We start from the raw sequence: 71295 nt of genomic DNA, 5'->3' as shown, positions 1-71295 counted from the left end.
AAGTGGAAAAAGTGCGGGAAAATTTGGGGAGATTTGGGGAAAATTTGGGGGAAATTTGGGAAAAATTTGGGAAATATTTGGGAAAATTTGGGAAATATTTGAGGAAATTTTGGAAAAATTTGGGAAAATTTGGGAAAAAAATGGAAAAAGTGGGGGAAAGTTGGGAAAAATTTGGGGAAAATTTGGGAAAAAATGAGGAAAAAATGAAAAAAGTGGGGGAATTTGGGGGAAATCTGGGAAAATTTGGGAAATATTTGGAGAAATTTTGGGAAAAATTTGGGAAAAAATGGAAAATTTGGGGGAAATCTGGGAAAATTTAGGGAAACTTTGGGGAAATTTCGGGAAAATTTGGGGAAAATTTGGGAAAAAAATGGAAAAAGTGGGGGAAATTTGGGAAAATTTGGGAAAAATTTGGGGAAAATGTAGGGAAATTTGGGGAAAATTTGGAAAAATTTTGGGAAAAATTATGGAAAAAGTGGGGAAATTTTGTGGAAATTTGGGTAATTTGGGGAAAATTTTGGGAAAATGTGGGGAAATTTGGGGGAAATTTGGGAAATTTTTGGGGGGAAAATGTAAAATTTGGGGGAAAAAAATGAAAACTTTGGGGAAAATCTGGGAAAATTTGGGAAATATTTGGGAAAAAAATGGAAAAAGTGGGGGAAATTTGGGAAATATTTGAGGAAAATGGGGAAAATTTGGGAAAAATTTGGGGAAAGTTTGGGGAAAATGGGGAAATTTGGGGAAAAGTGGAAAAAGTGCGGGAAAATTTGGGGAGATTTGGGGAAAAGTGGGAAAAATTGGGGAAATATTTGGGAAACATTTGGAAAAGTGGGGAAAATTTGGGAAAAAAAATGGAAAAAGTGGGGGAAATTTGGGGAAAGTCTTGAAAATTTGGGAAGATTTGGGGAATATTTGGGGAAAATTTGGGGAAAATTTGGGGAAAATTTGGGGAAAATTTGGGAAAAAATGGAAAAAGAGGGGGAAAATTTGGGGGAAATTTGGGAAAATTTAAAAAAATTTGGGGAAAATCTGGGGAAATTTGGAAAAAGTGGGGAAAATTTGGGGGAAAATTTGGGGAAAATCTGGGGAAATTTTGGGGAAATTTGGGAAAATTTGGGGAAACTTTGGGAAAAGTGGGGAAAATTTGGAAAAATTTGGGGAAAATCTGAGGAAATTTAGGAAATATTTGGGGAAATTTGGGGAAATTTGGGAAAATTTGAGAAAATTTGGGGAAAAATTTAGAAAATTGGGGGAAATTTGGGAAAGTTTGGGGAAATTTGGGAAAATCTGGGAAAATATGGGAAATCTGGGAAAAATTTGGGAAAAGTGGGAAAATTTGGAAAAATTTGGGGAAAATCTGAGGAAATTTAGGGAATATTTGGGGAAATTTGGGAAATTTGGGGAAATTTGGGGATAATGGGGAAAATGGAAAAGGTAGGGGGAAATTTTGTGGAAAATTCAGGGAAAATTGGGAAAAAACAGGGAAATTTGGGGAAAATGGGGAATATTTGGGAATATTTGGAGAAAGTTTGGAGAAATTTGGGGAAAATGGGAAAGTCTGGGAAAATTTGAAAAATCTGGGGAAATCTGGGGAAAATTTGAGAAAAGTGGGGAAAATTTGGGAAAATTTAGGAAAATTTGGGGAAAACTTGGGAAAAAATGGGGGAATATTTGGGGAAATTTGGAAAAATTTGGGAAAAATGTGGGAAATTTCGGGAAAATTCGGGGAAAAGTGGAAAAAGTGGGGGGAAATTTGGTGAAATTTGGGGAAATTTTGGAGAAATTTGGGAAAAATAGGGAAATTTGGGGAAAAGTGGGGAAAATTTGTGGAAATTTGGAAACTCTGGGAAAATTTGGTGGAAGATTTGGGGAATATTTGGGGAAAACTTGGGGAAAAAATTGAAAAAGAGGAAAATTTGGGGGAAATGGGGAAAAATGGAAAATTTTGGGGGAAATTTGGGAAAAATTTGGGGAAATCTGGGGAAATGTGGGGAAAATGTTGGAAAAATCTGGGGAAATTTGGGAAAAATTGAGAAAATCTGGGGAAATTTGGGAAAATCTGGGAAAATATGGGGAAATCTGGGAAAAATTTGGGAAAAGTGGGGAAAATTTTGGGAAAATTTGGAAAATTTTGGAAAAATCTGAGGAAATTTAGGGAATATTTGGGGAAAATTTGGGGGAAAATTTTGGAAAATTTGGGGAAATTTGGGAAAATAGGGAAATTTGGGGAAAATGGGAAAAAAAGGGGAAAATCTGGGGAAATTTAGGGAATATTTGGGGAAATTTGGGAGAATTTGGGGAAAGTTTGGGGAAATTTAGGGAAAGTTTGGAAAAAATTTGGGGGAAATTTGGGAAAAATAGGGAAAATTTGGGGAAAATTGGAAAAAATGGGGGAATATTAGGAATATTTGGGGAAATTTGGAAAGATTTGGGAAAATTTTGGGGAAATTTGGGGGAAAATGGGGAAATTTGGGGAAATTTGGGAAAATTTGGGGAAAGTTTGGGGAAAAATTTTAGAAAATTGGGGGAAATTTGGGGAAAGTTTGGGGAAATTTGGGAAAATCTGGGAAAATATGGGGAAATCTGGGAAAAATTTGGGAAAAGTGGGGAAAATTTGGAAAAATTTGGGGAAAATCTGAGGAAATTTAGGGAATATTTGGGGAAATTTGGGAAATTTGGGGAAATTTGGGGATAATGGGGAAAATGGAAAAGGTAGGGGGAAAATTTGGGGAAAATTCAGGGAAAATTGGGAAAAACAGGGAAATTTGGGGAAAATGGGGGAATATTTGGGAATATTTGGAGAAAGTTTGGAGAAATTTGGGGGAAAATGGGAAAGTCTGGGAAAATTTGGAAAAATCTGGGGAAATCTGGGGAAAATTGAGAAAAGTGGGGAAAATTTGGGAAAATTTAGGAAAATTTGGGAAAACTTGGGAAAAAATGGGGGAATATTTGGGGAAATTTGGAAAAATTTGGGAAAAATGTGGGAAATTTCGGGAAAATTCGGGGAAAAGTGGAAAAAGTGGGGGGGAAATTTGGTGAAATTTGGGGAAATTTTGGAGAAATTTGGGAAAAATAGGGAAATTTGGGGAAAAGTGGGGAAAATTTGTGGAAATTTGGAAACTCTGGGAAAATTTGGTGGAAGATTTGGGGAATATTTGGGGAAAACTTGGGGAAAAAATTGAAAAAGAGGAAAATTTGGGGGAAATGGGGAAAAATGGAAAATTTTGGGGGAAATTTGGGAAAAATTTGGGGAAATCTGGGGAAATGTGGGGAAAATGTTGGAAAAATCTGGGGAAATTTGGGAAAAATTGAGAAAATCTGGGGAAATTTGGGAAAATCTGGGAAAATATGGGGAAATCTGGGAAAAATTTGGGAAAAGTGGGGAAAATTTGGGAAAATTTGGAAAAATTTTGGAAAAATCTGAGGAAATTTAGGGAATATTTGGGGAAAATTTGGGGAAAATTTTGGAAAATTTGGGGAAATTTGGGAAAATAGGGAAATTTGGGGAAAATGGGAAAAAAAGGGGAAAAATCTGGGGAAATTTAGGGAATATTTGGGGAAATTTGGGAGAATTTGGGGAAAGTTTGGGGAAATTTAGGGAAAGTTTGGAAAAATTTGGGGGAAATTTGGGAAAAATAGGGAAATTTGGGGAAAATTGGAAAAAATGGGGGAATATTAGGGAATATTTGGGGAAATTTGGAAAGATTTGGGAAAATTTTGGGGAAATTTGGGGAAAATGGGGAAATTTGGGGAAATTTGGGAAAATTTGGGGAAAGTTTGGGGAAAAATGGGGAAATTTGGGGAAAGTTTGGGGAAAAATGGAAGAAGTAGGGGAAAATTTGGGGAAAAATTTGGGAAAATTTGGGGGGAAATATGGAGAAATTTGCAAAAAATAGGGAAATTTGGGGAAAATGGGGAAAATGGGGGAATATTAGGGAATATTTGGGGAAATTTGGAAAGATTTGGGAAAAGTTTGGGGAAAATCTGGGGAAATTTAAGGAATATTTGGGGAAATTTGGGGAAATTTGGGGAAGTTCGGGGCCGGGAGCTCTCACCTCCTGCGGCTGCGGGGCAGGAAAATCGGGAAGAGCCCGGCCGGGCACGGGGAGCCTGGAAAAAACGGGAATGGGGAAAATTGGGAGAAATTCGGGAAAATCCAGAAAATCTGGGGAAAAAAAGGGGAAATCCTGGGAAAATCTGGGAAAAAATGGGGGAAATCTGGGAAAAAAACAGGGAAAAACTGGGGGAAAACCAGGGAAAATCTGGGAAAATCTGGAAAAAAACAGGGGAAATCTGGGAAAATCCAGGAAAATTGGGAAAATCTGGAAAAAAATGGGCGAAATCTGGGAATATCTGGGAAAAAAACAGGGAAAATCTGGGGATATTCAGGAAAATCCCAGAAAAATCCAGGATCTGGGAAAATCTTGGAAAATCCAGGAAAATTGGGAAAATCTGGGGAAAAAAAACAGGGGAAATCCAGGAAAATCTTGGAAAATCCAGGAAAATATGGAAAAAAAGGGGGGAAATCTGGGAAAATCCAGGAAAATCTGAGAAAAACCCGAGGAAATCTGGGAAAACCCAGGAAATTGGGAAAATCTGGAAAAAAAACTGGGGGAAATCTGGGAAAATCTGGGAAAAAAACAGAGAAAATCTGGGGAAATTCAGGAAAATCCCAGAAAAATCCGGGAAAATCCAGGAAAATTGGGAAAAAAAGGGGGAAATCTGGGAAAAACCAGGAAAATCCAGGAAAATCTGGAAAAAAACCGGGGAAATGTGGGAAAATCTGTGAAAATCCGGGAAAAACTGGAAAAAAAACAGGGAAAATCTGGGAAAATCTGAGAAAAAACCAGGGGAAATCTGGGAAAATCCAGGAAAATTGGGAAAATTTGGGAAAAATGGGGGAAATTTTGGGAAATCCGGGAAAATTGGGGAAATCTGGAAAAAAAACTGGGGGAAATCTGGGAAAATCCGGGAAAACCTGGAAAAAAAACAGGGAAAATCTGGGAAAATCCGAGAAAAAACCAGGGGAAATCTTGGAAAATCCAGGAAAATTGGGAAAATTTGGGGAAAATGGGGGAAATTTTGGGAAAATCCGGGAAAATTGAGAATATCTGGAAAAAAAACCGGGGAAAATCTCGAAAATCTGGGAAAACCTGGGGAAAAAACTGGGTGAAATCTGGGAAAATCCTGGAAAATCCGGGAAAATCTGAGAAAAAACCAGGGGAAATCCAGGAAAATTGGGAAAATCTGGAAAAAAAACTGTGGGAAATCTGGGAAAATCTGGGAAAAAAAACAGAGAAAATCTGGGGAAATTCAGGAAAATCCCAGAAAAATCCGGGAAAATCCAGGAAAATTGGGAAAAAAAAGGGGGAAATCTGGGAAAATCCGGGAAAATCCAGGAAAATCTGGAAAAAAAACCGGGGAAATGTGGGAAAATCTGTGAAAATCCGGGAAAAACTGGAAAAAAAAACAGGGAAAATCTGGGAAAATCTGAGAAAAAACCAGGGGGAATCTTGGAAAATCCAGGAAAATTGGGAAAATTTGGGGAAAAAAGGGGGAAATTTTGGGAAAATCCAGGAAAATTGGGAAATCTGGAAAAAAAACTGGGGGAAATCTGGGAAAAACCCAGGAAAATCTGGGAAAATTCAGGAAATCCCAGGAAAATCCAGGAAAATCTGGAAAAAAATCAGGAAAAATCTCGAAAATCTGGGAAAACCTGGGAAAAAAACTGGGGGAAATCTGGGAAAATCCGGGAAAATTGGGAAAATCTGGAAAAAAAACAGGGGAAATCCAGGAAAATCCAGGAAAATCCGGGAAAATCTGGAAAAAAACCAGGGGAAATCCAGGAAAATTGGGAAAATCTGGAAAAAAAACTGGGGGAAATCTGGGAAAATCTGGGAAAAAAACAGAGAAAATCTGGGGAAAATTCAGGAAAATCCCAGAAAAATCCGGGAAAATCCAGGAAAATTGGAAAAAAAAGGGGGAAATCTGGGAAAATCCGGGAAAAAACCAGGGGAAATCTTGGAAAATCCAGGAAAAATTGGGAAAATTTGGGAAAAAAAAGGGGGGAAATTTTGGGAAAGTCCTGGAAAATTTGGGAAAATCAGGGAAAAAAAAAACAGGGGAAATCCTGGAAAATCCTGGAAAATCCAGGAAAAATGGGAAAATATGGAAAAAATGGGGAAATCTGGGAAAATCCAGGAAAATCTGGAAAAAAACAGGGGAAATCTGGGAAAATCCGGGAAAATTGGGAAAATCTGGAAAAAAACCAGGGAAAATCTGGGGAAATTTGGGAAAACCTGGGAAAAAAACACAGGGAAAATCTGGGAAAATCAGGGAAAAAACCTGGAAGAATTCAGAAAAACTGGGAAAATCCTAGAAAAACCTGGGAAAAAATTGGGAAAATCCCAGAAAAAATGGGGAAAATCCGGGGAAAACCTGGAAAAAATTGGGCAAAATTGGGAAAATCCCAGAAAAAATGGGGAAAAAACCTGGAAAAAATTGGGAAAATCTGGAAAAAAATTGGGAAAATCGGGGGAAAACCCGGAAAAAATTGGGAAAATCTGGGAAAGTCCTGGAAAAAATTTGGAGAAAATTGGGAAAATCCGGGAAAAATTGGGAAAATCTGGGAAAATCCCAGAAAAAAAAAAGGGAAAATCCAAGGAAATCCGGGGAAAAATTGGGAAAATCCGGGGAAAATTGGGAAAAAATTGGGAAAAAATTGGGGAAAAATTGGGGAAATCTGGGGGAAAATTGAGAAAATCAGGGAAAAACCTGGAAAAAAATTGGGAAAATCCGGGAAAATTTGGGAATATCCAGGAAAATCCTGGAAAAAATTGGGAAGATCCTGGAAAAAATTGGGAAAATCCTGGAAAAAATTGGGAAAATCTTGGAAAAAATGGGGAAAATCCTGGGAAAACCCGGAAAAAATTGGGAGAAAACTGGGAAAATCCGGGGGGAAAATGGGAAAAAATCCCAGAAAAAAATGGGGAAAATCCAGGGAAAACTCAGGAAAACATTGGGAAAATTCAGGAAGAAATTGGGAAAATCCAGGGAAAATCCCGGAAAAAATTGGGAAAGTCCTGGGAAAATTGGGAAAAAATTGGGAAAAATTGGGAAAAAATTGGGGAAATCAAGGGGAAATCAGGGGGAAAATCAGGGAAAAAACCTGGAAAAAATTGGGAAAATCCTGGAAAATTTGGGAATATCCAGGAAAATCCTGGAAAAAAATTGGGAAAATCCTGGAAAAAAATGGGAAAATCCTGGGAAAACCCGGAAAAAACTGGGAAAATCTGGGAAAGTCCTGGAAAAAATTGGGAGAAAATTGGGAAAATCCGGGGGAAAACCTGGAAAAATTCAGAAAATAATTGGAAAAACCTGGAAAAAATCGGGAAAATCCGGGAAAAATTGAAAAAATTGGGAAAATCTGGGAAAAAACCTGAGAAAAAATCAGAAAATCCTGGAAAAATTGGGAATATCCAGGAAAAACCTGGAAAAAATTGGGAAAATCCGGGAAAAAATTGGGAAAATCCGGGAAAAAAATGGGAAAATCCGTGAAAACCTGGAAAAAAATTCCGGAAAAATTGGGAAAGTCCTGGAAAAAATGGGGAAAATCCGGGGAAAACTCAGGAAAACATTGGGAAAATTCAGGAAGAAATTGGGAAAATCCAGGGAAAATCCCGGAAAAAATTGGGAAAAAATTGGGAAAATCAAGGAGAAAATTGAGAAAATCAGGGAAAAAACCTGGAAAAAATTGGGAAGATCCTGGAATTCCCTGAAATTCCCGGAATTCCCGAGGTTTTCCCGACTCACCCGGCTCCCGCGGCGGCGCCGGCGAAGGCGGCGGAATTCCGGAGGATTCCTGGGGAAAACAGGGAATTCCGGGAATTCCGGGAATTCCGGGAATTCCAAGGGAAACTGAGCAAAGTTCCCAAAAGTTCCCACGGAAATTCCCAGAAATCCCCAAGAAATTCCCAAAAAACCCCAGGAAATTCCCAAAAAACCCCAGGAAATTCCCAAAATTCCCGAAATTCCCCAAAATTCCCAAGGAAATTCCCAGAAATCCCCACAAATTCCCAAAAATCCCCTGAAATTCCCCCAAATTCCCAAGAATTTCCCCAACATTCCCAAAGAAATTCCCTAAAATTCCCAAGGAAATTCCCAAAAATCCCCACAAATTCCCCAAAATCTCCCGAAATTCCCCAAATTTCCCAGAATTTCCCCAAAATTCCCCAAAAAATTCCCTAAAATTCCCCAAAATTCCCCTGAAAATTCCCAGAAATCCCCTGAAATTCCCCCAAAATTCCATTAAAATTCCTGAAAATTCCCCCAAATTTCCCCAAAAATCCCCAAAAATTCCCAAGGAATTTCCCCAAAATTTCCCCAAAATCCCATTAAAATTCCCAGGAAATCCCCAAAATTCCCAAAGAATTCCCAAAAATTCCCAAAATTCCCCAAAAATCCATCAAAATTCCCAAAGAATTCCCAAAAATTCCCCAAATTCCCCAAAATTCCCCAAAAATTCCCAAAGAAATTCCCCAAAATTCCATTAAAATTCCCAGGAAATTCCCAGAATTCCCCAAAATTCCCAAGGAAATTCCCAGAAATCCCCAAAAATTCCCAGGAAGTTCCCAAAATTCCCAGAGAATTCCCAAAAAATTCCCCAAAAAACTGTCAAAATTCCCAAGGAAATTCCCAAAATTCTCCAAAACTCCCTGAAAATTCCCAAAATTCCCAAAAATTCCATAAAAATTCCCAAAGAAGTCCCCAGAATTTCCCCAAAATCCCATTAAAATTCCCAAGGAAATTCCCAAAATTCCCAGGAAATTCCCAGAATTTCCTCAAAATTCCCAAAGAAATTCCCAAAATTCCCGAAAAATCCCATTAAAATTCCCAGAAAATTCCCAGAATTTCCCCAAAATTCCCAAGGAAATTCCCAAAATTCCCAGAGAATTTCCAAAAATCCCCACAAATTTCCCAAAAATTCTTCAAAATTCCCAAGGAAATTCCCAAAATTCTCCAAAATCCCATTAAAATTCCCAGAATTTCCCCAAAATTCCCAAGGAAATTCCTTGAAAATTCCCAGGATTTCCCCAAAATTCCCAAAGAAATTCCCTGAAATTCCCAAAATTCCCCAGAATTTCCAAAAATTCCCTGGAAACGCCCAGAATTTCCCAAAAAATGTTCCAAAATTCCCAAAATCCCGTTAAAATTCCCAAGGAAATTCCCAGGAAATTCCCAGAATTTCCCCAAAATTCCCATTAAAATTCCCAAGGAAATTCCCAAAGAAATTCCCCAAAATCCCCAAAAATTCCATTAAAATTCCCAGAAATTCCCAAAATTCCCAGAGAATTCCCAAAAATTCCCCAAAATTCCATTAAAATTCCCAAGGACATTCCCAGAATTTCCCCAAAATTCTTGGAAAATTCCCAAAGTTCCCAGAAAATTCCCAGAATTTCCCCAAAATTCCATTAAAATTCCCAAGGACATTCTCAAAATCCCTGAAATTCCATCAAAATCTCATTAAAATTCCCAAGAAAATTCCCAAAATTCCAAGAGAATTCCCAAAAATCCCCACAAATTCCCCAAAAATCCCATTAAAATTCCCAGAGAAATTCCCCGAATTCCCCAAATTCCCGGAATTCCGGAATTCTGACCTGCGTGCCGCGGGGGCCGCTCGCTGCCTCGGTTTCCCGGCGGCTCCGGGGGCATTTTCCGGGCGTTTCCCGCCGTTTTCCGGGAATTCGCGCCGCTGCGGAAGAAGGCGGAGCCGGGCGGGAGCCGCGGGCGTGGCCACGCCCCCGACAGCAGCAGCCGCCGCCCGCAATTCCCGGAATTCCCGGAATTCCCGGAGATCCCGGAGTTCTCGATGCCGGAAATCCCGGAATTCTCCCTCTTGGAATTCCCAATCCTGGAAATCCCGGAATTCTCGATCCCGGAAATCTGGGAATTCTCCATCTTGGAATTCCCAATCCTGGAAATCCCGGAATTCTCGATCCCAGAAATCCCGGAATTCCCAGTCCGGGAAATCCCAGAATTCTCAATGCCAGAAAACCTAGAATTCTCCATCTTGGAATTCCCGATCCCGGAAATTTGGAAATTCTCTATCCCAAAAATCCCGGAATTCTCGATGCCAGAAATCCCGGAATTCTCCATCTTGGAATTCCCAATCCCAGAAATCCGGGAATTCTCAATGCCGGAAGTCCCGGAATTCCCCATCTTGGAATTCCCAATCCCGGAAATCCGGGAATTCTCAGTGTTGGAAATCTGGGAATTCTCGATCTCGGAATTCCCGGAATTCCCAATGGCAGAAATCTGGGAATTTTCCAGCCTGGAAACTTGGGAATTCCCAGGGTTGGAAATCCTGGAATTCCCGATGCCAGAAATCCTGGAATTCCCGATCCCAGAATTCCCCAGGCCGGAGATCCTGGAATTCTCGATCCCGGAATTCCGGGAATTCAGAATCCTGGAATTCTGGGAATTCCCAATTCCAGAAATCCGGGAATTCCCAGTCCCGGAATTCCAGGAATTCCCAGTCCTGGATTTTTTGGAATTCCCGATCCCGGATTTCCGGGAATTCCCCATCCCGGATTTCCGGGAATTCCCCATCCCGGATTTCCCGCGCCGGGAATTCCGGGAATTCCGGCTGCTCCTGCCCTTGCTGCCTCCGCTGCAGCCGGAATTCCCGCGTTTCCCGCCGGAATTCCGGGAGCTGCCGAGGTTTTCCGGGTTTTCCCGGCGTTTCCTCTCCAGCGGATCCGGGTAACGGCGCTTCCCGTAGAACAGCCCGGCGGAAATCCCGGAACGGCCGACGGCCCCCGGTCCCGGAATTCCCGGATTTCCTGCCGCCATTCCCGGATTTCCCGTCCCAATTCCCGGATTTCCCGTCCCAATTCCCAGATTTCCCGCCACAATTCCCGGATTTTTCGCCCCAATTCCCGGATTTCCCACCGCAATTCCCGGATTTCCCGCCGCAATTCCCGGATTTCCCGCCGCCATTCCCGGATTTCCCATCGCAATTCCCGGATTTCCCACCGCAATTCCCGGATTTCCCGCCCCAATTCCCGGAATTCCCCCCGCAATTCCCGGAATTACCCCCACAATTCCCGGATTTCCCGCCCCAATTCCCAGATTTCCCGTCGCAATTCCTGGAATTCCCGCCCCAATTCCCGGATTTCCCGCCCCGGGAATTCCCGGATTTCCTGCCGCCATTCCCGGATTTCCCGCCGCAATTCCCAGATTTTCCGCCACAATTCCCGGATTTTCCGCCCCAATTCCCGGATTTCCTGGCGGGATTCCCGAATTTCCTTGCAGAATTCCTGAATTTCCCAGTGGAATTCCCGAGTTCTCTGGCAGAATTCCCGAATTTCCTTGCAGAATTCCTGGATTTCCCTGCGGAATTCCTGAATTTCCCTGCGGAATTCCCGGATTTCCTTGCGGAATTCCCAGATTTCCTTGCAGAATTCCCGGATTTCCCGGCAGAATTCCCGGATTTCCTTGCAGAATTCCCGAATTTCCCGGCGGAATTCCCGGATTTCCCGGCAGAATTCCCGGATTTCCCGGCAGAATTCCCGAATTTCCCGCGGGGATCTGCAGTCTCCGGGCCGGCGCCGCTTTCTCCGGGATTTCCCGCTCGGGGCCGGGGGAATTCCGGGAATTCCGGGCCTCGGCAGCCGCTCGGGGCCGTTTGCTGCGCGGCGTCCGGAATTCCGAGCTGGAAAAAAAACCGGGAATGACCCGGGGGAATTCCCGGAATTCCCGAATCCCGACATTCCCAGATCCCGGAATTCCCAAATCCCGGGATTGAGAATTCCAGGAATTCCTGAATCCCCAAATTTCCCAATTCCCACAAATCCCAAAATTCCCAAATTCTCAGAATTTCCCAAATTCCCAGAATTCCAAATCCCAAAATTCCCAAATCCCCAATTCCCAGAATTCCCAAATCCCAGAATTCCCAAATTCCCAAACTCCTGGAATTCCCCAAAGTCCCAGAATTCCCAAACCCCAAAATTCCCAGAATTTCCCCATTCCCAGAATTCCAAATCCCAAAATTCCCAAATTTCCAGAATCCCCAAATCCCAAAATTCCCGAATCCAAAAATTCCCAAATTTCCCAATTCCCAAATCCCCAAATCCTGGAATTCCCAAATCCCCAAATCCCAAAATTCCCAAATTTCCAAAATCCCGGAAATCCCAAATCCCAGAATTCCCAAATCCCAAAATCCTGGAATTCCCAAATTTCCCAATTCCCAACCTTCCAAAACCCCGGAATTCCAAATATCCCAAAGTTCCTAAATCCCAGAATTCCCAAATTTCCCAAATCCCAAAATTCCCAAATCCCCAAATTCCCGGAATTCCCAAATCCCAAAATCCCGGAATTCCCAGAATTTCCGAATTCCCAGAATTCCCAAATCCCAAAATTCCAAATTTCCTAAATTTCCCAATTCCCAGATTTCCCAAATCCCAGAATTCCCAAATTCCCAGAATTCCAAATATCCCAAATTTTCCAATTCCCAGATTTCCCAATTCCCGGAATTCCCAAATCCCAGAATTCCCAAATTTCCCAATTCCCAAACTCCCAAACTCCTGGAATTCCCCAAATTCCCAAAATTCCCAAATTTCCCCAAAATCCCAATTCCCAGAATTCCCAAATTCCCAGAATTCCCAAACCCCAAAATTCCCAGAATTTCCCCATTCCCAGAATCCCAAAATTCCAAATATCCCAAATTTCCTAATTCCCGGATTTCCCAAATCCCAGAATCCCCAAATCCCAAAATCCTGGAATTCCCAAATTTCCCAATTCCCAAACTTCCAAAATCCCGGAATTCCAAATATCCCAAAGTTCCCAAATCCCGGAATTCCCAAATTTCCCAAATCCCCAGAATTCCCAGATCCCAGAATTCCCAAATTTCCAAATTCCCAGAATTGCTAAATCCCAAATTCCCGGAATTCCCAAATCCCAAATTTCCAAAATCCCACAATTCCCAAATCCCAAATTTCCCAAATCCCAAATTTCCCAAATTCCCGGAATTCCCAAATCCCAAAATTCCCAGATCCCAGAATTCCCAAATATCCAAATTCCCAGAATTCCCAAATCCCAAATTTCCCAAATCCCTGAATTCCAAATATCCCAAAAATTCCCAAATCCCAGAATTCCCAAATTTCCAAATCCCAGAATTCCCAGATTTCCAAATTCCCAGAATTCCCAAATCCCAGAATTCCCACATCCCAAATTCCCGGAATTCCCAAATCCCAAAATTCCCAGATCCCGGGGTTTGGGATTTGGGGAATTTTTGGGATTTCTGGGATTTTTGGAATTTGGGTTTTTGGGATTTTTTTGGGATTTGGGGAAATTTTGGGATTTGGGGATTTCTGGGATTTCAGGAATTTTTGGGATTTAGGGATTTGGGGATTTGTGGAATTTTGGGATTTCTGGGATTTGGGGATTTTTGGGATTTAGGGAATTTGGGGAAATTTGGGAATTTTGGGATTTAGGGAATTTTGCAATTAAAGAATTTTTGGGATTTTTGGGATTTAGGGAATTTGGGGATTCAGGGAATTTTGGGAAATTTTGGAATTTGAGGATTTTTGGGATTGAGGGAATTTTTGGGATTTGGAATTTTTTGGCATTTCAGGAATTTTTGGGATTTAGGGATTTTTGGGATCTGGGGATTTCTGGAATTTGGGGATTTTGGGAAATTTTTGGGATTTCTGGGATTTTTGGGATTTAGGGAATTTGGGGAAATTTGGGAATTTTTGCAATTAAGGAATTTTTGGGATTTCTGGGATTCGGGGATTTTTGGAATTTGGGGATTTTTGGGATTTTAGGAATTTTTGGGATTTGGGGAATTTCTGGGATTTGGGGATTTTGGGAAATTTTGGAATTTGGGGAATTTTGGGATTTGGGAATTTTTGGGATTTGGGAATTTTTGGGATTTGGGAATTTTTGGCATTTCAGGAATTTTTGGGATTTAAGGAATTTTGGGATTTGGGAATTTCCGGGATTTGAGAATTTTCGGGATTTGGGGAATTTTGGGTTTTGTGGACTTTTGGGATTTAGGGAATTTCTGGGGATCTGGGAGATTTGTGGGGGATTTTTGGGGGAATTTTTGGGGGATTTTTTGGGGAATTTTTAAGGGATTCGGGGGGGATTTTTTGGGGATTTTTGGAGGGTTTTTTGAGGAAGATTTTGGGAGATTTCTGGGGGATTTTGGGGGAATTTTTAGGAGATTTTTGGGGGAAATTTTGGGGGAATTTTTGGGGGAATTTTGGGAATTTCCTGGGGTTTTTTGGAGGGTTTTTTGAGGGAAAATTTGGGAGATTTTTGGGAGATTTCTGGGGGATTTTTGGGGGAATTTTTGGGTTTTTTGGGGGGAATTTTGGGGAATTTTTGGGGGGAATTTTTGGGGGGAATTTTTGGGGGAATTTTTGGGAATTTTGGGGTTTGAGGCTCTCACCTGTCGGGGTCCCGGCTCCGTTTCCGGGGCGTTCCGGAGCTGCTGCAAATCCAAGAGAGACCCGGGATGGGAGGGGACCCAGGGGAACCCAAACCCCAAAACCCCAAAATCACAGAATCCCAAAATCCCAGAATCCCAAACCCCAAAGTCCCAGAATCCCAGAATCCCCAAAACCCCAAACCCCAAAATTCCCTAAATCCCAAACTCCAAAATCCCAAAATTCCCAAACCCCAAAATCCCAGAATCCCTAAACCCCAAATTCCCTAAATCCACAAAATCCCCAAACCCCAAAGTCCCCAAACCCCAAAACCCCAAAATTCCCAAAAATCCCAAACCCCCAAATCCCAAATTCCCCAAATCCCAAAACCCCAAAAAATCCCAAAACCCCAAAAATTCCCAAAACCCCAAAAATTCCCAAAACCCCAAAATGCCCAAAATTCCCAAAACCCCAAAATCCCAAACCACAAAATTCCCAAAACCACAAAATCTCAAACCTTAAAATCCCAAATTCCCTAAATCCACAAAATCCCAAAACCCCAAAATCCCCAAAATCCCAAACCCCGCAAAACCCAAAATCCCAAACCCCAAAATCCCAAAGCCCAAAATTCCCAACCCCCAAAATCCCAAACCCCAAATCCCAGAATCCCAAAATCCCAAAACCCCAAATCCCAAACCCCAAAATTCCCAAACCCCAAATCCCAGAAACCCAAAATCCCAAAACCCCAAATCCCAAACCCCAAAATTCCCAAACCCCAAAATCCTCAAACCCCAAAATGCCAAAATCCCTAAACCCCCAAAATTCCCAAAATCCCAAACCCCAAAATCTCGCAAAACCCCAAAACTCCAAATCCCCAAAACCCAAAATCCCCAAATCCAAACCCCCAAAATCCCAAATCCCAAAACCCCAAACCCCCAAAATCTCCCAAACCCCCAAACCCCCAAATCCCAAACCCCCAAAATCTCCCAAAACCCCAAAACCCCAAATCTGGAAATTCCAAAAACCCCAAAATCTCCAAAGGTCCCAAAATCCAAAACCCCCAAACCCCAAATCTCCAAACCCCAAAATCCCCAAATCCCAAAACCCCAAAATCCCCAAATCTCCCAAATCCCCGGATCTGGAAACCCCAAAATCCCCAAATCCTTTTGGGGTTTTTTCCCTGGACTCCCCAAATCTTTGGGGTTTTTTTTGGGGAGGTTCCCAAATTTTTGGGGTTTTTCTTTATGGGGTTCTCAAATTTTTGGGTTTTTTTTGGGGGGGTTCCCAAATTTTTGGGGTTTTTTTGGGGCAGTTCCCAAATTTTTGGGGTTTTTTTGGGAGGTTCCCAAATTTTTGGGGTTTTTTTTTTGGTAGTTCCCAAATCCTTGCGGGGGGAGGGGAATGGTGGGGGATCCCTTTAGGGGGGGTCCAACCCCTCGGGGCTCCCCAAAAAAACCCCCAAAAAACCCAAAAACGCCAAAAAACCCCCAAAAAACCCAAAAAACCCAAAACCACCAAAAAAACCCCAAAACCCCAAAAATCCCAAAGCCCAAAACCCCCCAAAAAATCCAAAACCCCTCAAAAACCCCAAACACCCGAACCCCAAACACCCCAAAAAACCCAAAAAACCACAAAAACCCCAAAAAAACCCCAAACCCCAAACACCCGAACCCCAAACACCCCAAAAAACCCCAAAAAACCCCAAAAAAACCCAAAAACCCCAAAAATCCCCAAGCCCGGCTGGGGCTCCTGGTTCCCCTCAGAGCCCAAATCCCAGCCCGGAGCCCTCGGAGCTCCACGGAGCTTCTGAGAGACGCTCGGAGCTCCACCAGAGAGAAACCCTCGGAGCTCCATCAGGGAGAGCCCCTCGGAGCTCCACCAGAGAGAAACCCTCGGAGCTCCACCAGAGCCCCTCGGAGCTCCACCAGAGAGAGACCCTCGGAGCTCCACCAGAGAGAGACCCTCGGAGCTCCACCAGAGAGAGACCCTCGGAGCTCCACCAGAGAGAGCCCCCTCGGAGCTCCACCAGAGAACCTCGGAGCTCCACCAGAGCCCCTCGGAGCTCCACCAGAGACCCTCAGAGCTCCACCAGAGACCCTCGGAGCTCCACCAGAGAGAGACCCTCGGAGCTCCACCAGAGAGAGCCCCTCGGAGCTCCACCAGAGAGAGCCCCTCGGAGCTCCACCAGAGAGAGCCCCTCGGAGCTCCACCAGAGAGAGACCCTCGGAGCTCCACCAGAGAGAGACCCTCGGAGCTCCACCAGAGACCCTCGGAGCTCCACCAGAAAGAGCCCCTCGGAGCTCCACCAGAGAGAGCCCCTCGGAGCTCCATCAGAGAGAGACCCTCAGAGCTCCACCAGAGACCCTCAGAGCTCCACCAGAGACCCTCGGAGCTCCACCAGAGACCCTCAGAGCTCCACCAGAGACCTTCGGAGCTCCACCAGAGACCCTCGGAGCTCCACCAGAGACCCTCGGAGCTCCACCAGAGAGAGACCCTCGGAGCTCCACCAGAGAGAGCCCCTCGGAGCTCCACCAGAGAGAGCCCCTCGGAGCTCCACCAGAGAGAGACCCTCGGAGCTCCACCAGAGAGAGACCCTCGGAGCTCCACCAGAGAGAGACCCTCGGAGCTCCACCAGAGAGAGACCCTCGGAGCTCCACCAGAGTCCCTCGGAGCTCCACCAGAGCCCCTCGGAGCTCCATCAGAGAGAGCCCCTCGGAGCTCCACCAGAGACCCTCGGAGCTCCACCAGAGATCCTCGGAGCTCCACCAGAGCCCCAGATGCCGGCCCGGAGCCCCTGGAGCTCCTTGGAGCTCCACGGAGTTCCTGAGAGCACCCTCAGCCCCCTCGGAGCTCCTCAGAACTCCTCTGAGCTCTCTCGGAGCTCCCTCCCAGATCCCTCCGAGCTCCATCAGGAACGGCTCAGAGCCCCAAATCGCTGCCCGGAGCCCCCTCGGAGCTCCTTGAAACTGCTCAGAGCTGCCCCGGAGCCCACCCAGAGCTCCATCAGAGCCCCCACGTAACCTCCTCACAGCTCCCGCGGAGCCCCTCAGAGCTCCTTCGGCGCCTCCTCCTCAGAGCTCCCTCAGAGCTGCCGTGGAGCTGCCCCAGAGCCCCCTCGGAGCTCCATCAGAGCTCCCTCAGAGCTCCATCAGAACTCCCTCAGAGCTGGCCCGGAGCCGCCGTGGAGCTCCCCCAGAGCCCCTTCAGAGCTGCCCCAGAGCTGCCTTGGAGCTGCCCCAGAGCCCCACTCGGAGCTGCCGCAGAGCCCCCTCGGAGCTCCACGAGAGCTCCCTCAGAGCTGCCCCAGAGCCCCCTCGGAGCTCCCTCAGAGCTGCGCCAGAGCTCCCCCAGAGCCCCCTCGGAGCTCCACGAGAGCTCCCTCAGAGCTGCCCCAGAGCCCCACTCAGAGCTCCCTCAGAGCCGCCTCGGAGCTCCCCCAGAGCCTCCTCGGAGCTCCACGAGAGCTCCCTCGGAGCCGCCTTGGAGCTGCCCCAGAGCCTCCTCGGAGCTGCCCCAGAGCCCCACTCAGAGCTCCCTCAGAGCCCCACTCAGAGCTCCCTCAGAGCCGCCTCGGAGCTCCCCCAGAGCCTCCTCGGAGCTCCACGAGAGCTCCCTCAGAGCCCACTCAGAGCCCCCTCGGAGCTGCCCCACAGCCACACTCAGAGCTCTCTCAGAGCCGCCTTGGAGCTGCCCCAGAGCCCCCTCGGAGCCGCCTTGGAGCTGCCCCACAGCCCCACTCAGAGCTGCCCCACAGCCCCACTCAGAGCTCTCCCAGAACTCCTTCAGAGCCGCCTTGGAGCTGCCCCAGAGCCCCCTCGGAGCTCCACGAGAGCTCCCTCAGACCTGCATCGGAGCTCCCTCAGAGCTGCCCCAGAGCCCCCTCGGAGCTGCCCCAGAGCCCCCTCGGAGCTGCCCCAGAGCCCCCTCGGAGCTTCACGAGAGCTCCCTCAGAGCCGCCTCGGAGCTGCCCCACAGCCCCACTCAGAGCTCCCTCGGAGCTCCCTCAGAGCCTCCTTTGAGCTGCCCCAGAGCCCCCTCGGAGCTGCCCCGGAGCCCCACTCGGAGCTCCTTCAGAGCTGCCCCAAAGCTCCCTCAGAGCCGCCTTGGAGCTGCTCCAGACCCCCACTCAGAGCTCCCTCAGAGCCTCCTCGGAGCTACGGCAGAGCCCGCTCAGAGCTCCCTCAGAGCTGCCCCAGAGCCCCCTCGGAGCTGCCTTGGAGCTGCCCCAGAGCCCCACTCAGAGCTCCCTCAGAGCTGCCTCGGAGCTGCCCCACAGCCCCCTCGGAGCTCCACGAGAGCTCCCTCAGAGCCTCCTCGGAGCTCCCTCAGAGCCTCCTCGGAGCTCCCTCAGAGCCTCCTCGGAGCTCCCCCAGAGCCTCCTCGGAGCTGCCCCACAGCCCCACTCAGAGCTCCATCAGAGCCCCCTCAGAGCCCCCTCGGAGCTGCCCCAGAGCCCCCTCGGAGCTGCCCCAGAGCCCCCTCAGAGCTCCCTCAGAGCCCCCTCGGAGCTCCATCACAGCCCCACTCAGAGCTCCCCCAGAGCCCCCTGGGCGCTCCCTCACAGCTCCCTCGGAGCTCCCCCAGAGCCCCCTCGGAGCTGCCCCGGAGCCCCACTCAGAGCTCCATCACAGCCCCACTCAGAGCTCCCCCAGAGCCTCCTCGGAGCTGCCCCGGAGCCCCACACGGAGCCCCCTCGGAGCCGCTCCCTCACCTCAGCGCCGCCTCCGCCATGGCCGCTTCCCGCCTTCAGCCGCGCGCCCTCGAACCGCCCGCCCTGCGCTCCCATTGGCCGAGCGCCACGCCAATCAGCCGCGGCCGCTCGCCATTGGCTAAACGGCCCGCGGCTCCTCGTTGGACCCGCCCCCGCTGCCTGGCGGCCAATCGCAGAGCGCGGCTGGCCGCGCGGGCCGGGCCCTGCACTGCAACTCCCAGCGTGCCCTGCGCGCGCCCGGCCGCGCGGGGGCTGACGGGAGCTGTAGGCCCGGCCGCGGGAGAGGCTGAGGGCCGAACGAGGCGCTAATTAAGGGCTGTGCTGTTAATTAGGGCACCGGGGAGCCCGTCACCGCCCCGGGGTGCTCCAAGCACCGGCGGCCAGACGGGGGAAAGCGGGAAAAAAAAAAAAACGGGGGGAAAAAAAAGGGGAACAGCGGGGGATAAAAGAGGAGAAAACGAGGCACCGGAAAGGGAAGGGGTGGGGAAAGGGAAAGGGAACAGGAAAAGGGGGAAAGCGGGGAGGAAAAGGGAAGGGGAAAGGTGAGGCAGTGAAGGAAAGAGGGGAAAAGGCAACGGAGGGGAAAGGGAAAAAAAAAAGAGACAGAAAACAGCCCCCGCGCATTGCGCATGCGCGGCTCCCCCTGCCGGGCACGCGCGTGGCCTCCTGCGCATGCGCACTGCCTTTTCCGTGCGCTGTCATGGCCGCCCTCGTCAGTCGCGGTTCTATTTTCCGTACGGTGTCATGGCCGCTCTGCGCACGCGCAGTGAGATCCGCGTGCCCGCCCCGCGCATGCGCAGCTCCATTTTCCGTACGCTGTCATGGCCGCGCTCTGACGCAGCAGTTCCTTTTCCGTACGGGGTCATGGCCGCTCTGCGCACGCGCGGTGCGAGCTGAGGGGGGAGGGGCCATCACGCCCTCCCGCGCATGCGCAGCGAGGGTTTCCGTACAGCGTCATGGCCGCCCGCAGAGCCGCACTCCATTTACCCTCCGCTGCTCTGCGCATGCGCCTTACCCGCACGCAGCCCTGACGTCAGCACGCACGGCCTCTTCCGGGCCGGGCCTTCCCTGAGGAGGAAGCGCAGGAGCCCCGGGACAGGCCCGGGAAAAACCGGGAAAAACCGGGAAAAAACCGGGAAAGACCGGGAAAAACGCGGGAAAGACCGGGAAAACCGCGGGAAAGACCGGAAAAAACGCGGGAAAGACGGGCTGAGCGCGGGGGAGCGGAGCCGCCGCCGCAGCCATGGTGTTCTACTTCACCTCCAACGGTGAGCGCGGGCCCCGGGCCGATCCCGCCGCTCCTGCCCAGAGCCCGCTGCTCCCGCCGCTTTCCCGCCAATTCCCCGGTCATTCCCGCCAATTCCCGCCATTTCCCCGGCCATTCCCGCTAATTCCCCGGTGATTCCCGCCAATTCCCGCCATTTCCCCGGCCATTCCCGCCGCTTTTCCGCCAATTCCCGCCAATTCCCCGGCCATTCCCGCCGATTCCCGCCAATTCCCCGGTCATTCCCGCCAATTCCCCGGCCATTCCCGCCATTTCCCCGGCCATTCCCGCCGATTCCCGCCAATTCCCCGGTCATTCCCGCCCAATTCCCGCCAATTCCCGCCATTTCCCCGGCCATTCCCGCCGCTTTCCCGCCAATTCCCCGGCCATTCCCGCCATTTCCCGCCAATTTCCCGCCGTTTTCCCGCCAATTCCCGGCCATTTCCCGCCAATTCCCGGCCGTTTCCCGCCATTTTCCGGTCTTTTCCCGCCAATTCCCGCCGTTTTCCCGCCAATTCCCGCCGTTTTCCCGCCCTTTCCTCCTTTTCCCGCCGCTTTTCCCTCGGGATTTTTGCCGCGGGAAAATTCCCGGCAAAAAACCGGGAACGGCCCCGAAAACCCGGAAAGGTCCCGCCATTTCCTCGGGAATTTTCCGGGATTTTTCCAGGAATTTCCTGGGATTTTTCTGGATTTTTTCTGGGATTTTCCCGGAATTTTCCCAGAATTTTCCCGGGAATTTCCTGGAATTTTTCTGGGATTTTCCTGGAATTTTTCTGGATTGTTCCTGGATTTTCCCAGGCTTTTCCTGGAATTTTCCCAGATTCTCCTGGGTTTTTCCTGGAATTTTTCTGGAATTTTCTCAGAATGTTTCCGGAATTTTCCTGGATTTTTCCTGGGATTTTCCCGGAATTTCCTGGAATTTTTCTGGAATTTTTCCAGAATTTTCCTGGAATTTCCCCGGATTTTCATGAGTTTTTCCAGGAATTTTCCCGGGATTTTCCTGGAATTTTCCCAGAATGTTTCAGGAATGTTCCCAGCATTTCCCAGGTTTTTCCCGGGATTTTCCGTGGAATTCCCTGGATTTTCGTGATTTCCATGGGATTTCCCCAGATTTTCCATGGAATTTTCCGGGATTTCCCATGGAATTTCCCAGATTCCCATGGAATTTCCCATGGAATTTTCCCGGATTTCCCCATGGAATTTTCCCGGATTTTTGTGTTTTCCCATGGAATTTCCCGGATTTCCCAAGGAATTTTCCATGGAATTTCCTGGATTTTTGTGTTTTCCCCTGAAATTTCCCGGATTTCCCGTGGATTTTCCTGGATTTCCCATGGAATTTCCCGGATTTCCCATGGAGTTTTCCCGGATTTCCCATGGAATTCCCCGGATTTCCCCATGGAATTTTCCCGGATTTTTGTGTTTTCCCATGGAATTTTCCTGGATTTCCCATGGAATTTCTTGGATTTCCCCTGGATTTTCCCAGATTCCCATGGAATTTTCCATGGGATTTTCCCGGATTTGCCATGGAATTTTCCCGGATTTTTGTGTTTTCCCCTGGATTTTCCTGGATTTCCCCCGGAATTCCCCAGATTTCCCATGGAATTTCCTGGATTTTTGTGTTTTCCCATGGAATTTCCCGGATTTCCTGTGGAATTTCCTGGATTTCCCATGGAATTTCCCATGGAATTTCTCGGATTTTTGTGTTTTCCCCCGGAATTCCCCGGATTTCCCCCGGATTCCCGTGGATTTCCCCGGAATTCCCATGGAATTTCCTGGATTTCCCCTGGATTTTCCCGGATTTCCCATGGAATTTTCCCGGGTTTCCCCTGGATTTCCCATGGAATTTCCCGGTTTTTTGTGTTTTCCTATGGAATTTCCTGGATTTGCCATGGAATTTCCCATGGAATTTCACGGATTTTTGTGTTTTCCCCTGGATTTTCCCGGATTTCCCCCGGAATTCCCCGGATTCCCGTGGATTTCCCCGGAATTCCCATGGATTTTCCCGGATTTCCCATGGAATTTCCCATGGAATTTCCGGGATTTTTGTGTTTTTCCCGGAATTCCCCGGATTCCCGTGGATTTCTCCGGAATTCCCGTGGAATTTCCTCGATTTCTCATGGAATTTCCCATGGAATTTCCCGGATTCCCATGGATTTCCCCGGAATTCCCGTGGAATTTCCTGGATTTCCCATGGAATTTCCCGGATTTTTGTGTTTTTCCCGGAATTCCCCGCATTCCCGTGGATTTCTCCGGAATTCCCGTGGAATTTCCTGGATTTCCCATGGAATTTCCCGGATTTTTGTGTTTTCCCCTGGATTTTCCCGGATTCCCCCATGGAATTCCCCAGATTCCCGTGGATTTCCCCGGAATTCCCGTGGAATTTCCTGGATTTCCCATGGAATTTTCCCAGATTTCCCATGGAATTTCTTGGATTTCCCCTGGATTTTCCCAGATTCCCATGGAATTTTCCATGGGATTTTCCCGGATTTCCCATGGAATTTCCCGGATTTTTGTGTTTTACCCCGGAATTCCCCGGATTTCCCGTGGAATTTCCTGGATTTGCCATGGAATTTTCCATGGAATTTCCCGGTTTTTTGTGTTTTCCTATGGAATTTCCTGGATTTTCCCATGGAATTTCCCGGATTTTTGTGTTTTGCCCCGGAATTCCCCGGATTCCCGTGGATTTCCCCGGAATTCCCGTGGCATTTCCTGGATTTCCCCTGGATTTCCCATGTTTTTTGTGTTTTCCCATGGAATTTCCCGGTTTTTTTGTGTTTTCCTATGGAATTTCCTGGATTTCCCATGGAATTTCCCATGGAATTTCCCGGATTTTTGTGTTTTTTCCCGGAATTCCCCGCATTCCCGTGGATTTCCCCGGATTCCCGTGGAATTTCCTGGATTTCCCATGGAATTTCCCATGGAATTTCCCGGATTTTTGTGTTTTTCCCGCAATTCCCCGCATTCCCGTGGATTTCCCCGGGATTCCCGTGGAATTTCCTGGATTTCCCATGGAATTTCCGGGATTTTTGTGTTTTTTCCCGGAATTCCCCGGATTCCCGTGGATTTCCCCGGATTCCCGTGGATTTCTCCGGAATTCCCGTGGATTTCTCCGGAATTCCCGTGGATTTCCCCGGATTCCTGTGGATTTCTCCGGAATTCCCGTGGATTTCTCCGGAATTCCCGTCGTCCCGTGCCGTCCCCGCAGCGGCGGCGGCCGCGTTCACCATCTACATGGGCAAGGACAAGCACGAGAGTGAGCGCTCCGGAACTCGGGGAATCCCGGGAATTTCGGGAATTTCGGGCAGCATTTCCGGCCCGTCGGGGATTTCCCGGGAATTCTGGCCGCTTCTGGGGGAAATTTGGGCGCTTTCGGCGGGAATTCCGGGGAATTTCTGGGGGTTTCGGGGGATTTTGGGGGACTCTTTGGTGACTCCGGGTGTTTCTTGGGAATTCTGGGGGATTTTCTGGGAATTCTGGGATTTTTTTCTGGGAATTCTGGGTCATTTATTGGAAACCTGAGCGATAATTCAGGGAATCGTTTTGGGAATTTCTGGGGATTATTCCGGGATTTTTGGGACTTTGGGAAGCGTTTTGGGGAATTTCAGGGATTTTTTGGGGGGAATTTCGTGGCCGGATTTGGGGCAGGAATTCCGGATTTGGGGCGGAATTCTGGGATTTGGGGCTGGATTTGGGATTTTGGGTGGGAATTCCGGGATTTGGGGCTGGAATTCCCAGATTTTGGGGCTGAATTCCGGGATTTTGGGCTGGAATTCCCAGATTTGGGGTGGGAATTCCAGGGTTTGGGTGGGAATTCCCGGATTTTGGGCTGAATTCCGGGATTTGGGGCTGGATTTGGGATTTCGGGTGGGAATTCCGGGATTTGGGCCTGGATTTCCCAGATTTTGGGCTGAATTCCCAGATTTGGGTGGGAATTCCGGGATTTGGGGTGGGAATTACGGGGTCTGGGGTGGGAATTCCGGGATTTGGGGCTGGATTTGGGATTTCGGGTTGGAATTTCGGGATTTGGGGCTGGAATTCCCAGATTTGGGGTGGGAATTCCGGGATTTGGGGTGGGAATTCAGGGATTTGGGGTGGGAATTCTGGGATTTGGATGGGAATTGCGGGATCTGGGGTGGGAATTCCGGGATCTGGGGTGGGAATTCCGGGATCTGGGGCGGGAATTTTCGGGATCCGGGGCGGGAATTCCGGGATCTGGGGCGGGAATTCTGGGATCTGGGGCTGGAATTCTGGGATTTGGGGTGGGAATTCCGGGGTCTGGGGTGGGAATTCCGGGGTTTGGGGCTGGATTTGGGGTTTCGGGTTGGAATTCCGGGATTTGGGGCTGGAATTCCCAGATTTGGGGTAGGAATTCTGGGATTTGGATGGGAATTCCCAGATTTTGGGCTGAATTCCGGGATTTGGGGCTGGATTTGGGTTGGGAATCCCAGGATTTGGGCTGGGGTTTGGGGCAGGAATTCCGTGGTTCTAGGGCGGGGTTTGGGGTGGGAATTCCGCGATCTGGGGTGGGAATTCCCGGGATTTGGGGTGGGAATTCCCGGGATTTGGGGTGGGAATTCCGGGATTTGGGGTGAGAATTCCGGGATTTGGGGTGGGAATTCTGGGATTTGGGGTGGGAATATTGGATTTTGGGGCTCGATTTGGGTGGGAATTTTGGGATTTGGGGTTGGAATTCCAGATTTGGGGCTGGCTTTGGGGTGAGAATTCCCAGACTTTGGGTGGGAATTTGGAATTGGGGTGAAAATTCCAGGATTTGGGGCTGGGTCGGGGCGGGAATTTGGGTTTCGGGGTGGGAATTCCGGGATTTGGGGCTGGAATCCTCGGATTTGCGGCAGGAATTTTGGGATTTGGGGTGGGAATCTGGGATCTGGGGTGGGAATCTGGGATCTGGGGCAGGAGTTTCGGGATCAGGGGTGGGAATTTAGGATTTGGGGTGGAAATTCGGGATTTTGGGGTGGGAATTCGGGATTTTGGGGTGGGAATTCGGGGATCCGGGGCGGGAATTTTGGGGATCCGGGGCGGGAATTCGGGATTTTGGGCGGGAATTCGGGATTTGGGGTTGGGAATTCGGGATTTTGGGGCAGGAATTCGGGGTTTTGGGCGGGAATTTCGGGGATCCGGGGTGGGAATTCGGGATTTGGGGCGGGAATTCGGGATTTTGGGCAGGAATTTCGGGGATCCGGGGCAGGAATTCGGGATTTTGGGCGGGAATTCGGGATTTTGGGGTGGAATTTTGGGGATCCGGGGTGGGAATTCGGGATTTTGGGTGGAAATTCGGGATTTTGGGCGGGAATTTTGGGGATCCGGGGCGGGAATTCGGGGTTTTGGGCGGGAATTTCGGGATTTGGGGCAGGAATTCGGGATTTGGGATTGGGAATTCGGGGTTTTGGGCGGGAATTTCGGGATTTGGGGCAGGAATTCGGGATTTGGGGTTGGGAATTTGGGGTTTTGGGCGGGAATTTCGGGATTTGGGGCAGGAATTCGGGATTTGGGGTTGGCAATTTGTGTTTTTGGGCGGGAATTTCGGGGATCCGTGGCGGGAATTCGGGATGCGTGGCGGGAATTTCGTGGATCCGTGGCGGGAATTTGGGGGGTCCGGGATCCGCGGCTGCCCGCGGGCGCCTGTCCCCGCAGACGAGGACCTGATCAAGTACGGGTGGCCCGAGGACGTCTGGTGAGCGCCGCAATTCCCGGAATTCCCGAAGATCGGGAGCGCGGCGGGACCCGGCGCCGTCGCGGACCCGGATCCCCCGTCCCATCCCGCTGCTTTCCCCGGCTTTTCCCCAAATCCCCGTGGATTCGGGATTGGGAATTCCCGGGATCCGTCCCAGATTCCCTGGGATTTGGGGTTGGGAATTCCCGGAAAACTCCCGGGATCCATCCCGGGAATTCTCCTGGATTTGGGGTTGGGAATTCCCAGGAAATCCCCAGGATCGATCCCAGGAAATTCCCAGGATTTGGGGTTGGAAATTCCCGGGATTTGGGGTTGGGAATTCCCAGGAAATTCCCAGGATTGGAGTGGGAATTCCCGGGATTTGGGGATGGAATTCCCCGGATTTGTGTGGGAATTCCTGGGATTGGGGTTGGAAATTCCCGGGATTTGGGGTTGGAAATTTCCCGGGATTCGGGGTTGGAATTCCCGGGAAATTCCCAGGATTTGGGGTTGGAAATTTCCGGGATTTGGGGTGGGAATTCCCGGGATTGGGGTGGGAATTTCTGGGATCGAGGTTGGAAATTCCCGGGATTTGGGGTTGGAAATTTCCCGGGATTCGGGGTTGGAATTCCCGGGAAATTCCCAGGATTTGGGGTTGGAAATTTCCGGGATTTGGGGTGGGAATTCCCGGGATTGGGGTGGGAATTTCTGGGATCGAGGTTGGAAATTCCCGGGATTTGGGGTTGGAATTCCCGGGATTCGGGGTTGGAATTCCCGGGAAATTCCCAGGATTTGGGGTTGGAATTCCTGGGATTTGGGGTTGGGAATTCCCGGGATTTGGGGTTGGAAATTCCCGGGATTTGGGGTTGGAAATTCCTGAGATGTGGGGTTGGAATTCCCAGGATTTGGGATTGGAAATTCCCAGGATTTGGGGTTGGAAATTCCTGAGATGTGGGGTTGGAATTCCCGGGATTTGGGATTGGAAATTCCCGGGATGTGGGATTGGAAATTCCCAGGATTGGGGTTGGAATTCCCGGGATTTGGGGTTTGAAATTCCCAGGATTAGGGGTTGGATATTCCCGAGATGTGGGGTTGGAATTCCTGGGATTTGGGGTTGGGAATTCCCAGGAAATTCCCAGGATTGGAGTGGGAATTCCCGGGATTTGGGGATGGAATTCCCCGGATTTGTGTGGGAATTCCTGGGATTGGGGTTGGAAATTCCCGGGATTTGGGGTTGGAAATTCCCGGGATTGGGGTGGGAATTTCTGGGATCAAGGTTGGAAATTTCCCGGGATTCGGGGTTGGAATTCCCGGGAAATTCCCGGGATGGGGCTGCGGGCGCTCCGGGAATTGCGGGCGCTCCGGGCAGCGGCGTTCCGGTGTCGCGCAGGTTCCACGTGGACAAACTCTCCTCGGCCCACGTCTACCTGCGGCTGCAGCCGGTCAGGAACGGCGCGCGGAAAACCGGGAAAAACGGGGGGAAAACGGGGAAAAAACGGGGGAAAAAACGGGGAAAAACACAGAAAAAAGACAGTGGAAATGGGAAAAAACCTGGGAAAAAACAGGGAAAAATGGGGAAAAAATAGGGGGAAATGGGAAAAAAAACAGGGGGGGAAATGGGGAAAAAGGGGGGGAAAAAAATGGGAAAATGGGGGGAAAAAAAAGGAAAAAATGGGGAAAAAACCGGGGAAAAAACAGGGAAAGAACAGGAAAATCGGGAAGAAATGGGGGAAGAAAACGGGGGGAAAAAAAGCGGGAAAAACGGAAAAAAGCCGGGCAAAAATGGGGAACAAAATGCGGAAAAATATGGGAAAGAAATTGGGGGAAAAAACGGGAAAAAAGGGGAAAATGGGCAAAAAAACGGGGGGTAATGGGGGAAAAAGCAGGGGGAAAAAAAGGTGGGAATTGCAAGGAAAAGGCGGGAATTTTGGTGGGAATTGCTGGGAAAAGGCGGGAATCGGGGCGGGAATTGCCGGGAAAAGGTGGGAATTGCTTGGGAATTGGTGGGAATTGTGGCGGGAATTGCGGGAAAAGGTGGGAATTGTGGTGGGAATTGGTGGGAATTGTGGCGGGAATTGCCGGGAAAAGGCGGGAATTGCTTGGGAAAAGGCGGGAATTGTGGCGGGAAAGGGCAGGAATCGGGGTGGGAATTGCTTGGAAAAGGTGGGAATTGTGGCAGGAATTGCCGGGAAAAGGCGGGAATTGTGGTGGGAAAAGGTGGGAATTCTGGCGGGAATTGCCGGGAATTGCTGAGGAAAAGGCGGGAATTGGTTGGGAAAAGGCAGAAATTGAGGCGGGAATTGCCGGGAAAAGGTGGGAATTGTGGTGGGAAAAGGCGGGAATTGGGGCGGGAATTGCCAGGAAAACGCAGGAATTGCTCGGGAATTGATGGGAATTATGGGAATTGCTGGGAAAAGGCGGGAATTGCTTGGGAAAAGGTGGGAATTGCCGGGAAAAGGTGGGAATTGCTGGGAAAAAGTGGGAATTGTGGCAGGAATTGCCGGGAAAAGGTGGGAATTGTTTGGGAAAAGGTGGGAATTGTGGTGGGAATTGGTGGGAATTGTGGCGGGAATTGTGGTGGGAATCGGGGCGGGAATTGCTGGGAATTGCCAGGATAAGGCGGGAATTGCCGGGAAAAAGCGGGAATTGGTGGGAATTGTGGCGGGAATTGTGGTGGGAAAAGGCGGGAATTGGGGCGGGAATTGCAGGAAAAGGTGGGAATTGCTCGGGAATTGGTGGGAATTGTGGGAATTGCCGGGAAAGGTGGGAATTGCTTGGGAAAAGGCGGGAATTGGGGCGGGAATTGCTTGAGAAAAGGCGGGAATTTGGGTGGGAATTGCCGGGAATTGCCAGGATAAGGCGGGAATTGCCGGGAAAAAGCGGGAATTGGTGGGAATTGTGGCGGGAATTGTGGCGGGAAAAGGCGGGAATTGTGGTGGGAAAAGGCGGGAATTGTGGTGGGAAAAGGCGGGAATTGTGGCGGGAATTGCTGGGAAAAGGCGGGAATTGCTGGGAAAAAGGCGGGAATTGCTTGGGAAAAGGCGGGAATTGGGGCGGGAATTGCCGGGAAAAGGTGGAAATTGTTTGGGAAAAGGTGGGAATTGTGGTGGGAATTGGTGGAATTGGGGCGGGAATTGTGGCGGGAATTGCCGGGCATCGTGGGGGGATCCCAAATCCCGGAATTTCGGGAATTGCGCGGCAGGGCCAGACCATGGACGACATCCCAAGGAGGTGCTGAGCGACTGCGCCACCTGGTGAAGGCCAACAGCATCCAGGGTACGCCGGGAAAAACCACCGGGAAAGAAAACACCGGGAAAAAAAACACCGGGAAAGAAAACACCGGGGAAAAACACGGGGAAAAACGGGAAAAAACCCGGGAAAAATGGGAAAAAATCCGGGAAAAACAGGGGAAAAAACCCAGGAAAAATGGGAAAAAAACCAGGAAAAACAGGGGAAAAACAGGGCAAAAACGGGGAAAAACAGGGAAAAACCGGGGAAAAACAGGGAAAAAACACAGGAAAAATGGGAAAAACCCGGGGAAATGGGACAAAACCCAGGAAAAACGGGAAAAAACCCGGGAAAAAACAGGGGAAAACACAGGAAAAATGAGAAAAACATGGGGAAATGGGAAAAAACCTAGGAAAAACGGGGAAAAAACCCAGGAAAAACGGGAAAAAAACCCGGGAAAAACAGGGAAAAACCTGGGAAAAATGGGAAAAAACCCGGGAAAAACAGGGAAAAAACCCGGGGAAATGGGAAAAAACCCGGGAAAAACAGGGAAAAACACAGGAAAAATGGGAAAAAACCCGGGGAAAACCCGGGGAGAACAGGGAAAAACTCAGGGGAAACGGGGGGAAAATCCGGGAAAAACGGGGAAAACCCGGGAAAAACCTGGGGAGAACGGGAAAAACGGGGGAAAGGGGAAAAAACCCAGGAAAAACGGGAAAAAACACGGAAAAAACAGGGGAAAAACAGGGAAAAATGGGGAAGGGGAAAAAACCCAGGAAAAACAGGAAAAAACCCGGGAAAACAGGGAAAAATTCGGGAAAACGGGGAAAAAACCTGGGGGAAAACGGGGAAAAACCCAGGAAAAAACGGGAAAAATTGGAAAAAAAGCAGGAAAAATGGGGGGGAAATGGGAAAATTCATGAAAACCTGGGAAAAAAACTGGGGAAAATGGGAAAGAATGGGGAAAAAATGGGGGAAAATCCAGGAAACATTGTGGAAATACCAGGAAAAGTGGGAGAAAGTGGGAAAACATGGGAAAATCCCGGGATAAATGGGAAAAACCTGGGAAAAATGGGGGGGAAATGGGGATAAACGGGAAAAAAACCTGAGAGAACTCGGGAAAATGGGGGAAAATTGGGAAAAAATGAGAGAAAATTGGGAAAAAAATAGGGGGAAAATTGGGAAAAATGGGGAAAATCAGGAAAACCTGGAAAAAAAACCTGAGGGAAATAGGAAAGAATGGGGAAAATGGAAAAAATCCAGGAAAAAATTGTGGAAAATGGGAAAAACTGGGAAAAACCCGGGGAAAAAAATGGGAAAAAGCGGGGAAAAACCCGGGAAAATCCTGGGATAAATGGGGAAAAAATGGGGGAAAAATGGGGATAAATGGGAAAAAACCTGAGAGAACTCGGGGAAAATGGGAAAAATGGGAAAAACAGGGGAAAACCAGGGGAAAATGGGGAAAAAAACAGGGAAAAATTGGGGGAAAGTGGAAGAAATGAGGAAAAATGGGTAAAAGAGGGAAAAAAACAGGAAAAATGGGGAAAATCAGGGAAAAAATGGGGAAAATCAGGGAAAAAATGGGGAAAATCAGGGGGAAATGGGAAAAAATGGGGAAAAATCCAGGAAATGTTGTGGAAAAACCAGGAAAAATGGGAAAAACTGGGAATTAGCCATGGGAAAAAATGGGGAAAACCGGGAAAACACGGAAAAATCCCGGGATAAATGGGAAAAAATGGAAGGAAAATGGGGATAACCGGGAAAAAAACCCAGAGAACTTGGGAAAATTGGGAAAACTTGAGAAAAATGGGAAAAACCAGGGAAAAAACTTGAGAAAAATGGGAAAAACCAGGGGAAAACCAGGAAAAAATGGGGAAAAACCTGGGGGAAATGGGAAAGAATGGGGAAAAAAATGGGAAAAAATCCAGGAAACGTTGTGGAAAAACCAGGAAAAATGGGAGAAAGCGGGAATTAGCTGGGGGGAAAAATGGGAAAACCGGGAAAACACGGAAAAATCCCGAGATAAATGGGGAAAACCTGGGAAAAATGGGGGAAAATGGGGGATAAACGGGAAAAAACGCAGAGAACTGGAGAAAATTGGGAAAACTTGGGAAAAATGGGAAAAACCAGGGAAAAATGGGGGGAAAAGGGAAGAAATGAGAAAAAAGGGGTAAAAGAGGGAAAAAAGCCAGGAAAAATGGGGAAAATCAGGAAAAATGGGGAAAATCAGGGAAAAATGGGGAAAATCAGGAAAAATGGGGAAAAGCCTGGGGGAAATGGGAAAGAATGGGGAAAAAATGGGGAAAAAATCCAGGAAAAATTGTGGAAAAACCAGGAAAAATGGGAGAAAGTGGGAATTAGCTGGAGGAAAAATGGGAAAATCGGGAAAACACGGAAAAATCCCGAGATAAATGGGGAAAACCTGGGAAAAATGGGGGAAAATGGGGATAAATGGGAAAAAAAACGCAGAGAACTGGAGAAAATTGGGAAAACTTGGGAAAAATGGGAAAAACCAGGGAAAAATGGGGGGTAAAGGGGAAGAAATGAGAAAAAAGGGGTAAAAGAGGGAAAAAAGCCAGGAAAAATGGGGAAAATCAGGAAAAAATGGGGAAAATCAGGGGAAAATGAGGAAAAAACCTGGGGGAAATGGGAAAGAATGGGGGAAAAAATGGGGAAAAATCCAGGAAACGTTGTGGAAAAACCAGGAAAAATGGGAGAAAGTGGGAATTAGCCATGGGAAAAATGGGAAAAGCGGGGAAAACACGGAAAAAATCCCGAGATAAATGGGAAAAATGGGGAAAAGGGGGAAAAAATGGGGATGAACGGGAAAAAAACCCAGAGAACTGGAGAAAATTGGGAAAACTTGGGAAAATGGGAAAAACCAGGGAAAACCAGGGAAAAATGGGGAAAAACCAGGGGAAAACCAGGGAAAAATGGGGAAAAAAACAAGGAAAATTGGGGGGAAAAGGGAAGAAATGAGAAAAAATGGGTAAAAGAGAGAAAAAAACCCAGGAAAAATCAGGAAAATCAGGAAAAAATGGGGAAAAACCTGGGAGAAATGGGAAAGAATGGGGAAAAAATGGGGAAAAATTCCAGGAAACGTTGTGGAAAAAACCAGGAAAAATGGAGAGAAAGTGGGAATTAGCCATGGGAAAAATGGGAAAAGCGGGAAAACACGGAAAAATCCCGAGATAAATGGGGAAAACCTGGGAAAAATGGGGGGAAAATGGGGATAAACGGGAAAAAAACGCAGAGAACTGGAGAAAATTGGGAAAAACTTGGGAAAAATGGGAAAAACCAGGGAAAAATGGGGGAAAAGGGAAGAAATGAGAAAAAAGGGGTAAAAGAGGGAAAAAAGCCAGGAAAAATGGGGAAAATCAGGAAAAATGGGGAAAATCAGGAAAAAATGGAGAAAAATCAGGGAAAAATGAGGAAAAAACCTGGGGGGAAATGGGAAAGAATGGGGAAAAAATGGGGAAAAAATCCAGGAAAAATTGTGGAAAAACCAGGAAAAATGGGAGAAAGTGGGAATTAGCCGGGAAAGAAAAAGGGAAAACTGGGGAAATCCTGGGAAAAATGGGGAAAACCTGGGGAAAAAATGGGAATAACTGGGAAAAAAACCCCAGAGAACTTGGGAAAATTGGGGAAAACTTGGGAAAAATGGGGGAAAACCAGGGGAAAATGGGGAAAACCTGGAAAAAATGGGGGGAAAAGGGAAGAAATGAGGAAAAATGGGTAAAAGAGGGGTAAAAGCCAGGAGAAATGGGGAAAATCAGGAAAAAATGGGGAAAATCAGGAAAAAAATGGGGAAAATCAGGAAAAAAATGGGGAAAATCAGGAAAAAAATGGGGAAAATCAGGAAAAAAATGGGGAAAAAAAACTGCGGGAAATGGGAAAAAATGGGGAAAAATCCAGGAAATGTTGTGGAAAAACCAGGAAAAATGGGAAAAACTGGGAATTAGCCATGGGAATAAATGGGAAAACCAGGGAAAACCCGGGGAAATCCTGGGATAAATGGGAAAACCTGGGAAAAATGGGGATGAACGGGAAAAAAACCCAGAGAACTTGGGAAAATTGGGAAAACTTGGGAAAAATGGGAAAAACCAGGGAAAAATGGGGGGGTAAAGGGGAAGAAATGAGAAAAAAGGGGTAAAAGAGGGAAAAAAGCCAGGAAAATGGGGAAAATCAGGAAAAAGTGGGGAAAATCAGGAAAAAATGGGGAAAATCAGGAAAAAAATGGGGAAAAAAAACTGCGGGAAATGGGAAAAAATGGGGAAAAATCCAGGAAATGTTGTGGAAAAAACAGGAAAAATGGGAAAAACTGGGAATTAGCCATGGGAAAAAATGGGAAAACCAGGAAAACCCGGGGAAATCCCGGGATAAATGGGGAAAACCTGGGAAAAATGGGGAAAAAATGGGGATAAACGGGAAAAAAAACCAGAGAACTGGAGGAAAATCGGGGAAGCTTGAGAAAAATGGGAAAAACCAGGGGAAAACCAGGGAAAAATGGGAAAAACCAGGGGAAAAACGTGAGAAAAATGGGAAAAACCAGGGGAAAACCAGGAAAAATGGGGAAAAACCAGGGAAAAATTGGGGGGGAAAAGGGGAAGAAATGAGGAAAAATGGGTAAAAGAGGGAAAAAAGCCAGGAAAAATGGGGAAAATCAGGAAAAAATGGGGAAAAACCTGGAGGAAATGGGAAAAAACTGGGGAAAATTGGAAAGAATGGGGAAAAAATGGGGGAAAATCCAGGAAAAATTGTGGAAAAACCAGGAAAAATGGGAGAAAGTGGGAATTAGCTGGGGGAAAAATGGGGGAAAACCGGGAAAACACGGGGAAATCCCGGGATAAATGGGGAAAACCTGGGAAAAATGGGGGGAAAATGGGGAAAAATGGGGATAAACGGGAAAAAAACGCAGAGAACTCGAGAAAATCGGGGAAGCTTGAGAAAAAACGGGAAAAACCAGGGGAAAACCAGGGAAAAATGGGGAAAAAACAGGGAAAAATTGGGGGGAAAGGGGAAGAAATGAGGAAAAATGGGTAAAAGAGGGAAAAAACCCAGGAAAAATGGGGGAAATCAGGAAAAAATGGGGGAAAAAAACTGTGGGAAAATGGGAAAAAATGGGGAAAAATCCAGGAAATGTTGTGGAAAAACCAGGAAAAATGGGAGAAAGTGGGAATTAGCCATGGGAAAAATGGGAAAACCGGGAAAACCCGGGAAAATCCTGGGATAAATGGGGAAAACCTGGGAAAAAAATGGGGATGAACGGGAAAAAAACCCAGAGGACTTGAGAAAATTGGGAAAACTTGGGAAAAATGGGAAAAACCAGGGGAAAACCAGGGAAAAATTGGGGGGAAAGGGGAAGAAATGAGGAAAAATGGGTAAAAGAGGGAAAAAAGCCAGGAAAAACGGGGAAAATCAGGAAAAAATGGGGAAAATCAGGGAAAAAATGGGGAAAAACCTGGGAGAAATGGGAAAGAATGGGGAAAAAATGGGGAAAAATTCCAGGAAAAATTGTGGAAAAACCAGGAAAAATGGGAGAAAGTGGGAATTAGCCATGGGAAAAAATGGGAAAAGCGGGAAAACACGGAAAAATCCCGAGACAAATGGGGAAAAATGGGAAAAATGGGGGGAAAATGGGGATAAACGGGAAAAAAACCCAGAGAACTTGGGAAAATTGGGAAAACTTGGGAAAAATGGGAAAAACCAGGGAAAAATGGGGGGTAAAGGGGAAGAAATGAGAAAAAAAGGGGTAAAAGAGGGAAAAAAGCCAGGAAAAAATGGGGGAAATCAGGAAAAAATGGGGAAAATCAGGAAAAAATGGGGAAAAACCTGGGAGAAATGGGAAAGAATGGGGAAAAAATGGGGAAAAATTCCAGGAAATGTTGTGGAAAAACCAGGAAAAATGGGAGAAAGTGGGAATTAGCTGGGGGAAAAATGGGAAAACCGGGAAAACACGGGAAAATCCCGAGATAAATGGGAAAAAATGGGGAAAATGGGGGGAAAATGGGGATAAATGGGAAAAAAACGCAGAGAACTGGAGAAAATTGGGAAAAACTTGGGAAAAATGGGAAAAACCAGGGAAAAATGGGGGGAAAAGGGGAAGAAATGAGAAAAAAGGGGTAAAAGAGGGAAAAAAAGCCAGGAAAAATGGAGAAAATCAGGAAAAAATGGAGAAAATCAGGAAAAAAATGGGAAAAACCTGGGGGAAATGGGAAAAAATGGGGAAAAATCCAGGAAACGTTGTGGAAAAACCAGGAAAAATGGAGAAAAACTGGGAATTAGCCATGGGAAAAATGGGAAAAGCGGGGAAATCCTGGGATAAATGGGAAAAAATGGGGAAAAGGGGGAAAAAAATGGGGATAAACGGGAAAAAAAACGCAGAGAACTGGAGAAATTGGGAAAACTTGAGAAAAATGGGAAAAACCAGGGGAAAACCAGGGAAAAATGGGGGGGAAAGAGGAAGAAATGAGGAAAAATGGGAAAAAGAGGGAGAAAAGCCAGGAAAAACGGGGAAAATCAGGAAAAAATGGGGAAAATCAGGAAAAAAATGGGGAAAATCAGGAAAAAATGGGGAAAATCAGGAAAAAATGGGGAAAAACCTGGGGAAAATGGAAAGAATGGGGAAAAATCCAGGAAACGTTGTGGAAAAACCAGGAAAAATGGGAGAAATTGGAAAAACATGGGAAAATCCCGGGATAAATGGGAAAAACCTGGGAAAAATGGGGGGGAAATGGAGATAACCGGGAAAAAAACTTGAGAGAACTCGGGAAAATGGGGGAAATTGGGAAAAAATGGGGGGAAATTGGGAAAAAATAGGGGGAAAATTGGGAAAAATGGGGAAAATCAGGAAAACCTGGAAAAAACCTGAGGGAAATAGGAAAGAATGGGGAAAAATGGAAAAAATCCAGGAAAAATTGTGGAAAAATGGGAAAAACTGGGAAAAACCCGGGGAAAAAATGGGAAAACCGGGGAAAACCCGGGAAAATCCTGGGATAAATGGGAAAAAATGGGGGAAAAATGGGGATAAATGGGAAAAAACCTGAGAGAACTCAGGGAAAATGGGAAAAATGGGAAAAACCAGGGGAAAACCAGGGGAAAATGGGGAAAAAACAGGGAAAAATTGGGGTGAAAGGGGAAGAAATGAGGAAAAATGGGTAAAAGAGGGAAAAAACCCAGGAAAAATGGGGAAAATCAGGAAAAAATGGGGAAAATCAGGGAAAAAATGGGGGAAAAACCTGGGGAAATGGGAAAGAATGGGGAAAAAATGGGGAAAAAATCCAGGAAAAATTGTGGAAAAACCAGGAAAAATGGGAGAAAGTGGGAATTAGCCATGGGAAAAAATGGGAAAAGCGGGAAAACACGGAAAAATCCCGAGATAAATGGGAAAAAATGTGGAAAATGGGGGAAAAATGGGGATAAACGGGAAAAAAACCCAGAGAACTGGAGAAAATTGGGAATACTTGGGAAAAATGGGAAAAACCAGGGAAAAACCAGGAAATATGGGGAAAAAACAGGGGAAAACTTGGGAAAAATGGGAAAAACAGGGAAAAATGGGGGGAAAGGGGAAGAAATGAGAAAAAAGGGTTAAAAGAGGGAAAAAAGCCAGGAAAAATGGGGAAAATCAGGAAAAAATGGGGAAAATCAGGAAAAAATGGGGAAAATCAGGAAAAAATGGGGAAAAAGCTGGGGGAAATGGGAAAGAATGGGGAAAAAATGGGGAAAAATCCAGGAAAAATTGTGGAAAAACCAGGAAAAATGGGAGAAATTGGGAATTAGCTGGAGGAAAAATGGGAAAAGCGGGAAAACACGGAAAAATCCCGACATAAATGGGGAAAACCTGGGAAAAATGGGGGAAAATGGGGATAAACGGGAAAAAAACGCAGAGAACTGGAGAAAATTGGGAAAACTTGGGAAAAATGGGAAAAACCAGGAGAAAACCAGGGAAAAATGGGGAAAAAACAGGGAAAAATTGGGGGAAAAGGGAAGAAATGAGGAAAAATGGGTAAAAGAGGGAAAAAAAGCCAGGAAAAATGGGAAAAACCAGGGGAAAACCAGGGAAAAATGGGGAAAAAACAGGGAAAAATTGGGGGGAAAGGGGAAGAAATGAGGAAAAATGGGTAAAAGAGGGAAAAAAACCAGGAAAAATGGGGAAAATCAGGAAAAAATGTGGAAAAACTTCGAGGAAATGGGAAAAAAATGGGGAAAAACCAGGAAAAAATGGGGAAAATCAGGGAAAAAATGGGGAAAATCAGGGAAAAATGGGGAAAAACCTGGGGGAAATGGGAAAGAATGGGGAAAAATGGGGAAAAATTCCAGGAAAAATTGTGGAAAAACCAGGAAAAATGGGAGAAATTGGGAATTAGCTGGAGGAAAAATGGGAAAAGCGGGAAAACACGGAAAAATCCCGAGATAAATGGGAAAAAGTGGGAAAAATGGGGGGAAAATGGGGATAAACGGGAAAAAAACGCAGAGAACTGGAGAAAATTGGGAAAACTTGGGAAAAATGGGAAAAACCAGGGGAAAAATGGGGGGTAAAGGGGAAGAAATGAGAAAAAATGGGTAAAAGAGGGAAAAAAGCCAGGAAAAATGGAGAAAATCAGGAAAAAAATGGGAAAATCAGGAAAAAATGGGGAAAATTAGGAAAAAATGGGGAAAAACCTGGAGAAATGGGAAAGAATGGGGAAAAATCGGGAAAAAATCCAGGAAACGTTGTGGAAAAACCAGGAAAAATGGGAGAAAGTGGGAATTAGCTGGGGGAAAAATGGGAAAAGCGGGAAAACATGGAAAAATCCCGAGATAAATGGGGAAAACCTGGGGGAAATGGGGAAAAATGGGGATAAACGGAAGAAAACCTGAGAGAACTCAAGAAAATTGGGAAAACTTGAGAAAAATGGGAAAACCAGGGGAAAACCAGGGAAAAATTGGGGGAAAGGGGAAGAAATGAGGAAAAATGGGTAAAAGAGGGAAAAAAACAGGAAAAATGGGGAAAATCAGGAAAAATGGGGAAAAACTTGGAGGAAATGGGAAAAAAATGGGGAAAATCAGGAAAAAAATGGGGAAAAATCTGGGGGAAATGGGAAAAAACTGGGGAAAATTGGAAAGAATGGGGAAAATATGGGGGAAAATCCAGGAAAAATTGTGGAAAAACCAGGAAAAATGGGAGAAAGTGGGAATTAGCCATGGGAAAGAAAAAGGGAAAACTGGGGAAATCCTGGGAAAAATGGGGAAAACCTGCGGAAAAAATGGGAATAACTGGGAAAAAACCCCAGAGAACTTGGGAAAATGGGGAAAACTTGGGAAAAATGGGGAAAACCAGGGGAAAATGGGGAAAACCAGGGAAATATGGGGGAAAAGGGAAGAAATGAGGAAAAATGGGTAAAAGAGGGGTAAAAGCCAGGAAAAATGGGGAAAATCAGGAAAAAATGGGGAAAATCAGGAAAAAATGGGGAAAATCAGGAAAAAATGGGGAAAATCAGGAAAAAATGGGGAAAATCAGGAAAAAATGGGGAAAATCAGGAAAAAATGGGGAAAAACCTGGGGGAAATGGGAAAAAAATGGGGAAAAATCCAGGAAATGTTGTGGGAAAACCAGGAAAAATGGGAAAAACTGGGAATTAGCCATGGGAAAAATGGGAAAAGCGGGAAAACACGGAAAAATCCCGAGATAAATGGGAAAAAATGGGAAAAAGGGGAAAAAAACCCAGGAAAAAATGGGAAAAAATCCAGGAAAAAATGGGAAAAAATCCAGGAAAAATGGGAAAAAATCCTGGAAAAAATGGGAAAAAATCCAGGAAAAATGGGAAAAAATCCAGGAAAAATGGGAAAAAATCCAGGAAAAATGGGAAAAAATCCAGGAAAAATGGGGAAAAAATCCAGGAAAAATGGGAAAAAATCCTGGAAAAAATTGGAAAAAATCCAGGAAAAATGGGAAAAAATCCTGGAAAAAATTGGAAAAAATCCTGGAAAAAATGGGAAAAAATCCAGGGAAAATTGTGGAAAAAACAGGGAAAAATGTGGAAAAAACCAGGGAAAATGGGAAAAAGTGGGAATTAGCCAGGAAAACCCGGGAAAACCTGGGAAAACAGGGAAAATCCCGGGATAAATGGGGAAAAACCTGGGAAAAATGGGATAAAACCAGGAAAAATGGGGAAAAAAAACGGGGGGGAAATGGGAAATTCCAGAAAAATCCTGGAAATCCCGAGATGTCTTGGGAAAAATGGGAAATTCTGGGGGAAATTCCCAGGAAAAACGCGGGAAATCCAAGGAAAAAGCTGGAAGTGCTGGGAAATTCCAGGAAAAATCTGGGAAATCCACGGAAAAACCTGGAAAATTCCAGGAAAAACCCAGAAATTCCAGGAAAAATCTGGGAAATTCCAGGAAAAATCTGGGAAATTCCAGGAAAAATCTGGGAAATTCCAGGAAAAATCTGGGAAATCCACGGAAAAACCCGGAAAATTCCAGGAAAAACCCGGGAAATCCCCGGAAAAATCCGGGAAATCCCCGGAAAAATCCGGGAAATCCCTGAAAAAATCCTGGAAATCTCAGGAAAAATCCGGGAAATCTCAGGAAAAGTCTGGGAAATCCCAGGAAAAACCCAGAAAATTCCAGGAAAAACCCGGGAAATCCCAGGGCAAAGCCGGAAAATGCCAGGAAAAACCCGGAAATTCCAGGAAAAATCTGGAAAAATCCAGGAAAAATTCGGGAAATCCTAGGAAAAATCCAGGAAATCTTAAGAAAAACCTGGGAAATTCCAGGAAAAATTCGGAAAATCCCAGGAAAAATCTGGGAAATTCCAGGAAAAGTCTGGGAAATCCCTGGAAAAACCCTGGAAATTCCAGGAAAAATCTGGGAAATTCCAGGAAAAACTCGGGAAATCCCTGGAAAACCCCTGGAAATCCTTAGAAATCGCTGGAAAAATCTGGGAAATTCCAGGAAAAATCTGGGAAATCCCTGGAAAAACCCTGGAAATTACAGGAAAAATCTGGAAAAATCCAGGAAAAATCTGGAAAAATCCAGGAAAAACCCCAAAATCCCTGGGAAATCTCAGGAAAAACCTTGGAAATCCCTGGAAAAACCCGGGAAATCCTCAGAAATCCCAGGAAAAATCTGGGAAATTCCAGGAAAAACCCAGGAAATCCCTGGAAAAACCCGGGAAATCCTCAGAAATCCCAGGAAAAATCTGGGAAATTCCAGGAAAAACCCGGGAAATTCCAGGAAAAATCCGGGAAATTCCAGGAAAAACCCGGGAAATCTCTGGAAATCCCTGGAAAAACCCGAAAAATCTCCGGAAAAACCTGGGAAATCCCAGGAAAAATCCGTGAAATTCCAGGAAAAATCCAGGAAATCTCAGGAAAAATCAGGGAAATTCCAGGAAAAACCCAGAAAATTCCAGAAAAAATCAGGGAAATTCCAGGAAAAACCTGGGAAATCCCTGGAAAAACCCTGGAATTTCCAGGAAAAACCCGGGAAATTCTAGGAAAAACTCAGGAAATTCCAGGAAAAACCCAGGCAATTCCAGGGAAAATCCAGGAAATTCCCGGAAAAAACCTGGGAAATCCCTGAGAAATCCCAGGAAATCCCCGGAATTCCTTTTTTTTTCCCTTTTTTCCCCACGTCCCATTTTATCCCATTTTTCCCATTTCCCATGGTTTTTTTTCCCATTTTTCCCGTTTTTTTCCCATTTTTTTCCCATTTTTCCCTGTTTTCTTCCCATTTCTTCCCATTTTTTCCCATTTTTTCCCATTTATTCCCTGTTTTCTCCCCATTTTTTCCCATTTTTTCCCATTTATTCCCGTTTTTTCCTGTTTTTTCCCATTTTCCCTGTTTTCTCCCCATTTTTTCCCATTTTTTCCCATTTATTCCCGTTTTTTCCCATTTTCCCATTTTTCCCATTTTCCCCATTTTCCCATTTTTCCCATTTTCCCCATTTTCCCCATTTTTCCCATTTTTCCCATTTTTCCCATTTTCCCATTTTTCCCATTTCCCATTTTTTCCCATTTTTTCCCATTTTTTTCCCATTTTTCCCATTTTTCCCATTTTTCAATTTTTTCCCATTTTTCCCATTTTATCCCATTTTATCCCATTTTTTTCCCATTTTTTCCCTGTTCTTCCCTGTTTTTTCCCATTTTTATCCCGTTTTTTCCCGTTTTTTCCCGTTTTTTCCCGTTTTTTTCCCGTTTTTTCCATCTTTTTTCCCACTTTTCCCGTGTTTTTGTCCCCCCTTGCCCGTTCCAGGCTGCAAGCTCAGCTCGGTGACCGTGCTTTATCCCGTTTTTTCCCCGTTTTTTCCCCATTTTATCCCGTTTTTTCCCATTTTTCCCTGTTTTCTCCCCGTTTTTTTCCCGTTTTATCCCGTTTTTTCCCGTTTTTTTCCCGTGTTTTTTCCCACATTTCCCGTGTTTTCCCTCCTTGCCCGTTCCAGGCTGCAAGCTCAGCTCGGTGACCGTGCTTTATCCCGTTTTTTCCCTGTTTTTTTTCCCATTTTATCCCATTTTTTCCCCATTTTTCCCTTTTTTATTCCTGTTTTTTCCCGTTTTTTCCCTGTTTTTCCCGTTTTTTTCCCGTTTTTTCCCGTTTTTTTCCCGTTTTTTCCCGTTTTTTCCCACTTTTCCCGTGTTTTTTTCCCTCCTTGCCCGTTCCAGGCTGCAAGCTCAGCTCGGTGACCGTGCTTTATCCCGTTTTTTCCCGTTTTTTTCCCGTTTTTTTCCCATTTTTTTCCCATTTTCCCCTGTTTTCTTCCCATTTTTCCCATTTTTTTCCCATTTTTCCCGTTTTTTTCCCGTTTTTATCCCGTTTTTTTCCCGTTTTTTTCCATCTTTTTTCCCACTTTCCCGTGTTTTTTTCCCTCCTTGCCTGTTCCAGGCTGCAAGCTCAGCTCGGTGACCGTGCTTTATCCCGTTTTTTTCCCTGTTTTTTCCCCATTTTATCCCATTTTTCCCATTTTTCCCCGTTTTTTTCCTGTTTTTTTCCCGTTTTTATCTCGTTTTTTTCCCGTTTTTTTCCATCTTTTTTCCCACTTTCCCGTGTTTTTTTTCCCTCCTTGCCCGTTCCAGGCTGCAAGCTCAGCTCGGTGACCGTGCTTTATCCCGTTTTTTCCCCGTTTTTTTCCCCATTTTATCCCATTTTCTCCCCATTTTTCCCCGTTTTCTCCCCGTTTTTTCCCATTTTTCCCGTTTTTTCCCGTTTTTTTCCCGTTTTTTTCCATCTTTTTTCCCACTTTCCCGTGTTTTTTTTCCCTCCTTGCCCGTTCCAGGCTGCAAGCTCAGCTCGGTGACCGTGCTTTATCCCATTTTTTCCCATTTTTTCCCATTTTTTCCCATTTTCCCCTGTTTTCTTCCCATTTTTTCCCTGTTTTATTCCTGTTTTTTTCCCGTTTTTTTTCCCTGTTTTTCCCGTTTTTTTCCCGTTTTTTTTCCCGTTTTTTCCATCTTTTTTCCCACTTTTCCCGTGTTTTTGTCCCCCCTTGCCCGTTCCAGGCTGCAAGCTCAGCTCGGTGACCGTGCTTTATCCCGTTTTTTCCCCGTTTTTCCCCATTTTATCCCGTTTTTTCCCCATTTTTTCCCGTTTTTTTCCCGTTTTTTTTCCCGTTTTTTCCATCTTTTTTCCCACTTTCCCGTGTTTTTTCCCTCCTTGCCCGTTCCAGGCTGCAAGCTCAGCTCGGTGACCGTGCTTTATCCCGTTTTCTCTCCCGTTTTTTCCCCATTTTATCCCATTTTATCCCATTTTTTTCCCGTTTTTTTCCCGTTTTTTTCCCGTTTTTTTCCATCTTTTTTCCCGTTTTCCCCATGTTTTTTCCCCCGTTCCAGGCTGCAAGCTCAGCTCGGTGACCGTGCTTTATCCCGTTTTTTTCCCCGTTTTTCCCCATTTTATCCCGTTTTTTCCCCATTTTTCCCCGTTTTTTTCCCGTTTTTTCCCGTTTTTTTCCCGTTTTTTTCCATCTTTTTTCCCACATTTCCCATGTTTTCCCCCCTTGCCCGTTCCAGGCTGCAAGCTCAGCTCGGTGACGGTGGTTTACACGCCCTGGACCAACCTGCGCAAGACACCGGACATGGACGTGGGGCAGATCGGCTTCCACCGGAGCAAGGACGTGAGGGAAACTCGGGAACGGGAATTCGGGAATGTGGGAATGGGCCCGGCGGAGGGAATTTGGGAATTTGGGAATGGGCCCGGCGGAGGGGATTTGGGAATTTGGGAATGAGCCTGGGAATAAATCCGGGAATTCGGGGACAGGAACGGGAGCAACGGGAGCAGATCGGCTTCCACCGGAGCAAGGACGTGAGGGAAACTCGGGAACGCGTCCGGGAATGTGGGAATGAGCCCGGCAGTGGGGATTTGGGAATTTGGGAATGAGCCCGGGAATTTGGGAATGAAAATGGGAACGGGAATTTGGGAGTTTGGAAACGAACCTGGGAACGGGAATTTGGGAATGAAAATGGGAACGGGAATTTGGGAATGAACCTGGGAATGGGAATTTGGGAATTTGGGAATGAACCTGGGATTGGGAATTTCGGATTAAACCTGGGAATGGGAATTTGGGAATTTGGGAATGAATCTGGGAATGGGAATTTGGGAATGAACCTGGGAATTTGGGAATTTGGGAATGAACCTGGGAGTTTGGGAATTTGGGAATGAACCTGGGAGTTTGGGAATTTGGGAATGAACCTGGGAGCGGGAATTTGGGAACGAACCTGGGAACGGGAATTTGGGAATTTGGGAACGAACCTGGGAATGGGAATTTGGGAATTTGGGAACAAACCTGGGAATGGGAATGTGGTAATGAACCTGGGAATGGGAATTTGGGAATGAACCTGGGAGTTTGGGAGTTTGGGAACGGGGATTTGGGAATGAACCTTGGAGCGGGAATGGGAGCAATGGGGGCAGAACCCGCCCGGTTCCCGCTCCCGTTCCCATTTTTTCCCGGGAATTCCCGCTTTTCGGGAGCAGAACCCGCCCGCTTCCCGCTCCCGTTCCCATTTTTCCCCGCTTTTCTGGGAATCCCAGGTGCGCTCGGTGACGGTGCAGCGGCACCACCCATTTTTCCTGCAGGAATTCCCGGTTTTCCTGCTTTGATTCTGGTTTAATTCCCATTTTTCCTGCTGTAATTCCCGGTTTTCTTGCTTTGATTCCGGTTTAATTCCCATTTTTCCTGCTGGAATTCCCGCTTTTCCTGCTTTGATTCCGGTTTAATTCCCATTTTTCCTGCTGTAATTCCCGATTTTCCTGCTTTGATTCCAGTTTAATTCCCATTTTTCCTGCTGTAATTCCCGCTTTTCCTGCTTTGATTCCAGTTTAATTCCCATTTTTCCTGCTGTAATTCCCGGTGTAATCCCGGTGTAATTCCCAGTGTAATCCCGGTGTAATTCCCAGAGTAATCCCGGTGTAATCCCGGTGTAATCCCGGTGTAATCCCGGTGTAATCCCTGTGTAATCCCAGTGTAATTCCCGGTGTAATCCCGGTGTAATTCCGGTGTAATCCCGGTGTAATTCCCGGTGTAATCCCGGTGTAATCCCGGTGTAATTCCCAGTGTAATCCCAGTGTAATCCCGGTGTAATCCCGGTGTAATCCCAGTGTAATCCCGGTGTAATCCCAGTGTAACCCCAGCGTAATCCCGGTGTAATCCCGGTGTAATTCCCGGTGTAATTCCCGGTGTAATCCCAGTGTAATCCCGGTGTAATCCCGGTGTAATTCCCAGTGTAATTCCCGGTGTAATCCCGGTGTAATCCCGGTGTAATCCCAGTGTAATTCCCGGTGTGATCCCAGTGTAATTCCCGGTGTAATCCCGGTGTAATCCCGGTGTAATCCCGGTGTAATTCCCGGTGTAATCCCGGTGTAATCCCGGTGTAATTCCCGGTGTAATCCCGGTGTAATCCCGGTGTAATCCCGGTGTAATCCCAGTGTAATCCCGGAATAATCCCGGTGTAATTCCCGGTGTAATCCCGGTGTAATCCCGGTATAATTCTCGGTGTAATTCCCGGTGTAATCCCCGGTGTAATTCCCGGTGTAATCCCGGTGTAATCCCAGTGTAATTCCCGGTGTAATTCCACTGTAATCCCGGTGTAATCCCGGTGTAATTCCCAATGTAATCCCAGTGTAATTCCTGCTGTAGTCTCAGTGTAATCCCGGTGTAATCCCGGTGTAATCCCCGGTGTAATCCCGGTGTAATTCCCGGTGTAATCCCGGTGTAATCCCGGTGTAATCCCGGTGTAATCCCAGTGTAATCCCGGTGTAATTCCCGGTGTAATCCCGGTGTAATCCCGGTGTAATCCCAGTGTAATCCCGGTGTAATCCCGGTGTAATTCCCGGTGTAATCCCGGTGTAATTCCCGGTGTAATTCCCGGTGTAATCCCGGTGTAATCCCGGTGTAATCCCGGTGTAATCCCAGTGTAATCCCGGTGTAATCCCGGTGTAATCCCGGTGTAATTCCCAGTGTAATCCCGGTGTAATTTCCGGTGTAATCCCGGTGTAATCCCGGTGTAATCCCGGTGTAATCCCGGTGTAATCCCAGTGTAAATCCCGGTGTAATCCCGGTGTAATCCCGGTGTAATCCCAGTGTAATTCCCGGTGTAATCCCGGTGTAATTCCAGTGTAATCCCGGTGTAATCCCGGTGTAATCCCGGTGTAATTCCCGGTGTAATCCCGGTGTAATTCCCGGTGTAATCCCGGTGTAATCCCGGTGTAATTCCCGGTGTAATCCCGGTGTAATTCCCAGAATAATCCCAGTGTAATCCCGGTGTAATCCCGGTGTAATCCCAGTGTAATTCCCGGTGTAATCCCAGTGTAATTCCCAGTGTAATTCCCGGTGTAATCCCAGAATAATCCCGGTGTAATCCCGGTGTAATTCCCGGTGTAATCCCGGTGTAATCCCGGTGTAATCCCAGTGTAATCCCGGTGTAATTCCCGGTGTAATCCCGGTGTAATCCCGGTGTAATCCCAGTGTAATCCCAGTGTAATTCCTGGTGTAATCCCGGTGTAATCCCGGTGTAATCCCGGTGTAATTCCCGGTGTAATCCCAGAATAATCCCGGTGTAATCCCGGTGTAATCCCGGTGTAATCCCGGTGTAATCCCAGTGTAATCCCGGTGTAATCCCCGTGTAATTCCCGGTGTAATTCCCGGTGTAATCCCGGTGTAATTCCCGGTGTAATCCCGGTGTAATCCCGGTGTAATCCCCGTGTAATTCCCGGTGTAATCCCATTGTAATCCCGGTGTAATCCCGGTGTAATCCCGGTGTAATTCCCGGTGTAATCCCATTGTAATCCCATTGTAATCCCGGTGTAATCCCGGTGTAATCCCGGTATAATTCTCGGTGTAATTCCCGGTGTAATCCCCGGTGTAATTCCCGGTGTAATCCCGGTGTAATCCCAGTGTAATCCCGGTGTAATCCCGGTGTAATCCCGGTGTAATCCCGGTGTAATTCCCGGTGTAATTCCACTGTAATCCCTGTGTAATCCCGGTGTAATTCCCAATGTAATCCCAGTGTAATTCCTGCTGTAGTCTCAGTGTAATCCCGGTGTAATCCCGGTGTAATTCCCGGTGTAATCCCGGTGTAATTCCCGGTGTAATCCCGGTGTAATTCCCGGTGTAATTCCCGGTGTAATCCCGGTGTAATCCCGGTGTAATCCCAGTGTAATCCCGGTGTAATCCCGGTGTAATCACAGAATAATCCCGGTGTAATCCCGGTGTAATCCCGGTGGAATCCCGGTGGAATTCCCTGTGTAATCCCGGTCTAATCCCGGTGTAATCCCGGTGTAATTCCCGGTGTAATCCCGGTGTTATCCCGGTGTAATTCCCGGAATAATCCCGGTGTAATCCCAGTGTAATTCCCGGTGTAATCCCAGAATAATCCCGGTGTAATCCCGGTGTAATCCCAGTGTAATTCCTGGTGTAATCCCGGTGTAATCCCGGTGTAATCCCGGTGTAATCCCGGTGTAATCCCAGTGTAATCCCGGTGTAATCCCAGTGTAATCCCGGTGTAATCCCGGTGTAATCCCAGTGTAATCCCGGTGTAATCCCAGTGTAATCCCGGTGTAATCCCAGTGTAATCCCGGTGTAATCCCGGTGTAATCCCAGTGTAATCCCGGTGTAATTCCCGGTGTAATCCCAGAATAATCCCGGTGTAATCCCGGTGTAATTCCTGGTGTAATCCCGGTGTAATCCCGGTGTAATCCCGGTGTAATCCCGGTGCAATTCCCGGTGTAATCCCGGTGTAATCCCGGTGTAATCCCGGTGTAAATCCCGGTGCAATTCCTGGTGTAATCCCGGTGTAATCCCGGTGTAATCCCAGAATAATCCCGGTGTAATCCCAGTGTAATCCCGGTGCAATCCCATTGTAATTCCCGGTGTAATTCCCAGTGTAATCCTAATGTAATTCCTGGTGTAATCCTGTTGTAATCCTAGTGTAATCCTGGTGCAATCCCGGTGTAATCCTGGTGTAATTCCCATTCTCCCCTGGAATTCCCGGAATATTTCTCAGGTGCGCTTGGTGCCGGTGGAGCGGCACAGCCCCGTTTTTCTCACTGTAATTCCCGCTGTGATTCCCGCTGTAACCCTGCTGTAATTCCCGCTGTGATTCCCGCTGTAATCCCGCTGTGATTCCCGTTGTAATTCCTGCTGTTATTCCCGTTGTAATTCCCACTGTAATCCCGGTGTAACTCCCGCTGTAATTCCCGGCGTAAATCCCGTCGTCGCTCCGTTTTTCCCCTGGAATTCCTGCCGCTCCAGGTGCGCTCGGTGCCGGTGGAGCGGCACAGCCCCGTTTTTCCCGCTGTAATTCCCGCTTTAATTCCCGTTGTAAATCCCCCTGTAATTCCCGTTGTGATTCTCGCTGTGATTCCCGCTGTAATCCTGTTGTAATTCCCGCTGTAATTCCCGCTGTAATTCCCGCTATAATTCCCACTGTAATCTCGCTGTAATTCCCGCTGTAATCTCGCTGTAATTCCCGCTGTAATTCCCGCTGTAATTCTGCTGTAATTCCCGTTGTGATTCCCCTTGTGATTCCCGGCGTAAGTCCCGAAGTAGCTTAGTTTTTCCCCTGGAATTCCTGCCGCTCCAGGTGCGCTCGGTGCCGGTGGAGCGGCACAGCCCCGTTTTTCCCGGTGTAACCCCGCTGTAATTCCCGTTGTAATTCCCACTGTAATTCCCGTTGTGATTCCCGGCGTAAGTCCCGGCGTGGCTCCGTTGTTCCCCTGGAATTCCTGCCGTTCCAGGTGCGCTCGGTGACGGTGGAGCGGCGGGCGCCGGAGCAGCTGCGGCGCCTGGAGCGGACGCGCGTCGAGCGCTTCCCCGACCTGGCGGCCGAGCGGCAGAGCCGCGACCGCCTGGAGCGCGGCCGGCAGCGCCGGGAGCTGCGCCTGGAGCGCCGCCAGCAGCGCCTGGAGCTGCGCCGCAAGCAGGAGCTGGAGGAGCTCAGGTGGGAGTTGTCCGGGAACGCCGGGAGTGCTGGAGAACGTTGGGAATATTGGGGATGTTTGGGATGTTGGGGATGTTCAGGAGGTTGGGGATGTTGGGTGCCGGCAGCACCGGGAGCAGCGCCAGGAAATGCGCCGGGAACAGGAGCTGGAGGAGCTCAGGTGGGAATTGTTCCGCAGTGCCGGGAATTCCAGGAGTGCTGGGAATTCTGAGAGTGCTGGGGATGTTGGGAATGTTGGGGATGTTGGGGATATTTGGGATGTTGGGAATGTTCGGGAGGTTGGGGATGTTGGGTGCCGGCAGCGCCGGGAATCGCTCCTGGAAATGCGCCGGGAACAGGAGCTGGAGCAGCTCAGGTGGGAGTTGTTCAGGAATGTCAGGAATTCCGGGAGTGCTGGGAATTCAGAGAGTGCTGGGGATGTTGGCGATGTTCAGGAGGTTGGGGATGTTATTTGGAATGTTGGGAATGTTCGGGAGGTTGGGGGAGGTTGGGGATGTTGGGTGCCGGCAGCGCCGGGAATTGCTCCTGGAAATGCGCCGGGAACAGGAGCTGGAGCAGCTCAGGTGGGAATTGTTCGGGAATTCTGGGAATTCCGGGAATTCCGGGAGTGCTGGGAATTCTGAGAGTGCTGGGGGTGTTGGGAATGTTGGGAATGTTGGGGGTATTTGGAATGTTGGGAATGTTCAGGAGGTTGGGGTTGTTGGGTGCCGGCAGCGCCGGGAATCGCTCCTGGAAATGCGCCGGGAACAGGAGCTGGAGCAGCTCAGGTGGGTGGGAATTGTCCGGGAATTCTGGGAATGCTGGGAGTGCTGGGAATTCAGAGAGTGCTGGGGGTGTTGGGAATGTTGGGAACGTTGGGAAGGTTCCGGAGGTTGGGAATGTTTGGGGATGTTGGGGGGTGGCAGCGCCTGGAGCTGTGCCGCAAGCAGGAGCTGGAGGAGCTCAGGTGGGAGTTGTCTGGGAACGCCGGGAGTTCTGGAGAACGTTGGGAATGTTGGGGATGCTGGGGATGTTGGGAATGTTCGGGAGGTTGGGGATGTTCGGGAGGTTGGGGATGTTGGGTGCCGGCAGCGCCGGGAATCGCTCCTGGAAATGCGCCGGGAACAGGAGCTGGAGCAGCTCAGGTGGGAATTGTTCAGGAGTGCTGGGAATTCCAGGAGTGCTGGGAATTCTGAGAGTGCTGGGGATGTTGGCGATGTTCAGGAGATTGGGAATGTTGGGGATATTTGGAATGTTGGGAATGTTCGGGAGGTTGGGGATGTTGGGTGCCGGCAGCGCCGGGAGCAGCGCCAGGAAATGCGCCGGGAACAGGAGCTGGAGGAGCTCAGGTGGGAGTTGTCCGGGAACGCCGGGAGTTCTGGAGAATGTTGGGAATGTTCGGGAGGTTGTGGATGTTGGGAATGTTCAGGAGGTTGGGGATGTTGGATGACGGCAGCGCCGGGAATCGCTCCTGGAAATGCGCCGGGAACAGGAGCTGGAGCAGCTCAGGTGGGAGTTGTTCAGGAGTGCCGGGAATTCCGGGAGTGCTTGGAATTCCGGGAGTGCTGGGAATTCTGAGAGTGCTGGGGATGTTGGCGATGTTCAGGAGATTGGGAATGTTGGGGATATTTGGAATGTTGGGAATGTTCGGGTGGTTGGGGATGTTGGGTGCCAGCAGCGCCGGGAATTGCTCCTGGAAATGCGCCGGGAAGCAGGAGCTGGAGCAGCTCAGGTGGGTGGGAATTGTCCAGGAATGCCGGGAGTGCTGGGAATTCTGGGAGTGCTGGGGGTGTTGAGAACGTTTGGGGATGTTGGGAATGTTTGGGGATGTTGGGAATGTTTGGGGATGTTGGGAATGTTTGGGGATGTTGGGAATGTTTGGGGATGTTGGGGGGTGGCAGCGCCGCCAGCAGCGCCTGGAGCTGCGCCGCAAGCAGGAGCTGGAGGAGCTCAGGTGGGAATTGTTGGGGAATTCCGGGAGTTCTGGAGAATGTTGGGAATGTTTGGGATGTTTGGAATGTTGGGGATGTTGGGAATGTTCAGGAGGTTGGGGATGTTGGGTGCCGGCAGCGCCGGGAGCAGCGCCAGGAAATGCGCCGGGAACAGGAGCTGGAGGAGCTCAGGTGGGAATTGTTCCGCAGTGCCGGGAATTCCAGGAATTCCGGGAGTGCTGGGAATTCTGAGAGTGCTGAGGATGTTGGGAATGTTGGGAATGTTGGGGATATTTGGAATGTTGGGAATGTTTGGGTGGTTGGGGATGTTGGGTGCCGGCAGCGCCGGGAATTGCTCCTGGAAATGCACCGGGAACAGGAGCTGGAGCAGCTCAGGTGGGAATTGTTCAGGAATGCCGGGAAATATGGGAATTCCGGGAGTGCTGGGAGTTCTGGGAGTGCTGGGGATGTTGGGAACGTTTGGAATGTTGGGAATGTTTGGGGATGTTGGGAATGTTGGGAATGTTCGGGAGGTTGGGGATGTTGGGTGCCGGCAGCGCCGGGAGCAGCACCAGGAAATGCGCCGGGAACAGGAGCTGGAGGAGCTCAGGTGGGAATTGTTCCGCAGTGCCGGGAATTCCAGGAGTGCTGGGAATTCCGGGAGTGCTGGGAATTCTGAGAGTGCTGGGGGTGTTGGGAATGTTGGGGATGTTGGGGATATTTGGGATGTTGGGAATGTTTGGGAGGTTGGGGATGTTGGGTGCCGGCAGCGCCGGGAATCGCTCCTGGAAATGCGCCGGGAACAGGAGCTGGAGCAGCTCAGGTGGGAGTTGTTCAGGAATGCCGGGAATTCCGGGAGTGCTGGGAATTCCGGGAGTGCTGGGAATTCTGAGAGTGCTGGGGGTGCTGGGAATGTTGGGAATGTTGGGAAGGTTCAGGAGGTTGGGAATGTTTGGGGATGTTGGGGGGTGGCAGCGCCTGGGGCTGTGCCGCAAGCAGGAGCTGGAGGAGCTCAGGTGGGAATTGTTCAGGAATGCCGGGAATTCCGGGAGTGCTGGGAATTCCGGGAGTGCTGGGAATTCCGGGAGTGCTGGGAATTCTGAGAGTGCTGGGGATGTTGGCGATGTTCAGGAGGTTGGGAATGTTGGGGATATTTGGAATGTTGGGAATGTTCGGGAGGTTGGGGATGTTGGGTGCCGGCAGCGCCGGGAATCGCTCCTGGAAATGCGCCGGGAACAGGAGCTGGAGCAGCTCAGGTGGGAATTGTTCAGGAGTGCCAGGAATTCCAGGAGTGCTGGGAATTCCGGGAGTACTGGGAATTCTGAGAGTGCTGGGGATGTTGGCGATGTTCAGGAGATTGGGAATGTTGGGGATATTTGGAATGTTGGGAATGTTCGGGTGGTTGGGGATGTTGGGTGCCAGCAGCGCCGGGAATTGCTCCTGGAAATGCGCCGGGAAGCAGGAGCTGGAGCAGCTCAGGTGGGTGGGAATTGTCCAGGAATGCCGGGAGTGCTGGGAATTCTGGGAGTGCTGGGGGTGTTGAGAACGTTTGGGGATGTTGGGAATGTTTGGGGATGTTGGGAATGTTTGGGGATGTTGGGAATGTTTGGGGATGTTGGGGGGTGGCAGCGCCGCCAGCAGCGCCTGGAGCTGCGCCGCAAGCAGGAGCTGGAGGAGCTCAGGTGGGAATTGTTCCGCAGTGCCGGGAATTCCAGGAATTCCGGGAGTGCTGGGAATTCTGAGAGTGCTGAGGATGTTGGGAATGTTGGGAATGTTGGGGATATTTGGAATGTTGGGAATGTTTGGGTGGTTGGGGATGTTGGGTGCCGGCAGCGCCGGGAATTGCTCCTGGAAATGCACCGGGAACAGGAGCTGGAGCAGCTCAGGTGGGAATTGTTCAGGAATGCCGGGAAATATGGGAATTCCGGGAGTGCTGGGAGTTCTGGGAGTGCTGGGGATGTTGGGAACGTTTGGAATGTTGGGAATGTTTGGGGATGTTGGGAATGTTGGGAATGTTCGGGAGGTTGGGGATGTTGGGTGCCGGCAGCGCCGGGAGCAGCACCAGGAAATGCGCCGGGAACAGGAGCTGGAGGAGCTCAGGTGGGAATTGTTCCGCAGTGCCGGGAATTCCAGGAGTGCTGGGAATTCCGGGAGTGCTGGGAATTCTGAGAGTGCTGGGGGTGTTGGGAATGTTGGGGATGTTGGGGATATTTGGGATGTTGGGAATGTTTGGGAGGTTGGGGATGTTGGGTGCCGGCAGCGCCGGGAATCGCTCCTGGAAATGCGCCGGGAACAGGAGCTGAAGCAGCTCAGGTGGGAGTTGTTCAGGAATGCCGGGAATTCCGGGAGTGCTGGGAATTCCGGGAGTGCTGGGAATTCTGAGAGTGCTGGGGGTGCTGGGAATGTTGGGAATGTTGGGAAGGTTCAGGAGGTTGGGAATGTTTGGGGATGTTGGGGGGTGGCAGCGCCTGGGGCTGTGCCGCAAGCAGGAGCTGGAGGAGCTCAGGTGGGAATTGTTCAGGAATGCCGGGAATTCCGGGAGTGCTGGGAATTCCGGGAGTGCTGGGAATTCCGGGAGTGCTGGGAATTCTGAGAGTGCTGGGGATGTTGGCGATGTTCAGGAGATTGGGAATGTTGGGGATATTTGGAATGTTGGGAATGTTCGGGTGGTTGGGGATGTTGGGTGCCAGCAGCGCCGGGAATTGCTCCTGGAAATGCGCCGGGAAGCAGGAGCTGGAGCAGCTCAGGTGGGTGGGAATTGTCCAGGAATGCCGGGAGTGCTGGGAATTCTGGGAGTGCTGGGGGTGTTGAGAACGTTTGGGGATGTTGGGAATGTTTGGGGATGTTGGGAATGTTTGGGGATGTTGGGAATGTTTGGGGATGTTGGGGGGTGGCAGCGCCGCCAGCAGCGCCTGGAGCTGCGCCGCAAGCAGGAGCTGGAGGAGCTCAGGTGGGAATTGTTGGGGAATTCCGGGAGTTCTGGAGAATGTTGGGAATGTTTGGGATGTTTGGAATGTTGGGGATGTTGGGGATGTTCGGGAGGTTGGGGATGTTGGGTGCCGGCAGCGCCGGGAGCAGCGCCAGGAAATGCGCCGGGAACAGGAGGTGCAGGAGCTCAGGTGGGAATTGTTCCGCAGTGCCGGGAATTTGGGGAATGTCGGGAGTGCTGGGAATTCAGGGAGTGCTGGGGGTGTTGGGAATGTTGGGAATGTTGGGGATATTTGGAATGTTGGGAATGTTGGGAATGTTGGGGATGTTGGGGATATTTGGAATGTTGGGAATGTTCGGGAGGTTGGGGATGTTGGGTGCCGGCAGCGCCGGGAATTGCTCCTGGAAATGCGCCGGGAACAGGAGCTGGAGCAGCTCAGGTGGGAATTGTTCGGGAATTCCGGGAATTGCGGGAATTCCGGGAGTGCTGGGAATTCTGAGAGTGCTGGGGGTGTTGGGAATGTTGGGAATGTTGGGGGTATTTGGAATGTTGGGAATGTTCGGGTGGTTGGGGATGTTGGGTGCCAGCAGCGCCGGGAATTGCTCCTGGAAATGCGCCGGGAAGCAGGAGCTGGAGCAGCTCAGGAGGGTGGGAATTGTCCAGGAATGCCGGGAAATCTGGGAATTCTGGGAGTGCTGGGGGTGTTGGGAACGTTTGGAATGTTGGGAATGTTTGGGGATGTTGGGAATGTTTGGGGATGTTGGGTGCTGGCAGCGCCGCCAGCAGCGTCTGGAGCTGCGCCGCAAGCAGGAGCTGGAGGAGCTCAGGTGGGAGTTGTCCGGGAATTCCGGCAGTTCTGGAGAATGTTGGGAATATTGGGAATGTTGGGGATGTTGGGAACGTTTGGGAGGTTGGGGATGTTGGATGCCGGCAGCGCCGGGAGCAGTGCCAGGAAATGCGCCGGGAACAGGAGGTGGAGGAGCTCAGGTGGGAATTGTTCAGGAATTCCGGGAGTTCTGGAGAATGTTGGGAATGTTTGGGATGTTTGGAATGTTGGGAATGTTGGGAAGGTTCGGGAGGTTGGGAATGGTCGTGATGTTGGGAATGTTGGGAACGTTCGGGAGGTTGGGGAGGTTGGGTGGCAGCAGCTGCAGGAGCTGTGCCAGGAACAGGAGCTGGAGGAGCTCAGGTGGGAATTCCGGGAATGCCGGGAATTCTGGGAACGCTGGGAGTGTCGGGAATGCCAGGAACGTCGGGAACGTTGGGTGGGAATGTCGGGAATGTTGGGGGGCGGCAGCGCCGCAAACGGGCGACGGAGGAGCTCGGGCGGGAACAGTTTGGGAATTCCGGGAATGCTGGGAATTCCAGGAACGTTGGGAATGTTCGGAATGGTTGGAGGCAGCGTTGGGAATGCTGGGTGGGAATGTTCGCTTGGAATTCTGGGAATCTGCGCTTGCAGTTCCCGGCTTGTTTGGTGAGAAGGTCGGGAATGTGTGGTGGGAACGTTGGGAACGTCCGGGTGGAATTCCGGGAACGTCTGCTGGGAACGTTGGGAATGTTTGCTGGGAATGTTCAGGTGGAATTCCGGGAATGTCTGGTGGGAATTCCGGGATCGGAGCTCCTGGGGGCTTTCCCCGGACAATCCCGGCTTCGGTCGGGGACTGAGACTGGGAGAGCTGGAATTGCCTCGGGAATTCCCTCTGGAATTGGGTCTGGAATTCCCTCTAGAATTGGATCTGAAATTCCCTCTAGAATTCCTTTGGGAATTTCCCCCGGAATTCTCTCTGCGATGGTCCTTGGAATTGGGTCTGGAATTAGCCCTGGAATTCCCTCTGGAATTGAGTCTGGAGTTTCCTGTGGAATTCCCTTTGGAATTGTCCCTGGAATTCTCCCTGGAATTCTCTCTGGAATTCCCTCTGGAATTTCTCAATTTGCTCTGGAATTTTCTCAGAAATTCCCTTTGGAATTTCCCCTGGAATTGTTTCTGGAATTGCCCTTGGAATTTCTCCAGTTCCCTCTGGCATTCTCCCTGGAATTCACTTTGGAATTTCCTCAATTCCCTCTGCATTTTTTTTTTTTTCTGGGAATTCCCTTTGGAATTGCCCTTGGATGTCCCTGGAATTCTCTCTGGAATTGGGTCTGGAATTGCCCCTGGAATTGTTGGGAATCGCTCTGGAATTCTGTCTGGATTGCCTTCAGAATTCCCTCTGGAATTCTCTTTGGAATTGCCCCAGTTCCCTTTGGAATTCCCTCTGGAATTGGGTCTGGAATTGTCTCCCTGGAATTCCCTTTGGAATTCCCTCTGGAATTGGGTCTGGAATTGTCTCCCTGGAATTCCCTTTGGAATTCCCTCTGGAATTGGGTCTGGAATTGTCTCCCTGGAATTCCCTTTGGAATTCCCTCTGGAATTGCCCCGATTCCCTTTGGAATTCCCTCTGGAATTCCCTCTGGAATTGCCCCAGTTGCCTCTGGAATTCCCTCTGGAATTTCCTCTGGAATTGTCTCCTTGGAATTCCCTTTGGAATTGCCCCAGTTGCCTCTGGAATTCTCTCTGGAATTTCCTCTGGAATTGTCTCCTTGGAATTCCCTTTGGAATTTCCTCTGGAGTTCCCCCGGGAATTCCGGAGCTTTCCCAGGATTCCTCCCGCTCCCCCCGGAATTCCGGATCCCGGCTAAGCGGGAATGCGAGGCCGGGATGTGCCGGGAATTCACCCCCGGGGATTTGGGATTCCCAGGATTCCCTCGGGAGCTTCCCCGAGCTCCACAAAAAGCGGGATTGAGGGAAATCCGGGATTTTCCTGGATCCAGGCTCGGAGAGCCGGGACCGGGATCCCAAATCCGGGATTTTCCCGGGATCAAGATCCCAAATCCGGGATTTTCCGGGATCCGGGATCGTGATCCCAAATCCGGGATTTTCCCGGGATCAGGATCTCAAATCCGGGATTTTCCGGGATTGGGATCCCGAATCCGGGATTTTCCCAGGATCCGGGACCAGGATCCCAAATCCGGGATTTTCCCGGGATCAGGATCTCAAATCCGGGATTTTCCGGGATCAGGATCCCAAATCCGGGATTTTCCAGGATCGTGATCCCAAATCCGGGATTTTCCCAGGATCCAGGACCGGGATCCCAAATCCAGGATTTTCCCGGGATAAGGATCCCAAATCCGGGATTTTCCCAGGATCCAGGACCGGGATCCCAAATCCAGGATTTTCCCGGGATCAGGATCTCAAATCCAGGATTTTCCGGGATCGTGATCCCAAATCCGGGATTTTCCGGGATCCGGGATCGTGATCCCAAATCCGGGATTTTCCCGGGATAAGGATCCCAAATCCGGGATTTTCCGGGATTGGGATCCCAAATCCGGGATTTTCCCAGGATCCGGGACCAGGATCCCAAATCCGGGATTTTCCCGGGATCAGGATCCCAAATCCGGGATTTTCCCGGGATAAGGATCCCAAATCCGGGATTTTCCAGGATCGTGATCCCAAATCCGGGATTTTCCCTGGGAAAAGGGACGGGATCCCAAATCCAGGATTTTCCCGGGATAAGGATCCCAAATCCGGGATTTTCCCAGGATCCAGGACCGGGATCCCAAATCCAGGATTTTCCCGGGATCAGGATCTCAAATCCAGGATTTTCCGGGATCGTGATCCCAAATCCGGGATTTTCCGGGATCGTGATCCCGAATCCGGGATTTTCCCAGGATCCAGGACCGGGATCCCAAATCCGGGATTTTCCCGGGATCAGGATCCCAAATCCAGGATTTTCCCAGGATCCGGGATCGTGATCCCAAATCCGGGATTTTCCTGGGATAAGGATCCCAAATCCGGGATTTCCCAGCTGGGAGATCCCGGAGGAAAACCTCGGGAAGAAGGGGTTGCGGGGCGATCGGTGAGGGGCGGAATTCCAGAGGGAAAATCCTCGGGAATTCCGGGCTCCGCTGCCGGTTCCCAGTGGGAATCCGCCGGGAATTGCGGGATCATTGGGAATTCTCCCTGCAGGAGCTACTCGTCCCTGATGAAGGCCGAGAACATGTCCTCCAACCAGGTGAGGCGGCCGGAATTGCGGGAATTCCCTGGGAAAAGGGACGGGATAACTCCGGGAATTCCCTGGGATAACTCCGGGAATTCCCTGGGAAAGGGGAGGGGAAAACTCCGGGAATTCCCTGGGAAAGGGGAGGGGGAAACTCCAGGAATTCCCTGGGATAACTCTGGTAATTCCCTGGGATAATTCCCGGAATTCCCTGGGATAACTCTGGCAATTCCCTGGGATAACTCCAGGAATTCCCTGGGAAAACTCTGGGAATTCCCTGGGAAAGGGGAGGGGAAAACTCCGGGAATTCCCTGGGAAAAGGGATGGGATAACTCTGGGAATTCCCTGGGATAATTCCCAGAATTCCCTGGGATAACTCCGGGAGTTCCCTGGGATAACTCCGGGAATTCCCTGGGAAAAGGGACGGAATAACTCCAGGAATTCCCTGGGATAACTCTGGTAATTCCCTGGGATAATTCCCAGAATTCCCTGGGATAACTCTGGCAATTCCCTGGGATAACTCCAGGAATTCCCTGGGAAAACTCTGGGAATTCCCTGGGAAAGGGGAGGGGAAAACTCCGGGAATTCCCTGGGAAAAGGGACGGGATAACTCTGGTAATTCCCTGGGATAATTCCCGGAATTCCCTGGGATAACTCTGGCAATTCCCTGGGATAACTCCGGGAATTCCCTGGGAAAACTCTGGGAATTCCCTGGGAAAGGGGAGGGGAAAACTCCAGGAATTCCCTGGGAAAAGGGATGGGAAAACTCTGGGAATTCCCTGGGAAAGGGGAGGGGAAAACTCCGGGAATTCCCTGGGAAAAGGGACGGGATAACTCTGGGAATTCCCTGGGATAACTCCAGAAATTCCTTGGCATAACTCCCGGAATTCCCTGGGATAACTCCGGGAGTTCCTTGGGAAAAGGGATGGGATAACTCTGGGAATTCCCTGGAAAAACTCCCAGAATTCCCTGGGATAACTCTGGGAATTCCCTGGGAAAACTCCCAGAATTCTTTGGGAAAAGGGATGGGATAACTCTGGGAATTCCTTCGGAATGGGAATGGTGAGAATGATGGGATTGGGAACACTGGGATTAATGGGGAAAATGGGATTGGGGGAATGAAAATAACGGGATTGGGAATCACGGGAATGGAATTGGGAATGGGATGGGAATAATGGGATCTGGAGGAATGGGAATGGGAATTCCGGGAAGAACGGGATTGGGAATCATGGGAATAACGGGACTGGGAATGGGATTGGGAATGGGACGGGAACAGTGGGACTAGGAAGAACGGGAATTCCGGGAAGGAACGGGAATATCGGGAATGGGAATTTCCGGAGCTCCAGACCCTGAGGTGTCCCCAGGGGAATTCCCCCATTCCCAATCCCCAGTCCCACATTCCCAAATTCCCATTCCCAATTCCCACATTTCCACATTCCTCCATTCCCAAACTCCCATTTCCATTCCCAATTCCCAAATTCCCATTCCCGCATTCTCATTCCCAGTTTCCAGATTCTCAAATCCCACATTCCCAAATCCCCGCATTCTCAATCCCAAATCCCCCAATTCCTGCATTCCCATATTCCTCAAATCCCCAGATTCCCACATTCCCCCATTCCTGCATTCCCAAATTCCCCCATTCCCAAATTCCCCCATCCCCAAATTCCCAAATCCCCAAATTCCCAAATCCCCAAATTCCCCTTTCCCAAATCCTCCGATTCCCAAATTCCTGCATTCCCAAATCCCCCAATTCCCCCATTCCCCACTTCCCCCATTCCCAAATTCCCCCATTCCCAAATCCCCAAATTCCTACATTTCCACATTTCCCCATTCCTGATTTCCAAATCCCCAAATTCCTAAATTCCCAATTCTCCAATTCCCAAGTCCAATTCCCAAATTCCCCCATTCCCACATTCCCAAATTCCCAAATTCCCAAATCCCCAAATTCCTGCATTCCCAAATTCCCCAATTCCCAAATCCCCAAATTTCCCCATTCCCCCATTCCCAATTCCCAATTCCCCGCATTCCCAAATTCCCCCATTCCCAAACTCCCGCATTCCCAAACTCCTGCATTCCCAATTCCCCGGATTCCCCCATTCCCCCATTCCCAATTCCCAAATTCCCACATTCCCAATTCCCAAATCCCTGCCTCACATCCCCCCATTCCTGCATTCCCAATTCCCCAAATTCCCCAATTCCCAAATCCCCAAATTTCCCCATTCCCCCATTCCCGCATTCCCCCATTCCCAAATCCCTGTATTCCCAAATCCCCGCATTCCCAAATTCCCGCATTCCCAAATTCCTGCATTCCCAAACTCCCAAATCCCCGCATTCCCCCATTCCCGCATTCCCAAATTCCCAAATCCCCGCATTCCCAAATTCCCACATTCCCAAATTCCCAAATTCCCCAAATTTCCCCATTCCCCCATTCCCAATTCCCAAATCCCCACATTCCCAAATTCCCCAAATTTCCCCATTCCCCCATTCCCAATTCCCAAATCCCCACATTCCCAAATTCCCCAAATTTCCCCGTTCCCCCATTCCCAATTCCCAAATCCCCGCATTCCCAAATTCCCCCATTCCCAATTCCCAAATTCCCACATTCCCAATTCCCAAATCCCTGCCCCACATCCCCCCATTCCTGCATTCCCAATTCCCAAATTCCCACATCCCCAAATTTCCCCATTCCCCCATTCCCGCATTCCCAAATTCCCAAATCCCCGCATTCCCAAATTCCCACATTCCCAAATTCCCCCATTCCCAAACTCCCAAATCCCTGCATTCCCCCATTCCCGCATTCCCAAATTCCCAAATCCCTGCATTCCCAAATTCCCGCATTCCCAAATTCCCAATTCCCCGGATTCCCCCATTCCCGCATTCCCAAATTCCCCCATTCCCAATCCCCAAATCCCCAAATTCCCCTATTCCCAAATCCCCGCATTCCCAATTCCCCGGATTCCCGCATTCCCGCATTCCCAAACTCCCGCATTCCCAATTCCCCGGATTCCCGCATTCCTGCATTCCCAAATCCCCAAATCCCCGCATTCCCAAATTCCCCCATTCCCAAACTCCCGCATTCCCAAATCCCCGCATTCCCAAATTCCCCCATTCCCAAACTCCCAATTCCCTGCATTCCCCCATTCCCAATTCCCAAATTCCCGCATTCCCAAATTCCCGCATTCCCAATTCCCTGGATTCCCCCATTCCCGCATTCCCAAATTCCCGCATTCCCAAATTCCCGCATTCCCAATTCCCTGGATTCCCCCATTCCCGCATTCCCAAATTCCCGCATTCCCAAACTCCCGCATTCCCAATTCCCCGGATTCCCGCATTCCCGCATTCCCAGCGCCGTTCCCGCTTTTCCCGCAGGACGGGAACGACTCCGACGATTTCATGTGAGGATCCCGGATCCCGCCCGGCTCCGTCCCGAGCCCGGCAATTCCCGGAAAACGAACTCGGGCTCCGGCCCCGGGGGCGCTCCGGGACGTCCGGGGCAATTCCCGAATTCCCGGCAAGGCCGGGGCCAACAAAGCCTGGGAGCAGCCGGGGCCGCCTCTGGAATTCTTCCCCCGGGAATCGTCGGGAACGCCGGGAACGGAGCCGGGAACGGGCCGGGGTTGGGAATTCCGGGATCTGCTCCCTCGGGATCGCGCGGAATTCCGGCTGGGAGCCCGGGGCTGGGAGCCGGGAATGGGGTTTGGGGGGAAAAATGGGAAAAATGGAGCGAAACTGGGAAAAAATGGGGAAAAAATGGGGAGAAACTGGGAAAAAAGGGGAAAACCAGGGAAAACTGGGAAAAACTGGGGGGGAAAAGGAGGGAAACTGGGAAAAAAATGGAAAAAGAAATGGGAAAAAATGGGGGGAAACTGGGAAAAATGGGGGGAAAGCAGGAAAAACCAGGGAAAACCGGGAAAAAATGGGGAAAACCAGAGGAAAACTGGGAAAATATGGGAAAAAACCAGGAAAAATGGGAAAAAACTGAGAAAAAACCTGGAAAAGCGGGGAAAACTGGGAAAAATGGGGGAAAAGTGGGGAAAAATGGGGGAAACCCAGGGGAAAACAGGGAAAAAGTGGGAAAAACCAGGAAAAACTGGGGAAAATGGGGAGAAAACTGGGAAAAAACTGGGAAAATGTGGAGACAACCAGGAAAATCTGGGATAAAACCGGAAAAGTGGGAAAATAAGTGGGAAAAGCAGGGGGAAAACTGGGGAAAATCGGGGGAAAATGGGGGGAAACTGGGAAAAACCAGGAGAAACGGGGGAAAATCATGGAAAACTGGGATAAACCGGGGGGAAAGTGGGAAGTAACTGGAAACGTGGAAGGAAAACTGGGAGAAAGCAGGAAAAATTCCGGGAAAATGGGGAAAACCACGAGAAACTGGGGAAAATCAGAAAGAACGGGAAAAGCGGGAAAAATGGGAAAAACCAGGAAAAGGGAAGAGATCTCTCCAGGGCCAGGATCCTGCCGGGCTCGGTGGAAATCCGGGAATATTCCTGGGAAAAGGGGATTCCGGGAAAAGGGGATTCCGGGAAAAGGGGAATTCCGGGAAAAGGAAATTCTGGGAAAAGGGGATTTCAGGAAAAGGGGATTCCGGGAAAAGGGGATTCTGGGAAAAGGGGATTCCGGGAAAAGGAGAATTCTGGGAAAAGGAAATTCTGGGAAAAGGGGATTTCGGGAAAAGGGGATTCTGGGAAAAGGGGATTCCGGGAAAAAGGGGATTCCGGGAAAAGGGGATTCCAGGGAAAAGGGGATTCCGGGAAAAGGGGATTCTGGGAAAAGGGGATTCCGGGAAAAAGGGGATTCCCGGGAAAAGGAAATTCTGGGAAAAGGGGATTCCGGGAAAAGGGAATTCCGGGAAAAGGGAATTCCGGGAAAAGGGGATTCCGGGAAAAAGGGGAATTCCGGGAAAAGGGGATTCCCGGGAAAAGGAGATTCCGGGAAAAAGGGAATTCTGGGAAAAGAGGATTTCGGGGAAAAGGAATTCCGGGAAAAGGGATTCTGGGAAAAAGGGAATTCCGGGAACAGGGAATTCCAGGGAAAAGGGGATTCCTGGGAATAGTGGATTCCAGGAAAAGGGGATTCCCAGGATAAGGGGATTCCGGGAAAAAGGGGATTCCGGGAAAAGAGGATTTCGGGAAAAAGGAGATTCCGGGAAAAGGGGATTCCGGGAAAAGGGGATTCTGGGAAAAGGGAATTCCAGGAAAAGGGGATTCCAGGAAAACAGGATTCCCAGAGGTCCCAGCCCAAATCCTGCTGTTCCCAAATCCCAGGGATCGGGAATGGGGTCGGGAATGGGGTCTGGAATGGGGTCAGGATTGGGAATTGGGTTGAAATTGGGATTGGGATCCGGAATGGGAGCGGGAACGGGATCGGGATTGGGAATGGGGTCAGGAATGAGCATAGGATCAGGAACAGGGTCAGGAATGGGATCAGGAATGGGGTCAGGAATGGGAATGGGATTGGGATTGGGAATGGGATCAGGAATGGAAATGGGATTGGGACCAGGAATGGGGTCCAGGAATGGGGTCAGGAATGGGATTGGGATTGGGATTGGGATTGGGATTGGGATTGGGATCAGGAATGGGGTCAGGAATAGGAATGGGGTCCAGGGATGGGATTGGGATTGGGATCGGGATTGGGATCAGGAATGGGGTCAGGATTGGGAATGGGATCAGGAATGGGGTCAGGAATGGGATTGGGATGAGGAATGGGGTCAGGATTGGGAGTGGGATTGGGATTGGGATCAGGAATGGGGTCAGGAATAGGAAGGGGGTCCAGGAATGGGAATGGGATTGGGATTGGGATCAGGAATGGGGTCAGGATTGGGAATGGGATCAGGAATGGGAGTGGGATGAGGAATGGGGTCAGGAATGGGAATGGGGTCAGGAATGGGAATGGGGTCAGGAATGGGAATGGGGTCAGGAATAGGAATGGGGTCAGGATTGGGAATGGGATTGGGATTGGGGTGGGATTGGGATTGGGAATGGGATCGGGGATTGGGATCAGGAATGGGATCGGGGTTGGGAATGGGGTCCAGGAATGGGGTCAGGAATAGGAATGGGGTTAGGAATGGGGTTAGGAATGGGGTGGGAATGGGATCGGGATTAGGATCCAGGAGCTCTCCCGGATCCATGGGAATCCAGTCCAGGAGGCACCAGAGACCTTTATTGAGCTGTGACCCCACGGGGACACCAAGGGACACCATGGGACACCATGGGACACCATGGGACACCAAGGGACACCATGGGGACACCAAGGGACACCAAGGGACACCAAGGGACACCAAGGGACACCAAGGGGACACCAAGGGACACCATGGGGACACCAAGGGACACCATGGGGACACCAAGGGACACCATGGGGACACCATGGGACACCAAGGGACACCAAGGGACACCAAGGGACACCAAGGGGACACCAAGGGACACCATGGGGACACCAAGGGACACCAAGGGACACCATGGGGACACCAAGGGGACACCAAGGGACACCAAGGGACACCAAGGGACACCATGGGGACACCAAGGGACACCAAGGGGACACCAAGGGACACCAAGGGACACCATGGGGACACCAAGGGACACCATGGGACACCATGGGGACACCAAGGGACACCATGGGGACACCAAGGGACACCATGGGGACACCATGGGGACACCATGGGGACACCATGGGGACACCAAGGGACACCATAGGGACACCATGGGACACCATGGGGACACCAAGGGACACCAAGGGGACACCAAGGGAACACCATGGGGACACCATGGGGACACCAAGGGACACCATGGGGACACCATGGGGACACCAAGGGACACCAAGGGACACCATGGGGACACCAAGGGACACCAAGGGGACACCAAGGGAACACCATGGGGACACCATGGGGACACCATGGGGACACCAAGGGACACCATGGGGACACCATGGGACACCATAGGGACACCATGGGACACCATGGGGACACCAAGGGACACCAAGGGGACACCAAGGGAACACCATGGGGACACCATGGGGACACCAAGGGACACCATGGGGACACCATGGGGACACCAAGGGACACCAAGGGACACCATGGGGACACCAAGGGACACCGTGGGGACACCATGGGGACACCAAGGGACACCATGGGGACACCAAGGGACACCATTGGACACCATGGGGACACCATGGGGACACCAAGGGACACCATGGGGACACCATGGGGACACCATGGGACACCAAGGGACACCATGGGGACACCATGGGGACACCATGGGGACACCATGGGACACCATGGGACACCATGGGGACACCATGGGACACCATGGGGACACCAAGGGGACACCAAGGGGACACCAAGGGGACACCATGGGGACACCATGGGGACACCAAGGGACACCATGGGGACACCATGGGGACACCAAGGGACACCATGGGACACCATGGGACACCATGGGGACACCATGGGACACCATGGGGACACCATGGGGACACCAAGGGGACACCATGGGACACCAAGGGGACACCAAGGGACACCAAGGGACACCATGGGACACCATGGGACACCATGGGGACACCATGGGGACACCAAGGGGACACCATGGGGACACCATGGGGACACCATGGGGACACCATGGGGACACCATGGGGACACCATGGGACACCAAGGGACACCATGGGGACACCAAGGGACACCATGGGACACCATGGGGACACCATGGGGACACCATGGGACACCAAGGGGACACCAAGGGAACACCATGGGGACACCATGGGGACACCAAGGGACACCAAGGGGACACCATGGGGACACCATGGGGACACCAAGGGACACCATGGGGACACCAAGGGACACCATGGGGACACCATGGGGACACCATGGGGACACCAAGGGACACCAAGGGACACCAAGGGACACCATGGGGACACCATGGGACACCATGGGGACACCAAGGGACACCATGGGGACACCAAGGGACACCATGGGGACACCATGGGGACACCATGGGGACACCAAGGGACACCAAGGGACACCAAGGGACACCATGGGGACACCAAGGGACACCATGGGGACACCATGGGGACACCAAGGGACACCATGGGGACACCAAGGGACACCATGGGACACCATTGGACACCATGGGGACACCAAGGGGACACCATGGGACACCAAGGGGACACCAAGGGAACACCATGGGGACACCATGGGGACACCAAGGGACACCATAGGGACACCATGGGGACACCATGGGGACACCATGGGGACACCAAGGGACACCATGGGGACACCAAGGGGACACCATGGGGACACCATGGGACACCATGGGGACACCAAGGGACACCATGGGGACACCATGGGGACACCAAGGGACACCATGGGGACACCAAGGGACACCATGGGGACACCAAGGGGACACCAAGGGACACCATGGGACACCATGGGGACACCAAGGGACACCAAGGGGACACCATGGGGACACCAAGGGACACCATGGGGACACCATGGGGACACCATGGGACACCATGGGGACACCATGGGGACACCATGGGGACACCAAGGGACACCAAGGGACACCAAGGGACACCATGGGGACACCATGGGGACACCAAGGGACACCATGGGGACACCATGGGGACACCAAGGGGACACCATGGGACACCAAGGGACACCAAGGGACACCATGGGACACCATGGGGACACCATGGGACACCATGGGACACCAAGGGACACCATGGGGACACCATGGGGACACCATGGGGACACCAAGGGACACCATGGGGACACCAAGGGACACCATGGGGACACCATGGGACACCAAGGGACACCAAGGGACACCATGGGGACACCAAGGGACACCAAGGGACACCAAGGGACTCCATGGGGACACCAAGGGACACCATGGGGACACCATGGGGACACCAAGGGACACCATGGGGACACCAAGGGACACCATGGGGACACCATGGGGACACCATGGGACACCATGGGACACCAAGGGACACCATGGGGACACCATGGGACACCAAGGGACACCAAGGGACACCAAGGGACACCATGGGGACACCAAGGGACACCAAGGGACACCATGGGGACACCAAGGGACACCATGGGGACACCATAGGGACACCAAGGGACACCATGGGGACACCAAGGGACACCAAGGGACACCATGGGACACCATGGGGACACCATGGGACACCATGGGACACCAAGGGACACCATGGGGACACCAAGGGACACCAAGGGACACCATGGGGACACCAAGGGACACCAAGGGGACACCATGGGGACACCATGGGGACACCATGGGGACACCAAGGGACACCAAGGGACACCATGGGGACACCAAGGGACACCATGGGGACACCAAGGGGACACCATGGGACACAATGGGGACACCAAGGGACACCATGGGGACACCAAGGGACACCATGGGGACACCATGGGGACACCAAGGGACACCAAGGGACACCATGGGACACCATGGGGACACCAAGGGACACCATGGGGACACCAAGGGACACCAAGGGACACCATGGGGACACCATGGGACACCAAGGGACACCATGGGGACACCAAGGGACACCATGGGGACACCATGGGGACACCATGGGACACCAAGGGACACCATGGGGACACCAAGGGACACCATGGGGACACCATGGGGACACCATGGGACACCATGGGACACCAAGGGACACCATGGGGACACCATGGGGACACCAAGGGACACCATGGGGACACCAAGGGACACCATGGGACACCATGGGGACACCATGGGGACACCAAGGGACACCATGGGGACACCATGGGACACCATGGGGACACCATGGGGACACCCTGGGGACACCAAGGGACTCCATGGGGACACCATGGGACACCATGGGGACACCAAGGGACACCATGGGGACACCATGGGGACACCATGGGGACACCATGGGACACCATGGGGGACACCAAGGGACACCATGGGGACACCATGGGGACACCATGGGACACCATGGGGACACCAAGGGACACCATGGGGACACCATGGGGACACCATGGGGACACCAAGGGACACCATGGGACACCAAGGGACACCATGGGACACCAAGGGACACCATGGGGACACCATGGGGACACCATGGGACACCAAGGGACACCATGGGGACACCATGGGGACACCAAGGGACACCATGGGACACCAAGGGACACCAAGGGACACCATGGGGACACCATGGGGACACCATGGGACACCAAGGGGACACCATGGGGACACCATGGGGACACCAACGGACACCAAGGGACACCATGGGGACACCATGGGGACACCAAGGGACACCATGGGACACCAAGGGACTCCATGGGGACACCAAGGGACACCATGGGGACACCATGGGACACCATGGGGACACCATGGGGACACCAAGGGACACCATGGGGACACCAAGGGACACCATGGGACACCATGGGGACACCATGGGGACACCAAGGGACACCATGGGGACACCATGGGGACACCAAGGGACACCATGGGGACACCATGGGACACCATGGGGACACCATGGGGACACCAAGGGACACCATGGGACTCCATGGGGACACCAAGGGACACCATGGGGACACCATGGGGACACCACGGGACACCATGGGGACACCATGGGGACACCAAGGGACACCATGGGGACACCAAGGGACACCATGGGGACACCATGGGGACACCATGGGACACCATGGGACACCATGGGGACACCAAGGGACACCATGGGGACACCACGGGACACCATGGGGACACCATGGGGACACCATGGGGACACCAAGGGACACCATGGGACACCAAGGGACACCATGGGACACCATGGGGACACCATGGGGACACCATGGGACACCATGGGGACACCATGGGGACACCAAGGGACACCAAGGGACACCATGGGGACACCATGGGGACACCAAGGGACACCAAGGGGACACCATGGGACACCAAGGGACACCATGGGACACCATGGGGACACCATGGGGACACCATGGGGACACCATGGGACACCATGGGGACACCAAGGGACACCATGGGACACCAAGGGACACCATGGGGACACCATGGGGACACCATGGGACACCATGGGGACACCAAGGGACACCAAGGGACACCATGGGGACACCAAGAGACACCAAGGGACACCATGGGGACACCATGGGGACACCAAGGGACACCATGGGGACACCATGGGACACCATGGGGACACCAAGGGACACCAAGGGGACAGCATGGGGACACCATGGGGACACCAAGGGACACCATGGGACACCATGGGGACACCATGGGACACCAAGGGGACACCAAGGGACACCATGGGGACACCATGGGGACACCAAGGGACACCATGGGGACACCAAGGGACACCATGGGACACCATGGGGACACCAAGGGACACCATGGGACACCATGGGGACACCAAGGGACACCAAGGGACACCATGGGACACCTTGGGGACACCAAGGGACACCATGGGGACACCAAGGGACACCATGGGGGACACCATGGGGACACCATGGGGACACCATGGGGACACCAAGGGACACCAAGGGACACCAAGGGACACCATGGGGACACCAAGGGACACCAAGGGACACCATTGGACACCATGGGGACACCATGGGGACACCATGGGGACACCAAGGGGACACCAAGGGGACACCAAGGGACACCAGGGGACACCAAGGGACACCATGGGGACACCAAGGGACACCAAGGGACACCATGGGGACACCAAGGGACACCAAGGGACACCATGGGACACCATGGGGACACCAAGGGACACCATTGGACACCATGGGGACACCATGGGGACACCATGGGGACACCAAGGGACACCGTGGGGACACCATGGGGGACACCAAGGGACACCATGGGGACACCAAGGGACACCAAGGGACACCATGGGACACCTTGGGGACACCAAGGGACACCATGGGGACACCAAGGGACACCATGGGGACACCATGGGGACACCAAGGGACACCATGGGACACCATGGGGACACCAAGGGACACCATGGGACACCATGGGGACACCATGGGGACACCAAGGGACACCATGGGGACACCATGGGGACACCAAGGGACACCAAGGGACACCAAGGGACACCATGGGGACACCAAGGGACACCATGGGGACACCATGGGGACACCAAGGGACACCAAGGGACACCAAGGGACACCATGGGGACACCAAGGGACACCAAGGGACACCATTGGACACCATGGGGACACCATGGGGACACCAAGGGACACCATGGGGACACCAAGGGACACCATGGGGACACCAAGGGGGACACCATGGGACACCAAGGGGACACCAAGGGAACACCATGGGGACACCATGGGGACACCAAGGGACACCAAGGGGACACCATGGGGACACCAAGGGACACCATGGGGACACCATGGGGACACCATGGGGACACCATGGGACACCATGGGGACACCATGGGGGACACCATGGGGACACCAAGGGACACCAAGGGACACCAAGGGACACCATGGGGACACCATGGGGACACCAAGGGACACCATGGGGACACCATGGGGACACCAAGGGGGACACCATGGGACACCAAGGGACACCAAGGGACACCATGGGACACCATGGGGACACCATGGGACACCATGGGACACCAAGGGACACCATGGGGACACCATGGGGACACCATGGGGACACCAAGGGACACCATGGGGACACCAAGGGACACCATGGGGACACCATGGGACACCAAGGGACACCAAGGGACACCATGGGGACACCAAGGGACACCAAGGGACACCAAGGGACTCCATGGGGACACCAAGGGACACCATGGGGACACCATGGGGACACCAAGGGACACCATGGGGACACCAAGGGACACCATGGGGACACCATGGGGACACCATGGGACACCATGGGACACCAAGGGACACCATGGGGACACCATGGGACACCAAGGGACACCAAGGGACACCAAGGGACACCATGGGGACACCAAGGGACACCAAGGGACACCATGGGGACACCAAGGGACACCATGGGGACACCATGGGGACACCAAGGGACACCATGGGGACACCAAGGGACACCAAGGGACACCATGGGACACCATGGGGACACCATGGGACACCATGGGACACCAAGGGACACCATGGGGACACCAAGGGACACCAAGGGACACCATGGGGACACCAAGGGACACCAAGGGGACACCATGGGGACACCATGGGGACACCATGGGGACACCAAGGGACACCAAGGGACACCATGGGGACACCAAGGGACACCATGGGGACACCAAGGGGACACCATGGGACACAATGGGGACACCAAGGGACACCATGGGGACACCAAGGGACACCATGGGGACACCATGGGGGACACCAAGGGACACCAAGGGACACCATGGGACACCATGGGGACACCAAGGGACACCATGGGGACACCAAGGGACACCAAGGGACACCATGGGGACACCATGGGACACCAAGGGACACCATGGGGACACCAAGGGACACCATGGGGACACCATGGGGACACCATGGGACACCAAGGGACACCATGGGGACACCAAGGGACACCATGGGGACACCATGGGGACACCATGGGACACCATGGGACACCAAGGGACACCATGGGGACACCATGGGGACACCAAGGGACACCATGGGGACACCAAGGGACACCATGGGACACCATGGGGACACCATGGGGGA

At 50.2% G+C, this 71295-nt stretch overlaps 1 protein-coding gene across 1 annotated transcript; it reads left to right on the top strand.

Moving 5' to 3' along the window:
• The first annotated feature begins 20368 nt into the window (after nt 1-20368).
• CCDC25 (coiled-coil domain containing 25) lies at nt 20369-61001 on the top strand. Its single transcript, XM_068183128.1, has 9 exons — nt 20369-20411; nt 23613-23660; nt 26060-26099; nt 27469-27520; nt 29281-29354; nt 43291-43394; nt 48512-48714; nt 57557-57602; nt 60957-61001. The coding sequence occupies exons 6-9, from the start codon at nt 43356-43358 to the stop codon at nt 60984-60986; spliced, it is 318 nt and encodes a 105-aa protein (XP_068039229.1). The 5' UTR covers nt 20369-20411; nt 23613-23660; nt 26060-26099; nt 27469-27520; nt 29281-29354; nt 43291-43355; the 3' UTR covers nt 60987-61001.
• The last annotated feature ends 10294 nt before the right edge of the window (nt 61002-71295 follow it).

This window comes from Anomalospiza imberbis, chromosome 3 (genome assembly GCF_031753505.1).
Source record: "Anomalospiza imberbis isolate Cuckoo-Finch-1a 21T00152 chromosome 3, ASM3175350v1, whole genome shotgun sequence".
NCBI lineage: Eukaryota > Metazoa > Chordata > Aves > Passeriformes > Viduidae > Anomalospiza > Anomalospiza imberbis.
Note: the sequence above shows the minus strand (reverse complement) of the source record. Positions and strands in the feature narration are given on the sequence as shown.

Coding starts and splice junctions, on each gene's coding strand:
- CCDC25 (XM_068183128.1), top strand. CDS start 43,356: ATGGACGTGGGGCAGATCGGCTTCCACCGGAGCAAGGAC. Junction 48,715..57,556: donor CAGGAGCTGGAGGAGCTCAG/GTGGGAGTTGTC, acceptor TTCTCCCTGCAG/GAGCTACTCGTCCCTGATGA. Junction 57,603..60,956: donor AGAACATGTCCTCCAACCAG/GTGAGGCGGCCG, acceptor CTTTTCCCGCAG/GACGGGAACGACTCCGACGA.